The 72,089-nt window shown below is 29.2% G+C and overlaps 2 protein-coding genes across 2 annotated transcripts; both read left to right on the top strand.

Annotated features, from left to right (window-relative positions):
* Positions 1 to 43,011: 43,011 nt before the first annotated feature.
* LOC123300216 (putative uncharacterized protein DDB_G0286901) lies at positions 43,012 to 52,117 on the top strand (the record flags this gene model as incomplete). The annotated part of the gene is made up of 10 exons (XM_044882782.1): positions 43,012 to 43,177; positions 43,697 to 43,793; positions 44,795 to 44,951; positions 46,671 to 47,168; positions 48,131 to 48,211; positions 48,695 to 49,694; positions 50,016 to 50,276; positions 50,337 to 50,489; positions 50,637 to 50,713; positions 50,834 to 52,117. Coding segments are annotated over exons 1-10 (3,774 nt in total), but the record flags the coding sequence as incomplete, so codon positions are not given.
* A 9,230-nt stretch (positions 52,118 to 61,347) lies between these two features.
* On the top strand, positions 61,348 to 67,171 carry LOC123305347 (tRNA (cytosine(34)-C(5))-methyltransferase). Its single transcript, XM_044887037.1, has 7 exons — positions 61,348 to 61,500; positions 61,562 to 61,657; positions 61,714 to 62,115; positions 62,616 to 63,331; positions 64,592 to 65,226; positions 66,494 to 66,649; positions 66,953 to 67,171. The coding sequence occupies exons 1-7, from the start codon at positions 61,438 to 61,440 to the stop codon at positions 67,153 to 67,155; spliced, it is 2,271 nt and encodes a 756-aa protein (XP_044742972.1). The 5' UTR covers positions 61,348 to 61,437; the 3' UTR covers positions 67,156 to 67,171.
* Positions 67,172 to 72,089: the final 4,918 nt, after the last annotated feature.

Genomic DNA, 72,089 nt, shown 5'->3' with positions numbered 1-72,089 from the left:
ATAAAGAATAACATTTTAAATTTCTCTGACCACGAATATAATAAAATAAAAAATGATAATAAAATTAACATATGTATACCACAGCTAAGACAGGAAAAATCTAGTAAACTTTAAATATTCAATTGTGAATTTGTGACGAATTTAGCGACGAGTTACGTCCTTGTTTAGAATAATAAGTATAAGCTTATTCTTACTGATGCATAATGCATTGTAGTCCAAATACGAATATAGCACAAAGTAAGCTTTAATGAAAATGACAAATGAAAAATGCTGATGAAATAGTTGACCTTATACTTACTTATGTTATAGTGGATGATAACTTTAACCTTCATTAAAATGCTTACTTTATTAAGTAGAGCTTCCTAGACATTTAAACCACAAACGTTACACAAGAGAATTTAGCAGTGCTTTGATATTGATGCATTTTTGAAATACGTTCCCGAAGCGGATTTTACAAAGCAACAAATTTTTATTTGCATGTTCATTGTTCGTAAATTGTTATTATTTTTTTCAAATTTTTTATATCAAAATTTTTTTATCTTCTTCGAGTAACAATTCATTATGAAATATCGAAATCTTCCCGTATTTAAATTAAATTTTTTAATACATTTTTTAATATTATCTACTCATGTTGTAACGATATTTTAAATATTATCTCAACTTCCTTGTAAAAATTAAAGGAAATCACGAAAAAATTGTTCAATTTTCAATGGAAATATCCATTTTGACCATCCCTGAATCCATTTTGTCTAGCTTCAGGGTGAATAATATTTATACATTGCACGCTAGTATCTAGCACATAACTAAAAAACATTTAGTCGCATAGCCAATGTTGAAATTTTGGATTTATAATTGACTTTTCAGATTTTAACAGAAATATTCATTTTGACTATATCAAAATCCATTTAAACTAGTTTATAAGCGTAAATGGACCGGAAATCATATGGTAAATAAGGTGACTGCGCTTAAGATGGCCGTATTTCTAAGAGGTTCACTTTCAAAATTTTATCCTTGTAAACGTTCGAATAAATTTAAATTTTGCTCTCATATTTGATTATAGTGCCACAGATAAAACTGTAACTTTATTCAAAGGCAAGAAGCCATCATCTTTGTAGTTGTTGATAGTTTGTCAGGCACGTTATAAATTGCCTACGGTTTATAACCTCATATGCGCAAACTTTTTAGAGTTTCTTTAGAAAAACTAACTGTTTTCGTTTTTTGAATGCAAAATGTTTTGTTTTGTTTTTTGAATGCAAATTTGTGTGCACATGTATAGACTAATTTGGTCGAATAGTCGATAATTGGCCACTATTATTCCTAGTGCAAATTCAAATCCAATAGGCCAAATTCAATAATAGGCTAAATACCGCATATTCCACTGAGTACATCGCTACAACAATAACTGCGACGAGCTTTTTCATGTCTATTTTTAATAAAAATTAATAAATGATTCAGCTTAAAATTTAAATATAACTACTTACTGTACAGTGTTTTTCACGTTATTCGACACGAAAAATTGAAGCTAAACTTCTTGATTTTAATAAAATTTTGTTTCTTGAAAAGAGGGAGCTTATTGCCTGCACATTTTAAAACTATTTTCGTAACGTACAGTCAAAATAAAAGTGAGCTTCATTAAGGTTTACCGCACATAAAATTCACGATTTTCGAAATATATACTGTATTTTCTAAAAATTTAGTAGAAATTGTAACGTAAAAATTCTTAAAACCAATCAAAATCGAATTTTCTTAAAATCAAGCAGTTTAGCTTTAATCGTTCGTGTATAATAACGTGAATAACACTATAAAATGAAATTTAGATAATCATTCGAAATCTATTGAAATGTTATTTTCAATTTCAAACTAACCGTGATGAAAACAATGATTTTATAAAGTTTTGTTAAACGATAAAAGTTTATAGAAAACAAAGATTAAAGTAAACTTCATCTACACTAAAATTAATATAAAATTACAGTTACATTTTACAATGTTCTGAATTTTACTATTTGTTTATATTTTGTAATTTGTAAAATTTCACATGTATAGAAAATAATTTTATTATAAGTATGGTTTTGAGTTCTGGAAAAACCCGTTCAATTTAATGGGTTTTTCTAAACAATCGATAGTGAATATGATGATTAAAATAATAAATTATTACATTAGTTGAATAATTATAGTACTTACCTAATCCATGATAGGTAAACATTCATATTTAGATTTAACTAAAAGACGCCATTATCGCAGGCCTTAGCCCTTAATCTAGATAGAACGAGATCGTTCGGTGCCCTTTGGTTGTGAGTTAGGGTAAGTTAAGGTAACCTAAATTAAATTTTTAACATAAATAAAAACCTTATGACTCTACAATTAAATTAACATTTTTGTTAATTACAGTCAGTCACCAAATAACGGAATTATCTTTTCCCACTTCTCTGAAAAGCCACTTGAAAATTATATTTTTCGCTCGTATTATTTATTGTTTTTCGCATTTGGAATTTTGGCTCCCGTTGCTATTTGGCACGGCCGCACTCTACCTCTATCCTCGGGACTGTGCTATGCTCCATCACTTGCGCAACAACCTTAGTTGTGTAAACTATTCGTTGAACAATCAATTAACTTAACAACCGATGTGCAAATAATTTGGTGGTGTTAGATTATCAATTATAATTTGATGGTGTTAGATTATGAGGCATAGAATGAGATTTTGCACATGTTTTTGAAAAAGTTGTTGGAATAGAAATATTTATAAAACTTCTCGAGTTTGTTTTGAACAAGTGTATACACAACACAATAATGTGTTTAAACATTCACACATCTAAATATTTTTTTGTGATATTTTGCAGAGAAAATGTTTGAGAGAAAAGAAGACTATAAAACATAATATACATGTGCAAAAATCGCTTACCAAGCTAGGTAAGACATCTTAGTGAATAATAATTTTGAATAATACATTTTGTTCAAAGCTTGTGTAACCAGAGGTATAGCTCAATCTATGCCTTACGCCAAACACTTCACGGTTATTACGAAATTGTTCGTATAACTGACTAAGAAATTTTAAATTTTGTCGTTTCTCCTTAAAATACCTCTGTCAACATTATCTCACTTACAGAAACGTGATATGTTAATTCTTCCTGTATAGAGAAAATCATCTTCGACAACCTTGTCTATGATATATATCTTCCTTTTGCTATTAAGCGAAATTTCGAATGATGTGTTTCCTTTCTTTAAAAATGTCTTTTGTTCTGCTCAATTTAACTGCAAATCTTAGACTCCCTCCATCAGACGGTCTGAATGTAATGTGAATGTATCCGTTCAATGTACGATGCTATCTGCAAAACTGCGTCTGACTGCATGTACATGCATTTTTGATATACTCAACTGCATCCGATTGGACGGCATTTCTACACAAAAACTGCTTGCAATTTACAAAATAAAAAATTTGCATTTTTAAAAGCAAAAAATTACAAGAAAACACCAGATATTCAACATTGTAAGCGCATACTTTTTTGTGCTTTGGGCAGACACACCTAAATTTATTTCTTTTTAAAGTAACCCAGTTCTCCTGAAATGGTTATCATGCCATTTAAAACATTAAACATACGTATATGTACCGTTAAGTTGAGAAGGTAATAACTCTACTTAATTTTATAATAACCTTTTAAAATTTGATGAAATTATCTACCGTAAAACTAACTTCGTACAACTTTTGTAAAATGTGTAGAATGATATCTATACTGGGTGTTCCAAACCACCCGTCCAGGCTGATTATTCTTAATAGTTTCCAAAAAAAATTGAAACGAAAAAACACGTATCAAATATTTTTTGAAACTCTATCTAACCATACCAAAAACACCCTCCACCCTCAACCCCTGTTAGGGGTAGGGGGTGTAACTTGAAAAAATCAAATGGTAACCCCTATTTTTTTCCGCAGATTTGAATTCTTCAGAAGAAAAGACAAACATTTTGTCTAAGAAATTTTTCCCGATTTTCGGTAGATCATGCTACAATCGACAAAAATCGTTCTTTTAGGTTTTGGCATTAGAATTGCAGTTCAAGTGAAGGCGAGAAAAGTTTTTTGAGTCGAGAATAGTTATTTTCAATTTTGTTTTTGTTTTTTTGAAGAAAAGACTATTCTGTTTTGTTTTTCATATTTTATTATGATTTAGAAAAATTATTTTTGTAAAAATGTTTTTTTTTTATTTTGGAAAGTCTGAAAAAAAATTAAATCTAAAATGATTCATATCTAATTCTTTCTAAGAGCTTTATTTGGTATCCTCCCAATTGTCTAGTGGTTTACCTCAATTACCGCAATTCGACATTTTCGCTTCTCTTTTATTTTCGTTGAATTTCTAACTTTTGTGTTGCTTTTCTTTTGTTTTTGTTTTGGTTCTGTGTGTTTGTGTTTTTATTTTTTCTTACTATTTCGTTTTGATTTTTGTCATTGAACGGCGCAATTCTTATGCCAAATCTAAAAAAACGATTTTTGTCGATTGTAGCGCGATCTACCGAAAATCGGGAAAAATTTCTTAGACAAAATGTTTGTCTTTTCTTCTGAAGAATCCAAATCTGCAGAAAAAAATAGGGGTTTCCATTTGATTTTTTCAAGTTACACCCCCTACCCCTAACAGGGGTTGAGGGTGGAGGGTGTTTTTGGTATGGTTAGATAGAGTTTCAAAAAATATTTGATACGTGTTTTTTCGTATCAATTTTTTTTAAAACTATTCAGAATAATCAACCTGGACGGGTGGTTTGGAACACCCAGTATAACCCGCCCGTTTTACTGGGTTTAAAAGTAAAAAACATCGCTTTATAGCCTCCACCTCTATTGATGTGCACAGTTTTCAATTTTGTTAAATGTAAAATAGTCATAATTTATTGAGTATATCAGAAAAGTTGGCCATGAATGATTTGACATTTACTATTTTAAATTTTTTCAGAATACTTTAATTCATGGTTCAAAATGATGATTACAGATCTGCTAGATCTATAATCATAATTTTGAACCATAAATTACAGATTTCTGTAATATATCTTTAAAAAAAATCATAACTCATGTGTTATTCTGATATATCAGCTATATTGCTGTAGTTTCATTAAAAACCATTCGCTAGTTTTTGCGCGAAAGCGCAACAAACAAACAAACAAACAAACAAAAACAAACAAACATCCTTACTTTCGCATTTATAATATATAGACATAGAGATAGAGATAATAAAGATGAAGAGTTTATTTGTTTTTAATTTAATTTATTCCAAAGGCCTTTAATTTGTGGCATAGGTATTACAATTATCTATAATTATTTTGATAAAATAAAATAATACTTTAATTTCAAGAATTCTTTTTAATTAATTGCTTTTTCTACTTGTTAAATTTGTAAAATGTGACATGTTTCGGAAATGTTTTCATTCCATGTAAAATACCAAAATGCTTTCATGCCATGAAAAATCAAATAAATAAAATTCTTGAAATTAAAGGCTGAATTGCTAGAACTACCAATCGAATTGGAGAAAAGTTTTTATAATATAAAAGCTACGATATCAGCGAATAATATTGGCTATATTTTATTTTCAAAAACATTAGAGATTCCTTAGAAAATTGCAATAATGTAACCCAAGGTATCAAATTTTCCTATAAAAGTCACTATACAAAAAATGAAATAAAAAACTATTTTACCGATTTTAAAAATTAGTAAAAATTAGCGAGTTACATGGGATGTATTTTATTTTCAACAAAGATTAGGGCTCCGCATCAAAAAATTAAAACCCATTTAACAGTGGACAAAAGGGAAGATCCTAAGTGGGGGCAAGGAAAGTGAAAGCCATAAAGCGATAGTCTTTGTTTTTAAAACTGAAATTGTTCAATTAAGCGGGCGGTACGCTGCTAGTTGTTAAATACTTTTATTATAAGCCTTACTTGAAAATGTAATGTGATTATTTTCGTAAAAAGATGTTAATATTTTTTTATCAGTTTTAATAACCTTTAATGAGAATTTTCCACCTATATAATGCCATGTATCAATGGTACATACCTAATGTTATTAGATTCAAGATATATCAGTTTGCGTATTGGAAATTTTCTTCCTCAACTTAATGTTATGTTTAAAACTGAACTATAATAACTTACTCACTAATAACAAATCATTTACGTTGAGTGGGATTTATGAAACAAAATTAAATGGTCAGCTTGTAAATAGACAGTCAAACGACTCGCATAAGGATTCCTTCTTATAAGGATTTTTTTTAAAGTTTATTTGAAAACAAAACCGCATTGACAATCAGTCTTCAGCCTACCTGCATTTTGTTTAAATATTCTCTTTCAATGCAAATTCCGGCTAGTAACTAGCTGCTAAGAAACTACAGAATTACTTTAGGTACTACATCTTACCCTACTTTCTTTTTAAAATTTGCAGTTTAGTAGAGGAAAGTGGAAATTTTAAAATGTATAGCATGGTTGATTTAAAGTACGGCACACAACACATTATTTTCTGAACTGAGTCAAAATTAATTTAATTAATTAATTTAACTTTTCTCTACTAAATTGTAAAGTTTGGGTATAATTAATACGCATTATGTAATGGAAATCGTCCTGAACTTCATCACAATCATGATTCAATACAATCAAATATGATAATATGACCTCGGAGATAAGACATGAAAGATCATATTTGTGTAATTACTATCAATTGATTGTGGTGAAGTTAAGATAGATTGCTGATGCTAATTGCGTATAATTAAATTAATTTTGACACAGTTCAGAAAAAAATGTGTTGTGTACCGTACTTTAAACCATCCTTTAAATAAAATTTTCACTTTCCTCTACTAAATTGTTAATTTTAAACATGCAGTAGGGTAAGATGGTATACCTACAGCAAATGCATATTGAATCAATATTATTAGAATTAAACAGATAGGTAGGGCCCGATCTAGCTATTTAACCGCTCCGGGGAAAAATAATATTTTCCGCCCTTTACACTCATTCCATATACAGGGTGCCTTTTTCAAGTTGACATATGCTTAAAACTCGATAAATAAATTTAATCTTATCCCGTCGTCGAGACACATCTTATACCAGCATCGAAATCGATCTAAGTTTTCAGGTTCAATTAAAACCTCACACTGATTTATAACTGTCACATATTAGATGAACGCTTTAAATTAGAAAGTTCTTCTTTATAAATAAGTAAATAATTTTTGTTTTGTTTAAAACGTTTTACTAAGTCGAATAGTTTAGATAGTAATTAATAGCAAAAATCTATAGCTTTTGTGCGTTTGTTCATTCAATTTAAGCTAAAATGGTCTTTATAGAAAACGAACCACTTTTTAATTAATTGGAAATTTTTTTCGAAAAGTGCCTAGTTTTTGCAGAAACAATTATATATATATATATTATACGAAATAACAATTTTGTTACGAAAAAACAATTTTGGGTAAAACTTGTACAGTTTGCAGAATAATATTTCTGACAAAATATTTTATTCTTTTAGTCAGCAACAACTTTTTAATTTAAAGTTTTGTGTGAGCTTCAAAACCTAGGTCACGTTTAATGTCTGCGTAAGATGTGCGCCTACACACCCAATAATGTCATATATACAGTGTGAGAAGGTTAAATCACTTGTTGGTTATATTCAATACTTTTTAATTTAATTTAAAAAAGCGATAAAATTTAATTTTCAATTTAAAAAAGCACCCTGTCCTATACACAGGGTATATGTATTATATGTACAGTTTCGCTTAAATACATAGATTTTTTCCAATGGTGTTTTTTCAGTGTTTTTTTATTGATAAATTAGAATGAATTTTTCCATACAAGCCCAGTTTTCGGAATAGTTGTGGTTTTATTGAGTCCCAATTATCGATTTTTTTAGGATTGGCCTCCCCGGCTCGCTCCGCCTCTGGATCGCGAATTAGAAATGGTTTCTAAATGAAGAAATCAGTTAAAGTTAAAAATTAATCAATAGTTATCACGCAACAAAAATTTGGTATAGATAATCCAACACATAGTTAATTGGTTAAAAGTAGTACTGTCGACTTTTCGACGGGTAAAATCTAGTTATGCCTATAAAATAATATTGACTCGTATAATATAAAATAAATGCACAATACTGGTTTTATAAAACGAAGAATATCTTCTTTTTAAACAGTACATACATACTATATTTTGTAGACATAGATTATATACGTATATTTAAACAGTTCGTTTGAATCAAGTTGGTAAGAGTTTACAACAAACATCATGATTCCAGTGCTAATGTACTTTACACATACTTAGATATTACATGGTGTGTATATTAATAATACCATATACTTACACTAGCTATAATGTTGGTGATGCCACGATTTAAGATTACAACATGTACATGTACAAATATTTATGTATTGGTGTGTACACGAATATACATGTACGAATATATTCATGTATTAATGTGTACACAACCACTGCATGGGTAGTAATAACAGTGTAGTCATTGCTACAATCAGATTCTTAAGCAATGAATCATCATATAATATAAAAGTATAATTGTTACTCTGTGAGGGCTTATCATGTAAGAATCTGATTGTATATTTGAATTGAATAGTAGTTAGTTTGAGTTTTTATTTAAATGTCGTCCTCGCCTTGCTTTTTTTAATATGTTGTATAGCCTTGCCTTCATAAAATAAAATAAAACGCGATATGTACGTACTTACCGTAGCATGGTATGTATGCATGTATGTATGTATGTATGTGTATTTTTATTTTTTTTATTGTGTAATGAAATATTTATAAATATAACATTGAAATTCATTCTCATTTATACTTTAATACTTATTTAACAATTTATTATTTATATTCACTTTTTTTTTTCTTTTTTTAAATAAAGAACTTTTTATTTTGTATGCTTTTTTAAAATTTAATCGTATTTGCTTCAAAATTTTTTTGACCCGGTATATGTTTTTGAACTGTTTTTTTTTTTTGGGTTGCCATCGCTAAAATTCTTTTCAATCGTAGTCTTCACTAATAAAAATTATTTGATTTGGAGATTTTAGAATTTTCCACTTATGACAAATTTTAATTTGTAATAATCTTCTTAGAGCTTTTGAAAAAAGATTATCCTCGGGTTTTATTCATACGAAAATTTAACATTACCACTGCGAAAAATGCTTCTAACAAAAGTTTTACTGTAAAAGCTAGACTTTTTTTGTTTGAATTTTGTTTAAAAAAAATAAATCTATTGTTTTTTCATCAGGTAGTCCGATTCCGAGTTTTATGTAGTTTTTTAATGTTTAAAAAAACAAAAAATAGCAAATTCAAGGCTGGAAAACAATCTCAAAAAAAATTTGGGAACATCCAGAAATTAAAAAATTATATATATATATTTTGGGCTTAAATTCGGATAATTCATAATTTTGCCCGAAGACCGTTTATAGATATCGAAAATCAGAGTCTTCGGCTCTAAACCGCTAACCGGAGAAGTGGCAAACCTATCAAGATCATTAAATGTGATTATTGCATGAGATTGTATAGGTGGTTGCTCAAAAGAATTAAAAAATATTAATTTCGTATGCAAAAATACCTTTGCGCATTTTCTCATGTTCATTTTCTTTCCATAATCTTTTGCAAAATTTCAATTGTAAAAATTACATTACATAGCGAAAGTTTTTAAATTATAACATGGTTTTTGAGTTATTAGCAAATGGGGCGTACCGTAACAAACTAGAGTACGAACAGCGTTACGAGTAAGCGAAAATATTGCTTTTGAAATAATGGCATTCTCTTAGTTTGCACCAAAGGAAATTTCTTACAGTTAATTTACTAAGCGTTCTCTAGTACTTTTATCGATAAAACACAGCAATTGAGAAAAAGTCCTCGCTTTGAATTCTTGCAGGAATTGCTGAACCTAAAGTTTTTTTACAGCTAGGAGAAAATTTTGTATTTACTGCATGATGTGATGAGAAAAAAAATTAATGTTAATTTACAAATTAAATTTCTAAAGATATCCTGCATAAATTAAAGACAATTGAAAAACACACACATCCGAGGACCTTGGATTCATGCTAATCGCATTGATCAACTGAGCCGTATGTGCTCTAGAAACTATTTGCAATTTTTTTAACTCAACGGAATTTTTGTTTTGTTTGCCAACCTCAACTTATTTATTTATTATTTATGTTTGTTTACTAAATTTTTGTACACAAAATTAAAACATCAAAGTCTTTCGATTATTATTGATGTTTTTTATGATACAATGGCGTAAACCGTAAAGGCAAGTAATTCGTTCAGCTAATCATAATTAAAAGAAAATAATACATATACAAAAGGAATCGAACACGGGTCTGTTGGATTCATGCCAAGTATCTAAAGCAACTGGGCCATATGTTTTTGACCACGTTTTAGTATTAATTAAAGGCACGTATAACACAGTCGACTTGATGATATGGTTACTTTCCACTTGTACAAGGCATCATATAATATTGATATTTGGCTCATTCTGGTTTTGATAGATCGAGACCAAAAATTAAACAAGGCATGACAAATATAATCTGTAGATTTTCTTTCATAAAATTATTAAATATTTAGATACTTCAAAAGCTGTAGTTTGAAACGAAATATTAGTTAACTCAAGAGTATAAGATAGAGGAGAAGGATCCCATTACTGGTAATGTTAAAAGAGGGTACACGACTTTAAACGCCTCTAGTGATTGTGTTCAGTCATAAACGCTCGTCACCTCCATAGTTTTGTTTAAAAAATTTTTGTTATCAGAGCGTAGTTTCGATCTACGGACCTCTGGGTTATGGGCCCAGCACGCTTCCACTGCGCCACTCTGCTCTGTTAATATTTGCTAATATTTACTAATTGTGTTGTATATACATGTAGTTCCATAACATAAAATAAACAAATCGGCAATTGGGACATTGGAAAAAAATTTTGTTCTTCTTTTTTGACAAAAATGGAAAGATCGTATATAAGTTCTAGAACAAAAGTGTTTTTATTATTATTTTTTCATGATAATTTTAAAGTAACAGGCAGTTTTAAAAGAACTTTTCAAGAGACGAAAACGCGTGACAAAAAAGATGTTCGTAAAAGATCGTATAACGTCATAATGTTAATTAATAATTGTATACAGTGTATACTATTTTCAATTAACATTATTACGTCACAACGATGTTTTACGAACATTTTTTTTTTGTCGGGCGTCTTCCTTTCTCTATTGAAAAGTTCCTTTAAAAATGTCTGTAACTTTAAAATTATCATGAAAAAATAATAACAATTTTGTCATAAAAATTATAAATGATCTTTCCATTTATGCCAACAAAAAATTTGGTTTAAAATTCCAATTAAGATAATTTGTGTCGATATAATTATAAGTATTATTTTAAATTACAAATTTAAAGAAAACCAGGTCTGAATGATTCGTTTATGGCATCAGAGCTCCTAAGCGGATGATTTTTTTTTTAAAGGAAATTTGTTCACGATTGATCTTAGCTATTCAATAAAATCTATTCAGCCATTTGAAGATTATCGTTTTTTGTAATTGTTTCTCTTACGGGACCCTAAACTCACGCTTGAAACATGACTAAGAACACTCTCAATCAAAATTACCTTTCAAACAAACAAAATTTAAAACCGGTTCATTCGTTTAGGAGCTACAATGCCACGGACAGACAGACAAAAATACAGACACGTTAAACTTATTAGGTACTTATAATAGTCGGGAGTTAAAACTGAAATAATCAAAAAATATTATCAATAAGTACCCAAAACAAGTCGTGAGGGAACCATAAAATAGGCACTACCACTCTTGTGTTGTGCCCTATATCCGAATCTGTAGCTGTATGAATCTAGCATAAACAAGAGTTCCGTATCCGTATATCAGCGGTATCTTTTTAGAGAACCGGATCTGTATCTTTTCTATATATTTTCTGGGATTAAATAACGAATAAAATATCAGTTGGGGAGGGCTATTAATAATCGGAATTTCTTACAACAATACTCCTCATCCAGTTTTCCAAGAGGTAAAATATGTTTTTTCAAATAGAACGGGAAGTCGAGTGGTGGCTTTAAAAGAGTTTTTAAAGATGAATACAGTGGCAGATTTGATGGTGATGGCGCGGCCCAAGGCATTACAAAGCGCCTTTTTTGTAACGAAATACAGAGTAATCTTAACCATATTATATGCCGTTTTTTTATAATCAACGTAGTGTACTTCTTATAAAAATTTTCCTTTCCTCCCTATTTTTTGTTTTGTTTATTCTTCGTAAATCAACGTGACGCCCTTCTCGTACAAATAACTCTCTTGTGTCTAAGCCAAAATCCGCCACTGGACGAATACAATGGATTTTGAAAAAAATTGCTACATTTTGTTTTCTACATTTTATTTGTGGATGATTTAAAAGAAGTCGATTTCAATAGTTTTTTGTAATATTAAGCTCCACAAAAACACACACATGCAAATTACAGCAGGTATTCTAAGCTTATTGTAACAAAAAATAAGTAAAAGCAACTTTAAAATCATCATAAGTAGGCAAAAAAAAATCGTACCAAATTTTTCCCTAGTTCTTTGTATTAATCTTGGAAAACCATTTCAAATGAGTCATCACTTTTTTCCCATATACTTGCCTCCTCTAAAGGGGCTGCTTCATATTTCAACCCTTTTTCTTGAACCATTTCAAAGTAATTTGAGAGTTGTTTAACTTTTTCTCGTCAATGTTTCAGAATAGTCATAAATTACATCATGCAAAATTTCATCTCTTTGGGTGACATCCTTCACATTTGCCACGGTACACCCAAATTTCTGTAACCGCATATAAAGAGAGCATCATAATTTCAAGAGTCTCCCCCTCCACCATAGACCAACTAGTCTATTTTTAGTTTCCAAATTTGGAATTAAAGAGCGAATTTTTCATAACGAAATATTTCACTTTTTTTTCTAGTATTTATTTCAAGGAGATTTTTTACCCCTCATTATTTTAATTAATTTTTTAACGACTTCTTTTAGAAAATGTAACTGTTGGCTTTGTTTCCATAATATTATTCATGATTTTGAATAGATTTTAGAATGGACGTCCAAAATCATCATCGTAAACCTGTCTTCGTGCAATTTAACGTTTTCCAGTTCACTTTTCATGAACATCTGTTAGCAGATAGATAGACTGGCTATGGCATGGGCGAACTGAGACTTGTGGAAATGACCTACTTTTTATTTTAATTAAGAGGAATAAAAACTATTCGTAAAACGGTACCGCAAGCAACTCAAACGAGTTATCTTTATGTATACTCGCTGTCGAGTTTTTCAACTCGAGAATCCTTTTTCGTATACTTATATTATGTAAGCAAAAATTGTTTTGCTAAAATCAATTTTCCTAGTTGAACAATAAAAAATTAAAATCAATTTTACTAACCGTGAGATATAGTTTAAAATGATGTGTAAGTGATAAGCCATGGGTAATTTTGCGTAAAAATCATGACTTAAAGGTTGCAAATGCTTAGTATTATCACAGAACTGATACTTACATTATCAACGTTCAAAAATCTGTAATATTTCCGTCTGAGCGCATTTTAAATATGTTTAACAACATTTGTTTATAACAGTAATCAATGTTGTTCTTATTATGCATTTTGCTTTATTTACTAAACTTACGTAGCTCCTGCGTCAATTTTTTATTATTCCGTATAAATTTATGTTAAGGATGTATGAGCATGACAACAATGTTTGATTTAAAGGCTCACAATTTTTGTATAGGCAGATTTTTACTCAAAGAATATGTGGTTAAAATTTCAGCTTAGGTATCCGTGCAAATTTTTAAGAAAAAAGTCATTGAAAATCGATATAAAATACATTGGCTCTTATGAAGGAATCTCAAAAAACGACATATTTTGGAAGTTTTTGATAATTTTCATTTGGAATGAATGAAAACAAATTTTAAAAAAACTTTTTAATAGAAAGTAAACATATTAGCAATGAATTAGAAAAGAAAAAAAGTAAGTGTCTCCGTCCATATAAGGGATGTAAGAGCAGGGTAGATTAAGGGTTGAAATTATTTTTATCTTATTTTCAACTTTGATGATGAATTTTGTTATAACTTCATGAATGTAGACGAAAAATAAGAATAAAATTTTTCGATATGTGCCTTGGGTTTCGAAATATCGAAAGCTGAATAATCAAACAAAATTTTCAATTTTCGATATTTCGAAAATAACGCCAGATATTGAAAAATTTTATTCTTATTTTTTGTCTTATATTGTCAAGTTATAGCTCATACATCCTTAACACACATGTGTGTATCTATACATTAGAGACAATGAAATCACTATTTTTTTTATAATTACGTGTCTAAACTAGATCGTTATGACTACATAGATACAAATATTTGCAAGGTCTCATGTTCATATCTATAATTTACACCATTTTAATAAAAAAAAAATGTAAAAACAATATTGATCATCGTTTCAACTGAGTGTATACGAAGCAAAAGAAATGCGGTACAAAATTAAAGACTAAACCACGTAAATCGGTATGTGTTTTACATAAGTTGACAGTGAATTTCACTTATGATTGTAATTGCCTTCCTATTTTGGAGTAGAGTTTAAAATAAAAGTTTATTTTTCAGTATTTGAGAGATATAAACAAAGTATGTCATCATTTTTATACCCTGGTTATATGAAATACATATGAAGGTATATTTAAGTTTAAATACGAACAAAATTTTGGTATAAGTGCTCATAAAATCAATCAACTAATTCATTTCTGTTTGCCCGTCCGTCTATCCATATGTATGTATATATGTATGTCCGTCCGCCAACACGATAACTCACAAATAAAAAGAGATATCAAGCTGAAATTTTTATTACGTACTCAGGTCAATTTTTATCACGTACTCATAAATGGATCCTACGGCAAAGGCCATAGGATTCATTTTGTAAACCGCTAGAGTTTTTGTAAACCGTTTTCAACATCATTGTTTCCCCTTGAGGGAGCAAATTAAGGGAAAACTTTGGTGTCCCTTTTTCCAAAACTATAAAAGATAGAGAAAAGAAAATTTATGGGTAGCTTCAACTAGATCCTATGAAAATTTTTGAAAAAAAACGGGAAAAAAATTTTCTAGAAAATACTTTCTTTTTTTTAAATATTTTCTAGGAAATAAATTTTCCAAAACTAAGACAAAATTTTGTTGGTTTTATCAACTTCAATAATTTATTAAAAATAATGCAAGCACTCATATTCGACATTTTCTATACAGTGTATATCAACAATTGACTCAGTCAATTGTTTATTTTCACTTGTTAAAATATATATAACTTTTATTTTTCACAGGGTGTGGTTGAAACTTTTTCTATCTTCATATAATTTTATCTATTTTCGAATTATGAATTTTCCAGATTTTTTCAACCAATCTACAGTTTATATTTTCCTTATTTTTGCGATGTAATTGTAATCACAAGAGGTAACGACATAATAACACTGGCTCAACTTTTAAAATTCTCTTAAGTTTAAGAGTTGAGCGTAATGTTCTCTTAAACCATCTGATGCCTCTTCTCGAGTAGTAAATATTGCGACAAAAAATTCTTTAAATCGTTCTCTCTGCCTAAAATACGATGGAGGTTAAACTCAAAGTGAGACACACACTTAATTGTGTATTATATAGTTGCTAAAATATAAGTTTGGGCTCAGAGATGAATGTTTAAAACCTAAACATTGGCAACTTTCCGATGTTGTCAAGTTATAATTTTAACCAAAATGACGGTCACAATAACCAACTTTTTATCTGTAATGATGGTAATTACTAAAACTGGTTAGTGGTTATACTTAACTTCAATTAGTAACACTGGAGTTATATTTCTCAAAGATCAAATAAAGATTACATGTTTTATTGATTATTAAAGATTTTAAAATTATTTAAAAGAATTAATTTGGATTATAGCTTAGATTCCACATAACGAGTATAGTGATGACAGGGCTCTTGGTCGCGTACTTGGAAAAGGTAACATTCAACCTGGTATAAGAGCGAAACAGATATTGCAACCCCATTAATTTAACGGTTCTCTTTCCTGCTAACTCACCATTCTCGTCGACATATTTAGAAACAAAGTACGTGTCTAGTCGTCACTTTAATCATACTTTCATTTTATACACAATTATTGCGTGCTTAGCCAAATCATTTTAAGGGGCGAAAATGCTCGGGTTTGATTTTTGGTAACAGAACCAATTACGTGAGTGAAGTTATTTCTAGCTATTACATAAAGACTTCATTTAAAACTCCGTTTTGCAAGTAAAAAGTCGGACAGCAATATTTGGAGGCTAACTTTCATATTTTGTTATGGTATAAAGTCTAGTTTTATAGATTGATGTGTAATATGCCAAATTTCGTATCAGTCATATACCCGATTTTTCATTTTAGGTACTTACTGGGGCGAACCGAGTACCCAGACTTTGCCCAATACCTGCACAGGTAAGTAGGAACACGATAGTTCACAAACAAAAAGAGATGACGCACTGAAATTTTATTAAGGTATTATACATCCCAAAAGCCATCTTAAATGAGGTAAAATCGGTTACTTAGTTTTCCCCAAATCAATAATTTAAATCATTAAGGATGGAGAAATTTTATTTGAAACGATAGCTTCAGGATGTTCGAACAGATTTCAGTATATTCCAAGGTATTGGAACTATGTTCCTTATCGCACGTTATCGTTCTGATTTGTTTACTAATTGGGAAGTAATACCAAAGGCCGACAATCGATTCAGCTTGCCATTAATTTTGAGGAAATGCAAAAAGATTTTTATACCTGTCAATTTGTATTTTTTTGTCAAAATTTTATTTTTTATCATTTAAAAAAATTGAGTTGTGAAAGTTATCAAAAGTTGAAGCTAACAGAGATAATTTAAAGTAAGTACAATGAATTTTTTATGTCATGCCATAATATATATTCTGATCAAATTAAACGTAATGTACGCACATATTAGGTTGACTACTAAATCAGAAGTATGTCTTTTTTAGTATTTTTAAACTAATACTAAAATTAATTCATACAGTAAAAACTAAAAGTAGCTATAAAATTCCTTCTTTAAAGAATCAAACAAGTATTTGACTTCTAAAACTAATACCTTAAATTTTCAGAAAAATATTTTGAAAATAAAAAAAGTGGGCGTTACATTTATAATGTACCAAGGTACCAAAGGATTATAGTTCCTACTGAGTGTCTCACGACACCTCTCGTTGTTTTTGGATAATATTAGTACTTCTGCTTTAAATAATATTTTTTGTATTATCATAACGTTGGATTTCAAAGAATTTTTGAATAACAGTTGTGTACATATTACATTTTGTATATATGGTAAAATTAAAAGAAACATAGACGCTAAATGAAATTACCTTGAAATTCCAACCATTCCTAATGGCAGAAAAAAATTTTGCTTATAAAATATCACAGTTTTACTATAATTTATGTGTGTTTAAGTCAAAGACCTTCACAGCTATCTTAAATTTTCTCATTCACTGATCATAAAATTTCTATTTATCGAAGCAGAAATCAGTTCATCATTTTTAACAAGGAAGACTGGAATATTTTATATATAAGAAGAAAACTTTAAATTTTACGATAACTTATCGAAATAATATATTTTTTAGAGATTTTCAGCTGTCTATTCGCTACCGTTCGTTAATACATGATTTGTCATTGGGAGCCTTGATCGAAAGTTTAGCTGTAAAGATCCCGAGGAAAAACCAAATTTGGGGGCCCCATCCAAAAATAACTCGTAATAATAAAATTGTGGATATTCAAAGTGAAATATAGCAGTATTTTGACTATCAAAAAAATTTTTTTCACATCTTGTACAAACTTGTAGAAAAAGCCATGATACCCACGATATATTCGCAATGTTTTACAAGCTCTTTCAAAACATTTCGTAACATAAAGACAAACTTAGAACTAAAACCTCTTTTTTCTAGATTTGACGGCTGCAAATTCATCGATAATTTTATTTAAGTTATTCTTACGCGCTCTTTGATGTTCGATGGGAGGTACTTGAGTCTCAATGACAGGGGCATTTAGTAACATCAGAAGTGCTGTGGACACATTCGAATAACTCAACAACAATGGTGAATTCTAAACGATCATCCAGTCCCTGGCAGGGGGTGCACTACCCCGGTTACTCTATTGTTCTTTGTCGGGTTGCTCTATTTGTTTTAAAAAGTATATTATTCCGAACTTGATGAAAAGTACTTTGATGTCGATGCAGTTTATTTAGATAACTTCTACATGTTAATAATTTGTAATATAGGTACTTGATTGACGTATAAGTTGAAGGTGTTGAAAGGGGTAATATTTTGTTCTTAAAGTGATTATATCTCAAAACCTACAATACTCACTTTGCCAAATAGTTATTCATACCACTTAAATTAACTGAAATGACTGTTTGTATATAGTTATCTTCATTTACAGAACTAGAAAGAAAAGGGAAAATTACACTGAAGTCGGGACTAGAACCTGGGTTCCAGGACTCAGGACTCCTGCTCTATGTGAGTGACACAAATTATACGTAGCCTCTTCGTATATTTATTCCATTTGTATGTTTGTGTATACAAAACACATAAACATTTCGTACTATTATACAAGGTGATGAAATACCTACTCCATGATAAATTCTATTTTGCTAGAGAAAAATATACAAATATAAAATACCGTTTATTAAAATTAATAAAAAATTATGCCTGCAGCCGTTGATTTGATACGGAATTCTAAAATCTATCGTATTTTTTTATTTTTAAATAATTATTATAATTTCAAAGTGTGACTAAAATATTACCTTTAAAGTACAGGTATTTGTCATTTTAAGGTGAGTAATATACTTATTATAATTATTACATTTTAATAAACCTATTGCACAACATTACTGATACACTATAATTAAAATTTTAAATATGTACGAAAGAGGTATGGCTGTGAAAAAAGGCTTTGAAAGAGGCTGTGAGAAATAATTAACTACTTCTAAATGCAAATTTCGAAGTTTCGATGTTTCACTCAACTGTTTCTTTTTCTAACCATCGTTAGAGGAAAGCAACTATCCCTAATATGGAATATCAGAATATTTCTAAAACTTTAGGAAACAATTTAAAGTTATTAAAAGCTTTTATTTGCAATGTATGTGTATGTATGTTACGGTGGATTCCTTGAACTCAATTTTGAACTAGATATCTTCAACCGATTGAACTGAAATTTTGCATGCACATTTAATTTGGATGAAAATACATGGTAAGGTTGCGCCGTCCTAATTTTCCTATCGCTTCCACCATATTTTACATAAATACATTTTTTTAGTCTTAAATTAAAAATATAATAAAAAATTCTTTTTAAGGGACAAGCTTTTATTGGTAGAAAATAATTTTATCTATAAGTCACTCATTCCCGACTATTTGTAAAAGCTTGAGGCGTTTAATATCTAGAATGAATCAAGAATGAAAGTAATTAGGCATGTGGAGTAGATGAGGCGTTCCGATTTATTTTTGATATTTTAAATCAACCGCCTCAAGCTTTTACACTTAGTCGGGTATGTGTGCCTTATAGATGAAAATATTTTCTACTTTTTAGTACAATAAAAGCTTGTCCCTTAAACAGTATTTTTTATAAAAAAATTTTTTTTATCTCATTCCATTCTTTTGTTTAACAAGATGGGTCCTACTTCACTGCTCATTCGCTCTTTTACAACATGAGCTCACTCGAAGTCATTCTTTTACAACATGAGTATGCTTTGTAAATTTCAGCTCAATATTTCTTTTCGTTTTTGAGTTATCGTACACACGGGCGGAAAAACAAAAATGAACTAATTTTAGAATTGACTCAAGGGGCTTTTATTAACACCTGTACCAAAATTATTATTGTGACAGCAATATTTCCAATCGTTCCAAACTTGGGACTAAACGTAGGTAATATATCTACTCTTATATATTTCATTTAAAACCTAAACTTGTTTACAAAAAATTTTTGCTGCACTAAAATTAGTTGATCGTGTTTACCGGAAGTCCGGTGGATTTGATTTTATATACAGAAGTATTAATTTAATATGAATGGATTAACAGTGACTGTTAAGTAAGTACTTACTGTAAGTATAAGTCGTGTTAAGTTAACACAGCTACAGTTTAAAAGGTAGGTATATCATAAAACTGACCATTTTGTCAAGCTATTATTATTATTATTATTATTATTAGGGCTATAAAATCATAAAATTAAATCACCAATGACGTTAAGTCAAGTTCGATTTTATTTGTAAAGTGACTATAAAAGTTAATTTCTTTCCTATATGTAGATACCTACCTACATTAATTAGACGTGAATGTAGCATGTTTTAAAGAAAAATAAAGATGTGGCGCACAAAATTAGCCATTAGTTTTTAACTAACATTCTCATTTTCTATGTTTTTTGATACGTAATTTTTATTTTGGTTAAAACTTCCTTAGCCTTTTAGTTTTTTATATAGTCGAGATTTTATCAACATGTAGCGAGTCAAGTCTCAGCAACGGCTTCGATTTCTCGATTTCTTCCATTTTTTTTTAAAGTTTGCTTAAAGTTTAAAACCGTTTTAATTACAGACGTTAAATAATATTAAAAAACACAAATTTTAAAAAATAAAATCAGAATCAGCTTTTGATGAAACTTAATGTGCGTCAAATAAATATGATTAGTCGTTAAGGAGCTATAACCGTACAGGCCAACCTATCTATTTAAAATTAATTAAAAATATTATATGAAGTTGTTCTTATCAAATAATTTTACATTTGTAAGCAACAGGAATATTAAACTGCAATTTTCTGTCTGGATTACCGATTTACCATTTAGAATACCGATTTATCACCGATACGTAACAGGCTACTGTTCTCTATATTTTATTTGGACAACTATTCCGTTTTCTACAACTAGTCGCGTGGTTAACAAGCTCTTGAGTCAATATGGAGCATTTTCTCTCATAGGACATAAATATGGCAGAGCAGCCATTTTCGAGATAGAAGGGAGGTTTTTCAGTTTTAATGAGGTTTCTTTTTTGTTCTTTGAAATTACCATTCCCACCGTCTTCTTTGGGTTAATTTTCATACCCAATTTCATGTTGGCTTCCTGCAATTTACCCAGTAAATACTTCATTTTTTCTTCGCTGTCTGCGATAAGAATTGTATCGTCGGCATGTCTAATATCGTTGATATTACCACCCTCCCCCCGCTATTGTGATAACTTCAATATCCTTGATATTACCAAAAATTTCTTCGATGTATATATTGAATAGAGCTGGCGATAATATACATCCTTGTCTCATTACTTTTTTTATGATTTCCTTCGACATACCATTATTGCTATTCATTTTCGTTACTTGGGCCCATTACATTTTCACAATGATCTTTGTCGTCTATGTTTGTGGTCTTGAGCACTTCAATAAATTTTTTATGCTTCACGTTATCGAAGGCTTTGATATAATCCAGGAAGCTTAGAAAGATGTCTTTTTGCATTTCCAGACCCCTCTCCGTAATTTGCATTAAGATGCATAATTAATTCTTAGTCCTTTTTTCTTTAAAAAATCTCATTTGTTCTTCCCAGATCTTTTCTGATTTATACATTTGTAAGAATTTTCATCGTATATGGTTAATTAAACTGATTGTTTTGAATTTTTCGCATTCGACCGCATTATTTTATTTTGGAATGGTAATGAACGCTGAAGTTAGAAAGTCTCCTGTTATATCGACTGTTTCATAGATATCATTCAGTATCTGAAGTATTTTTCCAATCAGCTCTTCATCGAAGCTCTTTATCATTTCTGTGGATATTCCATCTGTGCCTACGGCTTTAATGTCTTTCAGTTTTCTGATAGCCTCGGTTTTTTCATCTTTTATAGAATTGTGTTTCCAAAGTTTATGTTGATCACAATTTCTTCCCCTCTTTCCTGGTCAATGTATAACTCTTCAATATATTCGATCCATCTGTCCTGGATTTCTTCTTTATCCATCAGCAACCCACCTACACTTCTGTGATTGAATTTTTCGATGAATAGTTCCCACATATCATTTTTAGAACTTAAAAATGGTCCTTTTAGGTCATAATTAACTGTTGTACTCAGGTCATCATAAACCATTCACAGCCATTTCATTTAGCCAGCTCATTGCAATCCAAATTCACATCATACCTAAATCAATTATAACATAAATACTTAATTTCCTGCGTCTTGTATTAGGTACTCGTCGCTAGTATATGGATGGAATATTTCAATGTGATTGCAGTGTGACACAGTAAGAAAAATTACTTAATTTACCTCTTAATTATTTGGTTAAAAAAAAACCTGTAAAAATATTTCAAATCAAGTGTACAATTTTCAAAATACAATGTTTTTTTTTTTTAGTTTTTATTCAGTTTGTTGCAAGAATGCCATGCTGTTTTTTAAGTTTACCTACTAATACACAGAAAATGAACGTACTTTTATTGTAAAATAACAATTTATTTGATAGAATACCAAACTTTTAACATAAAATAACAGTTTATTACGCAAAAATGTTGGTAATTTAATAAACTAAGTTTGTATTTTTACTAAAGTATTATGCATGGCTTCTAAAACTTTTGGTTGCACATAGAAACAATATACGTATTAATAAAGCCTAAGATGAAGACGTGCATTAATTTGGCATTCGCATGACTGAGCCTTAAATAAGGAAAGCGAAATGAATTTTAATTATTTCTACGAAATGGATATAGGATGTTATAAAGTATTTCTAAGAGCTTCCATTCGCGATAAAATCTCAAACAGTTTACAATTTCCAGTGAACCGTGGAAGTTATTGAGTATAACAAAAACTACATGTTTGCAGTAAACGGTTTAACCAATGTAAATTTTACATTTAAAATTCACTACTTTCATAATCGTGTAAATGCGAAGAGTAAAATTCCTTAAACCCATGTCCTACTCGAATTGATGTTAATGATAATTTTGACATAGGCTTCATTGCTTGAAAAAATGGTGTTAACATAATTGGATTCTTCAATTTACAATATTGTAACTTCGCGTAAAAGCAAGCAATGGAGCTGCTTTGTAGCAATGTAGATTAAGCTAAATTAATGTTTTTAGTGTAGCACGATGTTAAAAACTTTAAGTAACATCTTCTGCAAATTATGACCCCAACCTCAGCGAGTTAATATCTTACTCCGTAGCTTAGGTTATTAACTTTTAACAAGGCATTCCGCATTGTTATAAATTAGCGCGGTGTAAAGGTAAAACTAGCTAATGGAACCGTTTCAGTAAATTTTAATAAAAGACCAATCTTTGAATCCATTTTACTTTTTTAGGTCTATGAAAGATTTTCAAACAAATAATCAACAAGTTTTTGCTTCACTAGTTCCGACCAAAGTTTCGACTTACGAATACTCAAAAATAGACTGAAATGAATAAATACATGGAAAGTTAAGAATACGACAACAATAATTTCCGAAACTTCTAGATTCAAATAGAATATATACTTATACAAACATATACAAATACCAAACATAAAAAAATTATCTAAGTATATATTCAAAGACCTTTTTGCTTTTACGTTTTAATAATGATGCTAAACGCATGCGTCATACATTACAAAAAAATAAAAATTGATTAAACCATAGAATTACAAAATCCAAAATTCATGAGTCGAAAATATACAGATGTGAGATAAAGTATAAAATAGTGAAATGAAAAAGAACTGAAATGAAACATAAATGCGCAAGCGATCGGTCGGTCGATCATGAAACGCTTGTTTTATGCTGTATACGTGAATAAAATAACTTGCTGATGAAACTCATAATTATATAGATGAGAGGGGGTGAAGAGCAATGATATATATTTAAACGGCGGACGATTCCTATGATGAAAACTAACACACACATGACAACAACATACGAACAACGTACAAGTGACGGACGATACCAAAGCAAGTCGAAGCAAGCAACCAAAGCTTTATACATATAAAAACTCAAAAATCAATGCTTGAAACGTACAACATAGTTAGTTAGTGCAAGGCAAGTATTATAGTAGAGCATAAAGGCATGATATACATATACATAGATATAACAAGATGAACATTACATACAAAATGGTTAAATGGAGTTATTGTGCATACTCGTTTATACTCGTATATATTCGTCTGACGTCAATACTAACACTAGTTGTTCATTGGTTTGGAGGCGGGGTTCAACCGCACCAAGTCTTTATAGAATAAAATACACTGAGGACCCGCTCGACAACATGCACACACACACACACATATACACCATGTAGTATAACATCCACACATACGGATGATATACCCATGCAAGCAAGCAAGTCAAATGCTGTGATCATCTGATATTGCTGTTTAGTTTGAATACAACTCTAGTGTATATTGGACGTATGTTTAATTTTTAAAAATCGCGCGCCCTCTATTTTATTTAAACATTTTAATTATAACATAACCATGTATAACGATTATTGAAATTGGAACAAAACGTATTTTAAAATTATCAGTGTTGTTAAAAATTTTTAGTGAATTTTTTTTATTGTTAGTTATAAGTGTATAACATTTTTATTACCATAAGTATCTCTTGTATAGCACTGTACTTACGATATATGTGTCTCATTTTATACAATGATAGTTCTATGAGTAAGGTATATTATCGGCGCGCGTACACTGTTGTCATGTTGCTTATTTATATTTCATACTGATGCTGTTTTGTTACGCATACAGTGTAGTCAGATTTATACATTTCTTTGATGACAGGGGGCAATATGCTAAATTTATATTTTTAATTAATAGTAATTTTTTTTTAAATTGATGTGGATATTTTTTGGTAAGTTATTTTTACAATATATTAATGTAGTCCTTTATGATAATTGCTTTAAATTGGAAGTTCGATAATGTATTCAGCTTCGAAATATTGATAACAAAGTAAAGTTGATAGAATCATCGCGAGATTATTCATAATAAATACATGTTAAAATATGGAAAAAATCGGACGTGCTTATTATGAGCTGTTTGAATTTCGGTGCATCCCATTAAGTCTTTTGACAATATCTGGCGTTGCGCTGTGAATTCTATCTATTGTAAAGTGACTTGCTTGAATCAATTCTAGAATAAGTATGAGTGACCAATATGACATATTGGCATAACACTTAAGGATTTATGTATTTCTCATTTGTGAATGCACGTGACAATCGTTGTTTAACGTCACGTGGCAAAAATGAGAGAAACTTAGTATAGCATTCATGAAATTAGATATATCATCTGAAATTAGATGTCATTCCTGAAATAAGATTGTTAACACTTGGAAAATTGTATCGCAAGGTATAAATTCATGGACTGTTTTTTCACAAAAATTTAAATGTTTAAATTTGTGTTTGTTTAACTTTATTTTTAATTGAAACTAAATTATGATATCATGTAAGCTTTTTTTTTTTGTAATAAAAATTATCTCAAAACAAAATCCTGCCTACACTTTACTGTAATATAAATAAACAACGATTTTTTATCATAGAAATTTTTCTAAATAAAAAAACCGGATACTTAGTATCTGTATAAATAAAAAAACACATATATTTCTCGATATAATTTACATATTTTATACTAAAAAACATTCAGTAAAGACGTTTCTTTCAATACAAAAAACTTCAATAATAAAAATTGTATAGAATTAAAACTATTTACTATTGTCATTATTATTATTTTGAGTGTTTTAAAATGAGATAAATGTATTTAATACCGCTCTAAATAGACAAAGAACTGTATAGTTCAATAAATATATTTGAAACGACAAAGATAAATACTTATATATTATACATGTAAATTAGAGTGAGATGCTTATAGTATACACAATGAATTGGAATAGAATAACACGGTGTGGCACCATAGACGTGGTCGGTCGATGTGTGTGATGATAGACCGACTGACTTAATATATTGTGTACAGTTGTAGGCTAGACGGACAACCATATGAGAATATTGTTTTTGATCATCATCAACATTGAAAATTAAAAAAAAAGGAAGGGGAGAATTTTTATGTTTCGTTGGGATTTCAGTCCTTGCAGTAGTGTATGTGTTATATTCATCCTCCATAATAATAAACATTATATGCACTCACTCATTCTGTTTGTTACAAGATAATTTTTTCGTTTTTTACCCCCCTTATAATAATGTATTGTTACAATAAATGCCTTTAGGATTCTCAGTTTATTATTATTATTAAACATTTTTTTTGTTGTTAACATTTTTTTATTTTATTTTATTTTTTTATAATGCGCATGTGTTCCAATCATAAATTTTGTTTTATGTTGTAATTTATTTTTGTTCTGAAATATTTTGATATGAAATGTATAGAGATAAATTTAATGATTGAAATTCAAATGTTATTAATGTTAAATAGACGCATGCGTTGGCTCTTACATTAAATATATTCAGATTGTTGTAATATAAAGTTACGCGGCATGTTTGTTAAATTCAGATGTATGATATAATCAAAGAGCGAATTCTAGATGTAATGTAACCATGGTATTTAGTAGACAGGGAAAAATAATACGAAACAGAATATCGATAATAAAGGCAATCAAGAATACAAGAATACAGTTCATTGTTTATTGAACTAGAATTTGATCACAAAACAATCAAATTTTTTGATGAAACTACGATATAATGTAATCTTTAATGCCATTCTGTAATTAGTGGCATATAATATATAGCTTATAGGCCACTATATGTTATAGTGGCGTCAATACTATTAACAACATATATTACTTCCCAGGACTGCTCCTACTCTATGTCATACCAGCATGGATACTGCACTATCCAACTGGGTGACATGGAAGCTAGGCTACCTTTACCATGACAAACACCAACTCTTTAGCTACCCGAAAGAAATTCATTACTTTCAAACGTTAACTAAAAAAACTTATTGATAATATATTATCGAGAGTCACACATATATTACAAAATATATGTCATTCAAAATTGCAAACAACGATTTATAATTGACTGGTTTATTCCCATCTCAAGTTTGACATCGGTTTCTGAAGAATCTTCGTTTTCGAGTCAAGAGAAATCATCTGTAAGAATTTCAAGTTCATCAAGAGAAACCTATGGGCTCCATTCTTAAAGAAAATTGAATCTTGACGTTACCCTCTATACTTATGCAGCCACGATCTTCATAGGCATAGAGTGTACCGTCAAAAATACATCTTTTCTCAAATATATATCACATCGCCAACTGCGATGGTGGTTTATGGATTGGTTTATTTCCAGCTCATCATCTTCAGTAAAAGTTTCTTATACTTTTCTGATCAAGAAAAACTCATGTGCAACCTTTATCAAAGAAAGTATAATCTCGATATTACCCTCTATACCTATGAAGCCTCGATCTTCATAGACATAGAGTGTAAGATCATAAATACAGAGTCATAAGATAAACTATAATAATCGTCTACTTGTGCTTCTGACAGAGAAATCATCGGTAATGAAATATAATGCTTATTGACATGTTGAAGAAAATTTATGCAAAAACTAATTTAAAAAGTTTCTAATTTATGTTTTTTTTTTTTATGTTCTCAGTTATAATTGATGTTGTCAATTAACAGTGAATTATGTAATTATAAAGCAGTATTGCTAAATATTTTCTCTACTTCAAATCTACTACAAGAGTTTTTTTTAAAGTGTAGATTGTATTATCCATTTCGTTTCCTAACTGTAGGACACGCCACCAAGTGTGCATCATTGGGATATTTGATTTTTGTGTTTAAGGTAAATATATTGTGTCTGAACGCCTGTACCGGACAGTGTATCATGACTCTTGCAGGAGCTGTCACAGTAGGTAGGAAGAGGAGACCAGGTCGCATCTTTTCTGTCACTGTTCAGCTCTTGCCATCTGCTCATGGCCTTACTTAAGCCAGATTTTCTTTGAAGACCACTTCGACCTAAATTCCATTGATGTTAAACGCTCCTGCTGTTCATAAACAGCTCCAGATGTTCATGAAGTAGTGGTCGGGGAAGGGTCAACCCTTTTTTCGGTATCACAACGGATCCTATTATTTTGCTTACCTGATTCCTACACACTAAAGTAAGGAACACGCTTAAGAAAACTAGTACGGAATTTATCTAAAAGAAACCCAATTCCTTCCGTCAGTCTTTCCAGTCAAATAGACGCAAAGCTTGAACAAAAATCTAGCTATTATATAGAATAAGTAGGAGAAAACGTAACTTATATTAGAAGGGTGTAAAATTAATAAAACCTAAATGTTCTCATTTAATTTTCTTAACTATAAAGTTATAATGGCAAAATGCTTATAAATATCTGAATGTCGAGAAAATACATCGATAAACCTTATAAATCATGCCTTGGATAGTCATGTTTCGACTTTCGCTTCAAATTCTGGAAGTCATTACCTTTACCAGAATTTAAGCAGATTAAACTTAAATTTACCAGATTTTAATAACGACATTAATAATGAGAAATCTAAATCCTAAGCTTTTCTGATAATGAATTGTTAAAGTTAAATAACGAATAAACGGTGTAACCGATTTCGGTAAATGAGATACCGTTAAAATCCTTGTATGATTCCGATCTACGAATGAAAGTGAAAATGGCGTTTCGAAATATTCTAAAGACAATTTCGTTTGTTTAGACACGTAACTTGAAAAAAGTCTTTTTAAATATTTCTTGAATATTCAACGCGATAATTTTTAAGTTATAATACCTACACAATATTAAAATGTAACTTGATCTGATAAGAATTTCATTTGCCCTGTTGGAATTAAATCTTCATTTCATTCTCTATAGGCTAAAAAAACTTTATAGGTAAATGATCTCTTACAAACTCCATGTGGGGAATCTTTTATCGAATAGTGAAAAATAATTTTGCAATATTTTATGTGCATTGACACGTTATGTTTACGCGGAAAATTCATTTGTCGTATTGTTTTAAACGGAAGTAATAAAGTATGATATGGTGCAATTTTTTGCAATAGATATTTTTAACTTAAAAATAAATTTTATATATAAAATATGAACACGTAGTCGCACGTATATATACTGAGTTTACGTAGGTTAGTTATGGCACCAAACATAAAAGATCTTATCTACAATACTTTAAAGTGAATTGAATGAGTATATGTTATCACACTGCCATATCTCCAGTTACATAAATTTTGATAAATTTAATTTTTACGTTTTTATATCATGATATCAAATCAATTACAATATTGATTTTCTATAAATAAATTTTTAACAACTTGTTTTTTAATTCAGTTAATTTTTTCAAATACTTCCTAGATTCATTTATCACTAAATTTAAGTATGGCAAATTCGGTATTTTAGCCTTAACATTAGGGGTCTTGTGTGCTTAGTTTGATCTTAAGATTAAATAGTGCGTTCTCTATATTTTGTAACGCCGAAACGAAAGTCAGCGGTCACAGGACCAAAATGTTGTCGTGTTAACTTATAGGTAATTGTCATTGTTTCGGTTAATACTCAACGCCTCGCGACAAGTTTGGATTAGTTTGACTTACGTAAAAATCAAGAAATTTTCCAAATAGTTTAGAGCAGCAATTTCAAAAACCGGCTTAATTTTGAAAATTATTTACCATATTTTTACCTGTACTAACACAAAATTTCAATATTTGCCTTGAATTTAATGATGGCCACAGCACAAGCTTTCTCGTAAATTTTTTAATTTTAATTAAAAGTAACAAAATTTGCAAGGTTAAACCGGGAAATTTTACATAAATTGAATAAAGAATCGCTGAACAATTTTTAAATAAATAAAATGACTCATTTATAACAGAAAATTTATTGTAAATCGGTTAATTACAATAAAGAAAGTTTTTTTGGTATTAAGGATCGTAGTTACTCATTCTTCATATTGGAATATAATGTTCATATTTTCAGAGGCAAACTCGTCTGACATTTTCATTTGCAAATAATGCCGACCCTGAAAATATGTCTGGCTTGGCACTAGCCTCTCGAGAGTCCCTAGTATGAATACAGCGTTCCATATCGTTCGAGGGGAGTACTTTTAAATAAAAAGACTCAACAAGTTTTGCATAAATACGATATAAATTTAAATTTTTTCACCTGAGGCGTACCGAGTCGAAGAGAGACTATATTTGTATGCGACAAAAACGAGACTAGATTACCATAAATCTCCCTTCGTGCGAATCCATATAATATTCGGTTTTTTGCATTCATCATAATTTTTTTTAAAGGTTATTAATAGTTACAGTATAAAGAATCCCAACTGTTGAAATCCGAATAAATTTTTTATACTCTAATCTTTATACTGAAGTAAAGATAAAATACCTTTGAAATCGTTAAGTAACCGGTAATGACTTTTCAGCTAAGTTAACTATAATATCATTAGTACCTATACTTTTTTATATTCTCCTACTTTCTTGATAATCATTGTTTTCTTCAAATATTTGTACATTTAACGCTTGATTTAACGTTATATTATTAACATTAATTACTTGTCCGGAACACTCTAGTACATAAAATCATACGGTTCATTCTAAATCTAAATTATCTAAAGATTAATGTCATGATACAATGAATACACGTTAGATTGTTATCCAAAAACTAGAAAATAAATAGACTTTGTAGATATATTTCTGTACGTGTCTTTATTGAGTTTACGTCTTATTATCTTAAAAGAACTTGATAATTACACCAAGAATTGCAACTGCGTCTTCTTGCTGGATGAAGCTTATCGTAGTAGTCCAATGTTCATTGACTCGGTCAAATAAATCGGTCTCGATGCCATTTAAGTCTAGTGACGTTGAAATATGATATTTCAGTAAACACTTGTCGTTACCGAATCGTTGTCTAATTGGAATCATGTATACCTTTCAATTTAGACCATGCAAATGCTATATGTTGTAAAAATTTGACCGTTCTTATTGAAAACCTTTTAAGGGTATGATCACACGTGTGCATCAACGGTCATAGAAGTAATGCTTTTCAAAATTCAAATCATAATAAATATTTTAAGGAACGGCAAACGGTGACCTTTAGTAAAATCCGAAGCTAACGCGCATTATAGTCAGAATAAAAATAAATAGCCCTTACTTCTACGTGTTACTTCACTAAAAGTACTTATCTACATTTTTTTTCAATCCATGACTTATTTTAAGGCTTTATCATTTTGATCAAAAATCAATCCAGTCTAATCTTTCGACAATAAAATCCAAAGTTGATTTTAGTGAGCCATACATTTTTTATCAGTTCTGTTCGTTTGAACGAACATCATATAGTTGAACGAACTGTAAACAAAGTTTGTTGGTAATTTTTTATACATCAATTTTAATAATTGATTGATTCAATTTAGTTTTTTATTCATAAATTTCTGAATTATCTATAAATGTATACCCAGTGTTCACTAAACTTGAAATGTTTTTTAAATACTCATTTTACAAATTAAAAATTTGGTTATTTCCCGTTATGGTACCGTCGACCATGATCCATGACAATATGTATTTCCGGTTTCGAGTATTCATTGGTAGTTCTATTCACTGCTTGGAACTATTTTAACAACTGGGACAGGATCAATTACAGGATCCGATTCACTCATTGTCAGTATAGTTGTTTAAATTGAATAAATTTTTAATTATTTATAAAAATAACGTACACAATATCAGTTGGTAATTTTGTTATTAAAGAATAACAATTTTTTAATCAATCAGCGTGCACTTAGCAATTTTTAATGTGCTAAATTACAATTTGACTGTTAAACTTTGTTAGTTTATAACCTAATGAAAACAAAAATGTTAGATTATAAATCTTGTTGTGCGCTTACAATTTATCAACAGTTTACAATCTGACTAGATTTATTATGAACTAACGATTCTTACAATGAAACTGACATATCTAACACGAACATTAATGGACCAATGACACTTCCTTATAGAACTCCATAAGATTAATTTCCTCGATAGTCGATATTTCAATCAATGTTTTTCATTAAGGTACATTATTTTACAGTAAGTAAATTTTTAATTTTGTATTTCAGGTCTAAACGTCATGACCTTGTCGAAATCAATCCAATATTATCTAGGGTACTAATAAAACCATTATTTGTATCAGTTATAACTTCTCTTGTTTAAAAGTTGTTGAAGGTGGTTACTAAACACTCGGTATACTTGTATATAACAAGCGCCTCGATAGATACACATAGATATATGATGTATGTATTTACTTATCCTGCTTCATCGTATAATTTGTGTCACGCAATAAAAAAAAATTACAGACTTCTGGTTGTTTTTGTAATGATTACTATTTTTATATTAATAATGGTTCCGGAACATTTATTTTCATATTATTTCAATGTGAATACTTTCTCAGCATATATCTATAATGCATACATATATATTCTCTTACTCAAGGTTAACCAAGATAGGCCTTTATGACTTGTTAGTTCAGTAAAAAAAGTAGCAGTATAATTTATGCAAAATAACGCGCAGCTAAGCTTCCAAATAATTATAATTAAACTTTAGCACAGTGATTTTAAATGATTAAAGCCCAAATATAATGTGCTCCAAAGTATTATAATGATACACCAGTATTTTGTAAACTCAGTTGATTTGATGATATAAAGGATCTTATTTATAAAATCATTGTGGATGGTTTTAGATGACACCTCGCTCATCAATTTCGTACCAACATTATATTTAAGTAGTTTTTAATTCAAGGTATTTTAGTAAAATTTCGAAGTTTTATTTAAAGTAAAAACAATTGTTCTTAACTATTACACTTTGCCGGTAGCTAGGAAACAAAATCTATATGGACTTCGTGATACGACACAAAGTTTGTGTTTTGTTTTGGTTGATTGCCGGAATATAGTAATTCTGAATCGTTGTAAGAAAATTCAGAATTATTGAAGGTTAGGTTTGAGTGGATGTCCTGGGATGGGACACACTAAGACAATAGGGTACGTTGTGATAACGAATAAAGGTTGGCTCATTCCCGGCTACTACTCTATGAACCATTTGAAGCTGTTTAAAAACAGCAGGAGTGCTTTGACGTCTACGGACTTTAGGTCGAACAGGTTGCCGAAGAGGGGTTGGTCCAAGCAAGTCAATCTTCTCATGGCAAGAGTTGAACAATTGCAGACAAGATGGGACATTGCCTCCTCCTCCCCGGTGGGACAGCTCCTTCGATAGTCGTGATACACTGTCAGGCCTAAGCGTTGGCCTAGCCAGTATTATGTAATAGCCGCAACAACTTTGCTAATAGAGGCGCTTGAAAGCGCTATAGGTACGTTTCTCCCTCCATCTAAGATTGGCCCTTTTTAAGAATTATTGTAATTCAATTTGGCAGAATTATTCTAAGAAAATTTAATTAATCTTTGATTTGTTTATTTTGGATGTTCGTTTCTCCATCACGCAGAAACTAAATAGTAGATTGGTATTAAATTGGACATGGATGCAACTGAGACTCACTAATGGAAAATCGACTTAAACAATAGAGTTTAGAACTGAAGAATTATTTTACTCGCCTAAGAAACTTACTGTCTGTGATAGAACATTACCGTGAATAAATTGTAAAATACATTTGTGATTTGTAAATAAAATATTTTCACAAATTGACATGTTTAAGACGTAATAAATAAGCTAGTGAAAGTGTCATTAAACTTGACCCATTTGCTTAGACGTGATTGAATAACAAGCATCCATTGAAACTGTAAAAAAATATTTACCTTTAATAAGGTATTATGGTCTGAAGAAGGAAGTACATGTATAAAAGATAAAATGCAATTTGGGTATTTAAAAAAGAAAATACAAAAGAGTTAAAAACATTAACTTTTTAATGTCAATACACTTGAGAATTAAAATTATATATATGGTAAAGTGAGTGATGGGTTCAAATAACTGAAGTGTATTAAGTTTATTATTTTTATTTTTTGGTATAAACAATAATGATAGAAGATAATCTATTTTTAGTATCTATTCTATCTTTATTCAACATATTATTTTACAATATATTTTACCAAAATCATAAAAATTATGTAATATACTTATAGAGGTTGTATACCTAAACCTTACTTATAGGAACTACATATAGGAAAACAAAAGAATTGACCGTAAAAAGAATTCATTAAGTATTATATTCTATTATACGATCATATTATTGTTAACAAAACTACATTGTAAATGGTTCGAAAAGGCAGGATAAATTATTGAAGTGAAAGTTCTTTAACGGCGCGTTGTTACTATTTGGAGTAAACGCTAACAAAGAAGTAATATTAAGTCATTAAGGAGAAAATAAACCTGGGAATCTTCTCCAAAGAAGAGTAATCATTCATAAAGAAGCCCAGAAAGAAACACAAATAAATATAAAGGAAATAAGAGTTTTCCGTAAATTTCGCGTTAGTAAGATCAAGAAAAACTTACAAATTATATTCGAACTTTGGTCTCTCTCTTACACATTAATCTTGGTTCTTTTATAATTGGGTATCTTGCAAACTTGGTATACTTTACTCTTGCTCTTACACAAACGCAAGATAAAGCAAGACTTTTACAGACAAAAACCAGTGTGTAATACAAAGATGTAAAGAAAACTAAGTGTGTCAAAACAAATGTCAAATACAGACTTGATTTTGGTATTGGTGTTAGTTTTGCTCAGCACTTGTCATAGCGAGAAAACAAACTCATTTTTTTATTATTAATCAATGAAGCTATGTAGATTAACTTGAACTATAGAGGCAGGTGTGTATCTAGAATCAAAATTATAAAATTTATAAATTTATGTATTTTTAAAATCATTCTTTAAAATATATCGATCAAAATCTTGTCCAGTAAATATTCATATCTGCCGAGAAACTACATAGTAAACCTAGGTACATTTGTCTCTAGGTACTACATCTTACTCTATGATATAAATACTTAAAAATCAGCCGTTTCCCTAAAACTACTTTTCCATCAGTTAAATGAAATGTCGTTCATCTGTCAATCAAATTAAAGGTACACTAAAGTTGTCTACATCACCCATTTAGTAAATATAGGTAGAATATAATATATAACTATATAGTTTGTTGTTACCTTTAAGGTATAGTTAGTTACCTTATATATTACAAAAGGTACAATAATAAATTCTCTCACAATCAAAGTGTAATAAACTGTTGTATATTTTGAGCGGCGATGTATGGCGTGTATAGCACACGGCGGTCGGCATGGCGGTTTGAACTGTACAATGTACGGATGGTACGGAATTTATTTATTATCTCTTCGTTCTAGTAAATAGAAACAGTGGTGTATCTGTGTGTGAGTGTATGTGTGTGTGTGAGAGAGTATATATTTGTGTCTATAGTATAAAGTTCTTTTAATATGTTCTTTCATTCACAATAAAAGTTTTTTTTTGAATCAACTTTTTCTATTCTTTTTATGTCAGGATTCCGTAGACAAATTCTTTTTGAAGTAAAACTTCTTTAGGTACGCTTGACTTGGGGAGTATACTGGAGACTGGTATGATCAGAATGTTACGAAAAGTGTGATCATAAAAGAGATATATAAGTAAGTGAAGATATAAAAAGCGAATTACGTTTCAACAACATCAATGTGATACTATATAAGTATATAGAATATTATGCATTTACACAGAAGCCGAGTAGCTTAGTGGTGGAATACTGGACTCCGATATCGGAGAGCAGCATTCAAAACTATCTCATGTATATTTTAAAAAAAATGTTGTGTTTATTACTCAATAATCTTATAAATAATATTTATATATATAAATGTATATACTATACATATATACATATATAAACATATACATACATAAAGATGGAGCTAAAGAAGTCTTACTTTAGTCGTGTGGTCTAAAGCACATTTGTTCTCTGAAATGGAGAGCGCCTCACTAGCTTTAAATATTGTTCTAGGAATAAGATAGTTTCCTGATGTCGAATTTGCCATATATACTTACAGATTCAATATAAATTTTGGTGAAGTGTTGGAACAATAAATAAATAAATAGTATGGAAGCTCTTAGTTTCCAGTAGACTCATTACTCTTAAATAAAAAATGATTTAATCGTGGCAATAATAAACTATTTACCAACTTAAAGTTATCGTGTGCACAGTATAAGTAATGGCATGACTACAGAACTACATACTGCGTAAGCCTATGTTACTCTTAGCACATACATTTTTGTTTAACATTTGTGTGTGTGTGTTGTTTTTAAACTTCCAAGCCAATGTACTTACTGTAACCTGCCTGGCTATACAATAGTCGAATTGTAAATTTAAAAATAATTAAAAATAATGTTTTTTTTTTTTTTAAATATATATATACTTTTTATTATGTATTATGAAATTTAAGTTCTAATTCTATTATATATTATTAATTTAATTTAATGAAGAAATGTTATTTAACTATTGTTTTGTGTTTAGAAACTAATATTTTATACTTTTGTTATGTTTATTATTATTCTTTGTCATGGATTCAAAATTCAATTTTGTAATAACGCCGATATGATAAGCAAATCGTTTAACGACATACTCGGATAATGCAACTCAAAACATGCCAGATAATTTACATATATATTTTAAATATAATACTTATGTGCGGCAGTTTATATTGTTTACGTATTTACATAATACAAAATTTGATCTAGGAAACTGAGGAAATAATCCAAACTTATTTCGAATAATCCTAGAGTTGCTCATTTATTATCTTTGATAATACACATATAATTTGTTTATATCTCATACATTCCAAAACTTGCATATGCCACCCAATCCTCTATTCTTTTCCGTCTCAGCCCCATACAAAAAATTCTTGCCTCACTATTAATTAAACATACAGTAAATACGCTTAATTCGTCATTAAATCCACAACTCTCCTGCTTTCAGAAGTTTTTCTGTTCTTTTAGTCACAGTTCACGATTTGCATGTATACAACAAAACATGTCACACATAACACTTTAGCGCCCAAGTCTTTGTTCTTTTAGAAATGTTTTTGTTTGCCAGAACCGACCTGACTTTATTAAAAGCTACCTTTGCGAGAGTCACAGTTGTTCTTATGGGCACATCTACCGTCTTCAACTATAAGAGCTCAAAGACATGAAGACGTGATTCACTTGTTCCACCATGGTATTATGAATTCTTAATTAATATTTGGTTTTGTTTACTTATCGCCATGCACTATGTCTTACTTGTATCTCTCTAGAATAGTTTGAAAAGTTTTCGAAAATTCGAATTATTATTACGCTTACAGTAATTTAATAAACAAGAGAAACCATTTTTGTAAATCAACTAATTTTCTTCAAAAATAGGTCTTCAGACACCTGTTTTGTAGAACGTTCAACTTCCTACAAAAATATGTTTTAAAATTTGCTGTTCAATAAATGGCGAGATATGAATTTTTTCATAATGGGTTGAGGTCAAAATGAAAACTTTGATTAGGAGGACCTTCCAATTAATATTAATATCTCATGGAAATAATTGTCTCTAAGTGCATAGTAACCATTTTTCGGTATCGAAAGTAAAAGAATATAGTTGATTGTTTTGATTCACCCAAATGTAGATGCATATGAACCCTCCTGAATGCAATCTTGACGATGTCCATGTAGGTAAGTATTCGCTTTCTCGAATTTTCTATATATAAGAAATCTCGAATTTCTTATATATAAAAATTAGGAGTATAAAAAGGACATTCAACAGAAAATTTTGTTTAATTTTCTGATTTATTACATAAATTTACGCCTAATAAAATCAGTTGAATTTATAATAATTATATTGCAATTTTAATTACAATAATTAATTAAAATAATTATAATTATCTTAATTATTTTGATTTATATCGCTGAGCAGTAGATAAAAATTTTAAGGTAGTACCTACACGAAAGTGATATTCCAAGAATTTCTCAAAACTCAGAATATAAAATATTTAATTCATAATACACTTGCTGTTAAAATTAGAAGATGATTTACCATGCCATACATGAGATATTAGCAATTAAAAGTGACGCAGTTTGTACGTGTACATGGGAGAAGTGTATAAAAATACACAAATTTACAAATATTATATTTATTTACCAATGAATGACGTCCACCATCTCTATGAAAAACTAATATAATGTAGAATACTATATTTAGAAAATATATAAATAAAAATAAAAATTATTTACCATATAGTTTCGATAAAAAACTTAAATAAATAACTCGTTTTAGCGATGATTTTTGTGGAAAAGATATGAAGACTAATGTTAAAGGCATATGTCATAGTGTGTGTGTTTATATGTATACTAGAAACAGTAGTGAGGAACTACAGTCTTGTGAAAATAATATATGGTATATGTATAATAGTCATAGCACAGTTAATGCACTGAATGATAGTATTAGTCCAAAACTTTTTGACTGGACGGTCGCGGAGGAACTACCTTAATGATTGATTCATTAACAATTAATTAACACCTTAATCTAGTAAAAGATGGCACAAACTATTAGGAAATTTTGCACTGGCATAAACTTTATCAAAATACCTAAGTATTATTAAAATATCAAGCCTAAGATTTTACATCTACTTGTAGTAAGATTTTGTTCAATAATTTTTTTTGTTTCCAATCGTATACAGTGTATACACAGATTAATTTAGACACAGATTTTAGAAAGACTATAATCTCTGTAGGTAAGTGCTTATGTCAAAGCTATTTAATCGAATCTACGATATAACCCAAAAAGGCAAAACTAATGAATAAAGTTAAATGAGAGTTGAGGTTTTCGGTAAAACTCGAAATCTTCCATTTCTTTATTTCGTAGTTTTTAAAAACTAATTTTCGAAAGTTAGGTTGGGTTAGGTTTTATTGGCTGTTCACGAGAGACACACTTAGGCCATAGGACCCATTGTTATATCATATATGTGTTTTACTACCTTTCCCGCAGAGAATTTCATTAATCAGCTACTCAATTATTTTCAGAGACTGAGTACTTCTGCCTCATACATAGACCAGCCGATCACAATCATTATTTAAATTAATTTGTTGTTGTGACGGCGGGAATTTAACCCGCTACCCTAGGCATACCGCGTACGGAATTGGCTACGCTTTAACCAACTGAGCTACTAGGATTGAAAGCTTTGAATGCTAAAGAAAAAACAATTTTATTAAATATATTGTTTATAATTTAAAATAACGACCAAAATAAATCCTTTATATATGTAATTTGAAACTAAGTGTTTTTCACGCTGAGTGGTCAATCAATACCTACTGTATGTCATTTCATAGATTAACATAATAGCCTTAACTAAGTAAAAATGATGTGATAAGTACAATTAACAGCATTGTTATTGTTTAAAAATATGTAAAGTGATAAGAATATTATGAATAACAAAAATATTGATAACATATTTCAATTACTGTGTGATCCAAGAAAAGTTTTCAATTCATGTTTTATTTTTATTTGTATCAGTGTCGTCGTTTATTTATCTCTCCCTCTCTAGATATAGGTATGTTCCAGAAATATACGATTTTGACATGATCCCCTGAACCCGATCATTCACTATAATTTTATGAATACACCAATCCTTTAATTATGAATTCTTGGCGTATAAACTAGCGAAATCTTTTTGTATTTTGAGTTTATCTGATGAATTTTAATGGCTTTTATTATATGTCATTCGCGGTATAATTAGATATCTCGTACAGACGATGATCGTTATCATGCTAATTGATATAATGATGAAAGATACTGTCTACATTTAGCGAAAGTAATCATGAAGTGGTTAAGAAAATGGTAGAATAGGTTTCTAAAACAAATTAAGAATATTTTCTTATTCACTTCTTTAACATCATATTTATCTAATTTTTTCTGGATTCCGTATGACGCCAAGAGAGAAGCATGCAATTTTTGGTTGTAAAATTCACACACTTACTTTGTCCACATGTTATAGTGATCAAACCTATGTCAAATTGTAAAATAGATAGAAAGTATTATTCAAGAAAATGATTGCCTGGAAAGAAAATGACCCAAGTTGAGCCAATCACGAGATTCAATGGGAAAAAAGCACTAGATTCGCGTTCTGTAAAATGGTCGAAGCTAAACACTCGAAATTCAACTCGAGTTCAACCTGCCTGGTGGTTCAATGGATCGCTGTGAGGCTGTCATTAAGAAAATCTTTTTTCGTAACCTAAGCTAGTAAAAATGTTTATTTTAATATTATAATAGTTTTTTTATAGACAAGTTAATAATTTTAATTTACAAATTATAAAATTATTCATACCATAGTTAATTTAAAAAATAAAAAAGTTTCCAAAGTTTTTACGTCTGTGGACAGTCCCCATCACTGACTATGATTTTTTTATTAATGATACTATACTAATGTTACATTTTATTAACAATATTTAATTCCATTACTATTCATTATAGTTCCGCAATTTTTACCCACGAACAATAATCATATTTTTTCGTTTGTAATTTACTTAAACCTTATTGTTAGATGAAATTCGTGATTGCCTGAACTTGGGTCGTTTTTTATTCAGGCATTCATTTTTTCCCTTGAGTATGCAACACTTTGAACTCTACAATTTGACAAGGGTTTGATAACTGTAACATATAGACCAAGTAAGTGTGTGAATTATTCACAAAAAAATTACTTTCCCCTCTCTTTCTTTCATACGGAATCCGGGAAATCATGGCACATATTCTTTGCAAACATAAATATCATCATTCCTGATGGTTTTCATCAATATAACAGACACCCTGCAAATTTTGCAGTAGCCTTTTGGACCACAATTGTGTTTATCATTTTGCATTTATGATTGTTTGTATAATTAAGTGCCCGGTTGCTTTAAAAGGGAAAACTTTCCCGATTATGTAAATGCAAACTATATGGTTTTTTCAACATCTTCTGAAGCTATTTAACGAGAAGCGGTAAAAATGTTTAATGTGTGGACCCTGAGCTACTAATAACTATACCTACCAGCCCAGAATTTAACACAGTGGTTTTTGTAATTGTATTATGTTCTTTCTGATTCTTATTTTAAATTTTTATGATCACTTAGAAGATGCTTTTTATTTTCGAAAAATTTATTAAGAAAAATATTGGATATTATTTTGTGTTTCATATTTGGGTACTTTTTTCTTTAAATAATTAATATTAATTAATGATAAAATCTTAAGATCATTAGTAAATGATAATTTAATATCTAACTGATTATAAGTTTTATAAATTACAGTAGATATCTATTTGATTTTTGAGCTGATTTTTTTATGTCAAGTTTGATTATTTTAGTGTAGGTACTTTTCCGATAATATTGTACACTATACAATGATTTTATGCTGATTTTGATGTCAATAAATCCGACTTTAAACTAATTTTTCCTTGTTTTTAAGTGAAATTTTTTTTTTTTCATAATTCTATCATTACCTTTTTTATGACATTTTTATTGAGAACGCTCTGTATATTTATTAAAAATGCATATATAAAATATAAAATTGTTATCGACATGGAATTTCCAATAATTGTTGAATACATTATCGAAACTTTTATCACTAATATTAAGCTTTTTTTTTAATGATATAATATATAAAAACGGAATATACTTTGGCGGCTTATTTAAAATTATTATTTATAATTTATTATTTTCAAAAAATGCAATAGATCTTAGATATTATTTTTACACGTAGATTCCTCCATTAATTTAGACAAATGGAAATGGTGTATACCTATTATAAGATCACTTAAATTGAATTTATTATTTAGGTTTAGTAGGTGCTGATAATATTTAAATCATACTTTTCTATTCCTATAAGTATTTCTGAAAAATAATTTGAAATTTTATTGTAAACTCGAGGATCATTGAACGCTATTTTCTGGTAATAATAACACTCTCTAGATAATCTTACTATAAAATACAAAGAAATATTAAATAAAATACAATTTCGCTCAATCAATATTTTGTTATTTTTAAAGTAAATTATAAACACTCACCTTTGAAGTATGAAGGCATTGATCTTAGTCTCTGGCGAACTCTTTATAGTGGCTTTTCATAATATAGCTGAGCATTATCATTTTAAACGAATCGTGTTTTTAATATCCATCATAACGTTCCGTTTTTCAGAGATTTTACAAGCAACATTTTAATAAATCCAAATAATTCTTTATTGGGCGCAATTCACGATAGATTAAGACACGATTTTCAAAGAAAACATTAAGCGGCAGCTTGAATTTGTTACGCTTCTAACATGGATTTGTTTCTTTCCTTAAACATTTTGTATCAACCATAAATTAACATGTTTTTCATAATACCGGTTACCAAATGACTTTTCTTGCACGGATACGAACCTTGTCGGGCATAAAATTATGTTCATGCTTCAAAATTTGAAGCAAATTCTCTTAATCATTTTGTGTCTTGTAAAAAATTGTGACGCAGTACGAAAGTGTAGTGATTAAACCAGTTAATGTAAAGTATATCCAGTAACTATTGAGATCGTAGACTTGAGGAATATTTACTTTTACGATAATGTCAGCAGCCAAGTAAAAATTTTTACTTGAATCCAGTAATTTTTACTTTAAGTTAAGCAACATAGAGCACACTTAGTTCTAGGCTGGGTGACCGCTTGAAACCACTGTGTGATTTTGCTTTTATTTATTATTTATAATAGTATTTTATACACACGTTAACAATTTCAATTTACAAATTAAGAAATTTTAATGATTTATACTATACTAATTAATTTAAAAAAAAAAAACACAGTTGTTTCAAAATTTTAAGTTTTCACTTCTGTCGACAGTCCTCATGATTATCTTTTTTTTCTGTGTGTGGTTGACAGAGATCACTCTCATTTTATAGACAATGTAATTTCTAACCCACAAATCATTCTCGTCGGTCCACGATATTATACTTTAATCATCTTTACATTATTTCTTTACAGATATATTCCACCATCGCAACATAAGAACAACAAATCAAGACAAAATGTTAATTTAATATTTTAAAACTCCAAAAATAACAATTCGATTTATTATATTTACGTATATACGTAATTATACGTAATAATAAATAAATATATTATTTATATATCGATATAAAATAAAATATGGGTAGTGAAATGCCAGACTATGTAGATGGTATTGATGGCTATGTTGATAATCCAATCCAAAGACGTCGTTTACTTGTACGTGATCTAAATGAATGTTTAATGTGTACTTTGTGTGATGGTTATTTAATTGATGCAACTGTTATTACAATATGTTTACATACATGTAAGTTTTTATTATTTATATTGAATTGGTTATACTGCAGATTGGTTGGATAGATGTAATTGTTTATTACTTTGGTCTCATAAGAATATAATCATCTATGTGAAAAAAAAAATACACACTATTGTTGGGATTCGAAGTACCTTACTTAAAAAAGGGGTGTTATAAGTTTGACCGCTATGTCTGTTTGTAGCATTTCGTTTGAAAGCTAATTTAATGGCGAGTGTTCTTAGCTATGTTTTAAGTGTGAGTTTAGGGTTCCGAGCCCGTAATAACTAAAAAATAGGCGATGATCCTCAAAATTGGTTCAAGATGAAAAGGAAAAGGGTAGTTTAATGGAGAGTGTTCTTAAATACGTTTCAAGTCTGAGCTTACGGTTCCGTATCCGAGAAATTTGTCGGGGGTTTTTTTAAATTTTGTTAATTTCACTTGTTATCTGCAGTATGATAATTCAATCTAATACCCAAATAAAAACTTGTATAAAATAACCATCTTAATGATTTTTTATTTTCTACTTTCTAGTTTGTCGTTCATGTATTGTACGATATTTAGAATCAAGTCATTATTGTCCTACATGTGATATTCAAGTACATAAAAGTAAACCATTAACACAATTACGGTAAATTGATATTTTCAAGTCTATGTACAAAACAATAATTTAACGAAGAAAATCTATTTTATAAAATAATTAGATTTCAAAAATTGAAAATTTCTCAAATTTTTAAAAGTCAATTTGACGTTTTCGCGTTGATTTAACATTTAATGAAAATTTAATAAATGTATAAATGAAAATTTTTCTCGCAATTATTAAACGCTCCTGTAAAATTTGTTTATTAAAATTTCATTAATTTTTCGTCAGCGCAGGCAGGTTGATAAGTTGATTTTAAAAGAAATTCTGTCTTATATGCCAAAAACGGAGTAGAAAACCGCAGAAAAAGTAACTGCCCCTTAAAGTAGTAAAATTTTTCCCTCTAAACATCAATTTTCGATGGGTACCTGATTTTGTGGTTTTTTAGGCTTAAATCTGCAAGAATGGTATGAGAAACAAAAGATGCCTGTTTAAAAAATCCAATTGACCCTTGATTATTTTTTTAAATACGGAGACCATGAAGGCGTCTCCGTATTTAAAAAACTAAATACTATTTTTCATTCCCCCTAAAAGTTAAGTAAAAAAACGATACTTGATTTCCTGTTTTATGTTATATTTCTATTCTGTTTTCTTAATACAATGTTGGAAATTACTTAAAAAATCGAGGAAGATTATTGTAGGTATTCGATACAATTTATTAAAAACTTTGGCAATGAAACTTTTTAGACGCGCGTGTAAGAAAAGACATAAGCATATACTTAGTAAAGTAGTACCTACCATTAATCAAGTTTGGAATAAATATAATAAGGCTAGAAAAACTGATCAACCCAACATATTAACTCAACGGGGATAAACAAATATTTTACAAGTAAAATATATTATTTTTAATAATGCCTTGCGTCAATAAAAGAAAAATATTATAAAATCAGATACTTGTTTCGGCTTTTTCAAATAGATTTTCTCTCGTTAAATTATTAAGAATATTTTAAAACATTGTTAAAAATGAATACAATAATTTATATTATTTATAGAACTGATAAAAGTTTACAATTATTATTATATAAATTAATACCATCTGTATATCAAAATGAAGTAAAACGACGAGCTGACTTCTATTCAAATGCACGTGCATCAAGTAGTTGTTCTGAGGATAGTATATTAACTGATTCTGAAGCACATGAACAATCGGTAATTAATTATTATCTATAAGTACTTAACATTGATTAACATTTAGATGTTGTGGCTTATGTAAGAGGAGGAAGCAGAATATATAGTTGGTTCATGAAGTCTCATATATTTTTTATTATAAAATAACTATTTATAGAATTGCAAGATAAAATAACAAAAGTAATGATTTTTCACAAGACTAGATCTAAATAGGAAAAAAAGGAGGCTTTTTTTTATAAAATTTGAAAATAAAAACAGATCTTGTAAAGAATGTACTTATAATTGCCGTCGCGTCGTAAAGTAATTGTTTTTGGTATTATATATGCGACCGACGTAACAAGGACAATACACTTTTTTAAATAGAGAAATTCTAAATCAAAATTATAAAGAAACTTCATGACACTATATTAAAGAAATATACACAATTTAAATATTTCTCCAAACTCAAACTTGAGACTCGTTTTTCACAAAACTTGTTTTTTAAATGGGTAAAGGATCCCACACTAATCAATGGAAATTGAGTCTCGCCCAAATTTGCTCATATTGCGAGAATTTATAGATCTTGGTATCTTCTTGAGCACTAGGTGCTCTCAATGGGTAGGACGATTTAATGGCAAATGGCAAATTACCGTGTTTTTATACCTTATATATATATGAAATATGTATCAAGAAATAGGTACTAATTTTAGTCTCAAGTTATACGATCAAAATTTTGGTATACCTAGGTGTTCATAAAATCATCAAATTAGTTTATTTCCGTTTGTACGTCCGTCTGTCCGCCAATACGATAACTCAAAAACGAATAGAGATATCAAGCTAAAATTTGTATTGCGTGTTCAGGGAGTAAAAGTTAGTTTGAGTTCGTAAATGAGCAACATAGGTTAAATAGGTCTTGAAAGACCCATCTGTAAACCATTAAAGATAGAACAAAAGTTTTAATATAAAAAATGTTCCTTATAAAAAAAAAATAAACAACTTTGGTTTGAAACATTTTTTCGTAAATATCTTGATTTACCCGTGAAGGGGCAAATTAGAACAAAACTTTGGTGTCCATTTTCTTTAAAACTATAAAAGATAGGGAGTTAAAAATTGAAGGTAGCTTCAACTGGTGATATGATCGTGATTGATTCTCGAAAAATGAAGAAAAGTTTAGAAAATCAAAGCAAATGGCGACCGAAAGATCGCCATAATTGTGTTGATTTTTAAACTCTTATAATATTATTAAAAATAATGCAAGTTGACATTCAACATTTTCTATACAAGATATTTTATCAACTCACGCAATTAATTGTTCGTTTTCACTTGTTTTAAAACTTTTTTTGCGTTGGATTGTGAACGTAAGTGTTTTTTTTAAATTTGTATAGGTGTGCAAGTGTAAAAAAACACTCGCTCGCCCTTCATGACAAAAAATTTTTATTTTTATTTAAGAAACACATATACTTTTACACAATAGTTATTAACATTCCAGCGCTAAGAGTTAAAAAATATCGTAATATGAGCAAATTTGTCCAATATGCATTCCCATAAGTTTCAGGTAGATCTCAAAGAATTTCATTCCCTTGCGATAGTTTGTGCCTTTGACTTCATGTTGTAAATTTCTAGATTTACATGCGACTAATAATTTTACGTTATTAGGTAACTTGTTTTTAATTTCTGAGCCCATCAACTTAGCCATAACATCGATGTTAACAATTCCTTTTAATCGAAAATAATTATAAAAGTGTCAATTCTTTATCATAGGTATTATCACACATAAACGATGACAACCACACTGAATTCTTTTCACCAGATGATTCAATATCGCTTAGTCTAGAATATTATAACGATAATGATGATATTGATAATGAATATAATAATACAACCTCATCATCATCACTAGTAAATATTGAAAAAACCGATAATCTAATGCAAAATGGTGATGCTGATAATCAATGTGATAATACTGATAATTCTACCTTATCATTATCACCAACAAAAACAATATCTAAACGTGAAAGTGATATTAAAGATATTATTGATAGTCATATGCAAAATGGTGATAATTCTACGACTGATAATGTTGATACTGATAAATCTTCAAATGAAGTATCAAATACAGAATTGTTATCATCGACATCAACGTCTGATAATAATGAGAATATTGTGCATAAACGATACCTACAATGTCCGGCCGGTGTTAATATTAAACATTTAACAAAGTTTATACGCATGAAATATGGTTTATCCTTTCAACACCGAGTAAGTTTTTGGTTTTCTTTCAGTTTTTTAGCGTAAGATGATTGGAGTTTTGAAGTATTGAAACTGTTATTTTCGAGTGATTAATTTTTCTTTTACTCAGGGAGCTCTTATTCTACAAACTGCTGAGTTTTCCTCAAACTTTAAAACACTTACTTCTAGTCCTAGCAAAGCTGTGGAATGCATGCGCGCGAATTAAACTTGAAATTTTTTTACAGTTTACGACAAAGTCTCCGTTTTCTCTAATAGTGTCTCATTTTTGAACGGAAGGACTAAAAACTTCAGAACAGAACCAACTCCTCTATGGTCGATAAACCAACTCGTAATTAAAACAACCAACTCGTAATTAAAACAATACAGAAAAATAATAAAAAAATCCAATAGAGTTGATATTATGACTGACAGCTGCTGGATTCGTACTAAGTAATCACTAAAATAACAAAATACATACCCGTGCCTTAGCTCACTCAGATATAAGACGTTCAAAGAAATGACCATAATATAACATATAAATACAAATATAAAATTTTGTGTGTGCGATGCGTGCGCGTGTTTTCCACAATTTTGAAAAAAATTAAAAGTAAGTCCTTAAAACAACCTCGTTCGTTAGAATCTTTTAGAGCTTTAACAACACTGGCTTTTTAAAACTTCAATACTGCTAAGATCTAGAGAAATCAAAGCGATTGACCATTTTGTGAATACCTAGATAGGGCTAAGCCTTAGAATATTTCCTATGATGTGTGCCTTTCGCCCGCATACTGAATTCTAATAATTTCTGTACCTAATAAAGTCAGGGATATTACAAAGTAATAAAAGCCTACATAAAGTGCGGCCGAGACAATGTGTAGCTTTCCAGCTTGATATTTTAAATATATAACGCAAAATTGTTTCAATAATTCAAAACTTCACGATTTTCTTCCGGAAAAAGCAGTATTCATTAACACATTATTTCATTAAATATTTAGGTTGATATAATTTATGAAGATGAAATTTTGCCTAAAAATTTTACTTTAATGGATGTGGCCTATTCATTTAAATGGAATCGGGTAAGTTTTCTTTTTAATATATTTTCATTTGTGCTAGTTTTCCGTATTAAGTAGAAAGAGATTATAATTATTTTATGAAGAGCAATACCTACCTCCATTTTCTTGCGGAATGCTTCTCGATAGTCGATTAAAAAAAAGTATCACAGGTGGAGTATTACCTTTAGACATGGAGACATTGGAGACGTACTTATTTGTATAAACCACACCTGTTTTTCTTATAATTTATTCAATATTAGTTATTTCTGCTAAAACTATAAAATTGTTTATTCAAAAAAAATTTTGCAAAAGTTTTCAAAAAGTTTTTTTTTTTTTCTCACTTTATATCAAGCAAAAAATGAAGGAAAGCATATTTTAACATTATCTAGACTTTTCATTTCATTATCTAGACATTAAAATCTCATTTATCACAAAAATCCCAATAATTAGCTGTTTAATGAAATTAAATTTATTTTATTTTTTTTCTCTTTTTTCCTAAAACCACAGAGTAATCCAATGCGTTTCATGTATCGCATATTTGAATCAACTAAAATGCCATTATTAAAATCAATATACCGACAACAAGATGTCAACATTACTAATCTCAATAACAATCACGATAACCATAACAATAATAACCGTCCAAAAACACCGGATACATCTACCACGAACAATGGCACAACATCAGATTCTAATTCTTCTTCTAAAAATACATCCCCATCGACAACAATTGATAATAAATCTACTACTAACAATCATACAACAAAACTTCCGCAATCGAAAACCAATAGTAATAATGCGGTTGAAAAATTATCCACAAATCGATTGCAAAAACACAAAGACACAAATCAAATTAAAAAACAACAAAAGCATGTCGATATTGATGAAATCACTGTTAGTGATAATACAGATAATGATAATAGTGAAAAAAATGATAATGTCGATCGATTACATCCTAATAATATTGATAATACAGATCAAATAGAAAAAAATGAATCACCAACGTTACAGCAATCTACAAACGATAATGATAAATCTGAAAATGATAATAACATTGATAATGATGAACATGAACGAATTTTACGTGAAAAAGAACGTGAAATACAGGAATTTGCCAAAAAACGTGACCTAGAATGGGCAAATTTAATGCGTCAAACTAATAATAACGATGCAACAAATAATACTGATAATATTGGTAATGATAATGCTAAAGAAGACGATGATGATGAAGAAATACCAATAATTATAAAGAAAAACAAAAAACAGTCAGCATTATCAATAACACCAACAAAGAAACGTAAAAAATCAAAACATTCAAAACATTTAGGTAATTATTCATCAAAACGACGTAAATTACATCATCATCATCATCACCATTATCAGGAACAAGAACAGAATGATGAGGAAACACCAACAATAGAGGAAAATAACAAAAATACAGATATATTAAAATTAAAAGTAAAATTAACACCAACCATACATAAAATATCACCAACAATAACCACAGGTACACTAAAAATAACAAATAAACAACAAATAAAAAATAATAGTATTCAACAACAACAACAAACAAAAAATAACATACAACCAATAAAAAAGTCTAATGAATTTATTATGCAAAAAGAATTACAAATTAAAGCAACAAAATTACAAACAACAAATATAAATGATATCAATAAACAACAAATAACAAAAGATAATAATAACTTAAAACAACAACAAATAACAAAAGATAATAATAGTTTAAAACAACAACAACAAATAACAAAAGATAATAATTTAAAACAACAACAAATAACAAAAGATAATAATTTAAAACAACAACAAGAATTATCAACAAAAGAACGTTTATTACAAATGCGACAAGTACGGCATAAAATAACTAAAAATAATTCTAATGAAATTCAACAACAGAAAAAAGTACGTTTTAATGAAGATAACAATCAAATACAACAGAAAATAACAGCAACAAATAACAATAGTAATAAATGTAATACAGTTGTTCCAAATTTAGTTGCACCAAAATCATTTACAGTTACAATGAATACAACGAATAACAATAACAGCAATGAAACAACAAATAAAAAACGTAAAATACAACAACAAGAAAATGATAATGATGAATCAAATTCAAAAATACCATCATTAGAAATTATGTTAATTAATCCAAATAACAATACAACAACAGCAACAACGACACCAATTCCAATAAAAACAACAACACCGACAACAACACTAAGTAATAACATGAATAGTGGGAAAATTACACAACAAATAAAACAGCAACAAAATTTAAAAAATAGTATACAACAACAAAAACAACAAGTGACTATAAATAACAATAACACAAATAATGCTGGACGACCTACTACGTTAAATGCAATGCAAAATAAAATTTTAATGATGAAAAATTTAAATTTAACACAAATAAATAAAACAACAACAACAGCTACAACAAGTGCAACAAGTAATGCGAATAGTGTTGGTGGAACGATAACAACAACTGGTGTTAATAGCGGTATGGAAGTAACAAAAATGACACCACAAACACCAAATAATAACAATAAAAATAAACAAATACCATTATCAAAAATTAAAAAATTATCTCAACAACAACAACATCAAAATAACAAAACTACAACAACAACAACAACAATGACATCATTGATAAAACAACAACAACAACAAAATGGTATAGTTAATAACAAGAATAAGATTGATAATTTTGGTGCATTAGATTTATCACGAAAATCACCAGAAACAACACCAAAATCAACAGAAAACAACAATAAACAACAAATTAAAATCGAAGATGTACAAAAGATTGTTCAAAATAAACAACATTTAACAAATTTACATATGTTATCTGAATCTGCTGTCCATATACGTGATTTAATGGTATCAGCACAAAATCGTAATATGACATCATCACAGAATTCACCCACATCAGTAACGATCAAAAATAATAGTAAACAATTAATTCAAACAAAAAAAGATTATAATACAATGTTAACGAATGTTTTATCACAACAAAAACAATTAAAGAGTGTGTCACCATCCGGGAATAATTCGAATAATTCAAGTAGTCCTGGTGGAATCAATAAAATTAATAATATAATAAATAAAAAAACCAATGAAATAAAAACGTCTACAAATCATATGATGGTAACTGGTACTACGCTATCGCCGTCCTCACCACGACCACCTGGTGTTGGAATTAACTCCAACAATACAACGTTACGTATACCAGCATTACAAAATCATAATAAATTATTACAAATGCGTAATTTACAAAAGTTACCACCAAAGTTACAAGAAATATCAAAAAGTCCGTCAAATACTTCCACCACATCAACAGCACATTCTTTTCCGAATCAAATACGCCCAAATCAAACTGTACGTAATATACCAAATCCAAGTGCAGCGTTGTTAGCAAGACATCATGCTCAAGCTGTACAAGCGATGAATAATAATAGTTCCTCTTCAACGGTTGCTTCTAATACCACATCAATTTCCACAACACCTTCATCCTCTGCACCTATTGTTTCGAATGCTTTGTCACAAACTACTTCAAAATTATCCACTTCAACATCCTCAACAACTGGTACAATAGCACAAGGTACAGTTACGCCATCATTAACGTCTGAAGTAAAGATATCAGCACCCAGTGAAAATAAGAAGATTTATGATCTGAAAACCCCATTGAAAAATGGTACGACACAAAATCCAACGGTAAAAATAACACAATGTGATTTTTCACGATCAACTACATTGACTGGTGTTGTGAATACTGCATCGGTTAGTGCTACTGCTACAACCTCTGTTGTAGCTTCAACAGCTACTCCCACGACCACAATAGCATCGTCATCGGTGACGGCGAATGTAACGACGACAGAGGTAAGTGCAACTAAGAAAATTGATTCAATTATTTCAACTGCTACGTAAAAATTTTAGATAGAATTTTGTGCAAGCTTTGTCTTTCTTGCAAACCATCTCAATTTAAAAAACAAAATTTTTAACTCTAAAATTTTTACTTTGAATAACTGTTTCTGTCTCACGTTAGAAAGATGATGTAACAGAGAAACAGATCGAAACATGTCAAATTCAAAAAAATATTGGAATATTAAATTAATATTTTTTTTAAATTCTAAATGTTTTATTAGAATTCATCATAAATTAAAAAAAAGCATTTTGTTCTTTAAATTGAAATAATGTTAAAATTAATTTAAAGTTGCAGGCCAATGAGATTTATTATTTTAGTGTCAAATTACGTAAAATAAAATAATTTAAAATTGAGTCTCAAAACAAAAATTTCAAAGCGCCATTAATAATTTTTTAATTTATTGTTAAAAAAAAAATCATATTAAAAATATGATATAATAATTATTCTAAATTCCGGAGAAAATCTAAAAAAAATGTTTTAAAAAACTTAGGCTAAATTGTTATATTTGCTTATATAAATAATAAAAAATGACCAAAATTTGTTTTTAAAAAATATAAGTTTGGCAACAAAATATACCTCAAATTTTTTAGGATAAAATAATTAATTAAGTGTGGTCGTAAGATTTAATAATGAGGTAAATAAATTTTTCTCCCCCTCCAAAATAAAATTTCTTATACATTTTATTTTAAAAATAGAAACCGTACTTATCCTAATAGACTTTTAATTATAATTTGTATAAGAAATTATTTTATTTAATAATATTAGCAGGCACTAATTAATTAATAATATTAATGAGTGTAGTAATTATTAAAAATATATTTTATCGTTCGATGTAGTCAAGTTTTTAATTGCAGTGAGAATTTTAATAAATAAAGAATTGTAAAATAAATGTTCAGTACTTTTACTAAATCAAGTGCTCAGATTGTGTTTTTAATTTTTATTATAAAAATTAACGTTTTTTTTCTATTCATTTACGTCAGAATCGATTAAAGACAAAATGTGGTTATGCTTTATTATTTTAATAAAAAATTTCATATAATCTTCTTCCGTCATGTTCACAATGGTCTAGTTTTTTGTTAAACTTCAGTAAAAGTTGTAGGACTTCTTTTATAAAAGTTGAAAGCTTGCGCAAAAAAAAAAAATAGGATATGGGATTTTTATTTAAATTTTTTTTAAAAAGATTTGGCTGTAGAAAATATCGATGATTTTTGTTTTCGCATTTCTTGGCGAAATATGAAAATAACGTAAAAGAGATAACAAAAACTGAAATTAAAATTAAAATCGGCCAAAAAATACGGATGATCTCAGCATTTTAAAGTACTAATTAGACAGAGAGATCGGGCATAGTATTAGACGTCATATACTATGTTTGCTATAAGAACTTCGTGCTAAATTCTGTTTTGTTAGAAAGAAATACAAACAAATGATTACTTTTAACATGTTTGTTTTTATAGTAATTTTACTAGAATAAGTTTTTATTAAAGTGATGAAAAATAATCGATATATTCCTATTCCCTTTTACAATAAGGAATATTTTTAGAAAAAGAAATTCCATAATTTACTTACTCTATTCATTATAATAGTTCTTTTCTTCCATGCAGTCGAACCTTGAAAACTACATTTCAAGGGATCGTGATCTTTTTCTAGTTTATCGAGATTTCCAGTACCAGTTTCCCGCTTATACTAGTACATGAATGGGTTTTCTCACTTATAGAGATTTAAGACAAAAACCTTGTCAGTTCCACGAAATTGAAGAATAGGTCATAAATAGCCGATGTTAATAAATACGCGTAACTTTCGTTTATAGAGAGGTGCTGACAAGAACTTCCTAAACGACTTTCTCTTATAGAAGTTCCTGTTTCACACTTTTAGAAGTTTTAGAGCGTTATAATGATGAGACCCGGCAATTAATCTCATTTGTAGATTATCCGCTTATCCAGGTCTCACTCTTACTTTAATTTCTTTCTCTTACATAGCGATACTCATCTACGAATTCGGAATAGATTAAACTATACTATGATACGTGAGTAAATGATAAGAAAGTATTTTTTAAATTCTATTTACAAAATGTTTATTACCATCGCCATTTGATCTTTTTTAGTTTCACAAAATATCTTTTGGATTACATAAATAACACAGACATTAAAAAAAAATCAATTTTTCAACTTTCTTTGGAGGTGAACTAATTTTTGTTTAAGATATATAAATAAAAAATAACTTTTTATAAATACTACCCACCCACCTCTCCTTTCTTTATTAAAATGATAAAGCATAAATAACATTTTTATGACTATAGATTGTGTAATAAAATCGAATAAAAATAATGTAATTTTAAAATAAAATAAATGCGTCATTTAAAAATATTATTGATATCAAACAAAGAAATCCGCGTGTAATCAAAGTAGGTATTATACTGAAAATGTACGATTTATCGCACACACCACACTCACACACATGTATAACAAGACTACCTTGAACACACTTTGAATGAATTCTTGTTATACTTATACTAGAAAAAGACAGGCAGTTATTATTCTTGCATATACGATAATACATACACGATAGGTCAGACAATCGTTTAACTTGGTTTAACTCAAAAGTGCAGAATTGTTTAACAGCAAAAAGTATAGAATCACTTTGAAATAGTACCTCATATGAAATTCGATCTTAAACTTAGTTTAAAATTTTGATGGCTTGCAATTGTCTGAAGGATTATTCAAGTATTACATAAGCTAACTTTCAATGATTTTAAACCCCCTCCCCTTCCCTTAAATCTTACAATAAACCTCCCCTCTCCCTTCGTTCTAAGCCTGCTTATATAATACTTAATCTGTAAACGTCTTTAACCTAGACTAGACCTAAATCTATAAAAAATTCTAAAGTAATAATAGGATTTAACTCCGTTTACCTCCGTTTGTGTTACAATCAACAGAGCCTAAATCAATAAATCAGTAGGTACATGTATCCCTTCACAATCTGGCGTTCATAATGTGAATGGAACGAACTAGAAATTCGAACCTTATGTAACTGAATGTTAGTGTTATAAGAGGCACGAACAAGTTGATTTCAAGACGGCTGGATTTTGAATATTTATTTATTAATTAAAATGGGTAAATTCTGGCACCGTTGAGAGCGATTCCGTTTACTAAAGTGCATTCCCGAAAAAACCGACTGGAAAAATTAGCTGATTTTAAAATCATTTTACATGTACTTTTAAAAATATAAATTATAATTGCCAGACAGTTTTTCTGTTACTCACATCGCGGCAGATATTCAAATTTAACAAAAAACGTTTTCAAATCACTTTAGTGTGGCTGTAATTTTACTATGATCAAGTTTTATAAATAAAGGCAAAGGTAAACTTAATTTGCTAAATAGAAATTCGATTGAGCTAACGCACGCGTGCAGAGTTAGTAAACGGAGCCACTCTCAGATATAAGACAAATTTTATGCTTACCTAAGTTCAATTAGGAAAAAAATATCCGAAATTCAAGCGTTTAAAAATATCTAAACTCTCGCAAACGTTGTCAGATCTTGTAGCATAGAAACTATGCCGTTATTCGTTTGGAGTTTTTGAAGATAATTCCATGTGCATGTAACGATAGTTTATTCAATTAGCACCTCCTCAGTTATAATTTTGACCAACTCTCACTGTGGAGATTCGATAAAACAACCTCACAAATAAACGCCCATTTGGCGTATTTCCTATCAAAAAACCAGGTTTCCTGTTACAACTAAATAATTAATTAAGAATAATGATGCTGTAGTGGATAATAAAAAAGGAGTTAAACCCAAGTATTAAAGTTACTTTTGGCATTTCAAAAAATTCCGTAAATATAACAAGACAGACAATTGAAAGCAAAAACAAATTAAGAAAAAGTGAAAAGATGTTAGCTTTTGCAAAAGAGTCGCAGAATGAAAATGGTCTCTGTTTTTAAATGACGCATTACAAAAAGAAAACGAACAACAAAAGATAGTTCCTCTTTATTTTATTTTTTTTTTCAAATGAAAGCAACAAGACTGTTTAAATATTTATTTTTAAGTAGATTTTTTTTATAAATGTGTACATAATTTTTTTTAAATTTTGATGCAGTTAATTGATAATTAATGTTATTGTCCATAAAATATGTTCAAGACTTGTTGGAAAGCTTAAAACTAAGTTTTCAAAACTGTTGATTTGTGGTCGTCAACTACTTACTTTTCTTTAAAAGAACACTGTGGAAAATGGCCAAGACATGACTCAAACTATTTCTGTGAACTGATATGTACATTTAATTACAAAAGAATAGCTCTTTCACAGTCAAATTCGCTTATATGCCGTGCTAGGCTTACTTAACAGAAAATATGGCACTAGTCGTCTCAAAACATATTTTTTCAAGCTTAATTCTTCTGAAGTAAAATGTTTTTTCAATGATTCGAGTTTTTACTTCGAGCCTACTAGCTATAGTTTGAATTTTCCGAAGGAAGTAAACAAAACTTGGAGCAAGCTGAAGGCGCCTGCTAGAGACAGGGACGGCTGGGAACTCTTCTGTCCTATGTTCCCACAGTAGATAAAGGAAATAAGTCAAAAGACTAGACACAGTCAAACTCCACTAATTAGTACTTCGCGCTAGGTAAAATACCCTTGATGTTCTCACTAAACTTAGACACTACTTGACAGTACCATATGACATGATTATCAAGTTTTCTATTACCTTTATATTAGTTATGTATTACCTTTATTAGTTCAATCTGAGCCAAATACAATGAATGGTTGTAGACGCATACGCGGAGTACAGAAATGTGCAAAAATACATTTTCTCTAAATATGCATTTACAAGAAGACTTCAAAAAAAAAACTCCCATAAGATTGAAAAAAAGTATCAAATAATACTCGCTTTGTTTAATATACTTGGACGCTCTCTTGTCATTGAAAATGTAGTTTTACTCCATTCAACAACTCTTAAACATTAAGCACCAAATTCCTAATTTCCTAAAACGTACGATTGCTGCTGATTTTTTGACTGCATCATTTTAGTTTGTATAGTTTCTTTTGTTTTTTAATTCTAACCAAGAAAAAAAGAAATACCTACCATTCTCTATGATATTTCAAAGTTTATAAATTAGTTCCTTTTGAATTATCATAGAGAAAACATATTTGTTATTGTAAATTTTTTATGTTATTTTAAATGTTTCTAAAACTTTTGTGAATATATTCAATAAAATGAGAGCACCGGAATAGTTTTCCATACATACCAAAATGTGTGCTGTATATTTAAAAAAAAACTGGTTTTATTACTTGTTTTACCTGACTGTGTTCTTAGAAGGTCATTGCTTCCCATATAATGGGCGTGCGCATTATTCACGCATAGGAGTGGTGATTTGTAGTACAACTCCGCCTGATGCTTTCGTATTGGCAATGCTTGTACGCCAATGAAATACATGTTTACTATTTATTGGGTAGAGTGTACTTGAGGTAGTTCACGAGTTAGAGTATCGTTTTTGTTCAGACTGTACCTTAAATATTTATATCAGGGTTATATGTATAATAGTTATCGTTGTTTCTGTATTTTGTATACGATACGTTTCTATTCTCCTAAATAACATTGCAGTATTAATTTTTTTTTCCGAATGAACATTTAACGAACGAAAGCATTCAAAATTTTTTAATACATATCTCGAAATTATCGAAAACAATTTGCGATTTTTTTTTAAAATCATATTTTCAAATTACCTTAGCGGTATGCAACTGGGGAGAACTTTACAGACTTTTTTTTATCTTTAAAGCTTTTCTTTTTAATTTGCAATTAATTTTATAATAAAATATTGTAAAAATTATGAATTCAATAGATATTGCCATCTATTATTGAAATAGATAAATAAAAATTTTTTCTTGGAATTGATAGTATAGAAATCTGTATTAGCGAAGTATGTGAAACATCATATGTCAACACTGTTGCCAGATTAGATTTTTTCTTATGGTAAGTATCTTTTTTATTTATAATGTTTTATTTTTTTATTAAATTTAATTTTAACAATAAAATTTTGATTCTGGGGCTAAAAAACTTTTGGAAACGAAATATTGCAATGAAGGAAAAAAGAATTATTGTATTTTATTCTCGTACCAATATAATAAATATAAATTTACTACTAAAACAATGTTTTTAATAATAAACTACAATCAATTTGAAAAATAAATTTATTTAGGGTTTGAATTTACCATGGGGTTGTCCATAAAATAGTTTCGCAAATAATCTGGATATGACCTACGTTGTCATGAAACAATAAAGTACCGAAACCTTTACAAATCAAGAAGGAGACATAGTAGAGTAACTTATTAACTATAGTGGATTATATGAAGTTGTTTGGAACGTGGAAAGAAAGGAGAAATTTACAAAGATGTTTTTTGGTACAACGTAATTTAGATATGTAACTATTTACATAACTACCAGTGTTCTGGGTCCCGCTGCTCTAAAAGTGTCCCTTTAAATTATGCAATTTTCGCCCCTTTTATAGAATAATAGTTTTAATTATCATGATCTCTTTTTTGATTGAGTTTTATTCATTATCAGCTTAAACTCAAATCATTGCTGAAAACTTATCTGTCATAAATAGCCTAGTTTGCACTCATCATGAATTAGAATTGCTGCCATCTATGACATATGCGATAAAGTTTGTGGTACGCAGAAAGAAGTGAAACCCAATTTTCAATCGACTGAAGATGAAAGATTTAGAGCTGGATCAATTGTCTCACCGATTATTATCGTTCAAAACTTGCTTCAGAGATGATTTAATGAAAATGAAAACGACTCGGAATAGTTTGAATATCACTTGATCTAAAATTTTTCTTCATGTAGTAGTTTCTTAGAAAGAATAACTAATTGCTTGAAGTATTTATTTCTAACTATTACTGTGACAGTAGCAAGCGCAGGAAGGTCTTTTTCGAAACTGAAACTAATCAAAAATTATCTGACCAGTACTATGGAAAAACAAAAAATTGGGCACTCTGGCCATTATTTCTATTAAGAACGAAGAAGCTAGAAATCTAGTCGTTTCCAATCTTATCAATGTATTTGGGAATATGAAAGTTCGCAAGAAGGATTTTAATAATTACTAATCTAACGCTTTTTCAATGTATAAAAATCTAAAAAATAGACATTGCATGAATAAATGAGTTTCAATCCAAAAGAATATTGAAAATCCAAACAAAATAAAATAATAATAAAATTTTCTGAAAATATGTGACTTAAATTTAAAAAAAAAAAAAAAAAATTCAAAAACTTAGAACCTATCGAAATGGCTTAATGAACAACTTTAAGACCTATCGAAATAAGAATTCGTGCGACCTAATAATGATAATCTATAGAAAAATATTAATTATAAGTGTTCCAAACCGTCCCTTGAAATAATAAAACAAGGATTTTGGGTGATTTCAAGTAGGTGTATGTAGATGGGTGGCCGTAATATAAAAGTTAAAAAAACAAATTGAAAACTAAAACAATTTCTTTTTCAAGAACAAGGAATACTTATTGTTAGATAGGTATCTATATTTATACCATATTTTCAAGACCTCAATATATATTTGCCACAATAATGGATAATACTATTAAGATCAAATTAACACAGTTTTTGAAACTAATCAATATGTAGTGCCCTTTAATTAATTGCGTAAGCATTTTGGTGGGAGGGGGTTTTAAAATTATATTCATGTGTTTATGTGGGGGAGAGGAGTGGTTCAATAAAAAATGTCAAACTGTGCGGTATGCTGAGCACAAATAAAATAATAGTAATGGCTGAGCAACAAACTGGCAACTGGCATTAGCACTGATCTCTATATAACTAGATAGAGGATCTATATGGTGTAAAACAGCGCCTCAGAGACATAGAGATCTCTATATTTTTTTTTAGTTCTATTCACTCATTTGGTGGCGCTAGTATATACTTATGTCTACTGATTATCATTGGCTACTGGTTATCGAAGGACAGTCAGTGAATGAACAAATTTATTAATTTTTGCCATACCCGTATCTCCCAAATTAGGCCTCAAATCCAAATTTGGAAAAGAGTTTTTTTGTTGCTCTTGATGAGCTTATTTTCGGAAGCTAGGTTTCTGCAGTCAATAACAGAACACGTTGCATATCTCAAATTCAGACCAATTTCAACACATGGGATCCTCTATCTATATGTTATAAATCTATGGGCATTAGTGAACAGGGCTGCCAATAAGTCACTGCATTTGGGTCACTAAAATACATAATTGTCATTTGTACTTTGCTTCAAAATACAGTTTTGGCAACACTGTATAATTTATACCAACCATAGACCTATTAGAGGTAGGCTGAAAATGTTTTTGTATCTAATATCTAATAAGCAAGGATAAATAATATCATAAATTATGGTCATTAATGCTAATTTTATTCCTTATTGGTTGTTTTTTGTCCCCTTCGACGTGGGAAATTTTCGTAAATAAGCCCAATTAAAATCACTAATACTCATAGAAAAGATACCATAGAGCTGTGTAGACATAGGAAACGCAATAAGTGAATTTTTTACAAACAGTGAGAGAGGTAGAAAGTAACAGAAATTGCAAGAATATAAGAGAGACGAAGAGAGTTATATGCGCCTACTTTATTTGCCTCTCTACAGCTATACGCGCCTACTCTATCTGTCTCTTTCAATTGCAATCAACCGTTTGAGCGACGTCTCTGCAGCTCTATGGTATTATCTGTATGCTAATAGCTGGTAGTAGCGAATAAACCTTTTCATTTACAAAAACGTTTATTTTTTGTTTCGGGCAGATGTCAAAAACCTGTTCAAGTAAAGACATTTCACGTATCTTCTATCTTTGTCAAAAAACGCTCTTTGATAAAGATAAAAGATATTTATTTTCTTTACTTTAATAGTTTTTTGAAAACTGTCCGAAACAATAGCAAATCGATGAAAAGGTCTATTGATAGAGTTATCTTTTAGAATTCGTGAACATATTTTACGAATACATATAGATATATTCAATGCGCCTGGATTAGTTGAATGGCTATCAACTCTTTTATTATTAGCAATGCTAATGATCAAATGCAATTGAAAAATATCTGTAAATAGATAATCTATTTCGCTCGAATGAAATATCAGCTCATATTTTTTAATATTTACCTACTAATAACCAATCCACACTGGCTCATTTTATTTTTCGGGATATTATGTTAACAGTCTATAATTAATGAAGTCTATGAGACACTGACACATCTGTATGATAAATATTTTATAATTTACGGAAGATACACGTGTGTTAAACCTCAAATAATTATAAAATAAGTAATTTTTAATAAAGATGGGACGACGTGGTACTCGTTACAGTTCATTTGCACAGAAAAAAAGAGATCGAAAAGAAAAGGTTAGTATTCGTATTTAAATATACTTTTGTATATAAATATAACCTACAAACTTTTACACAGGCCGAAAATGAAATTAAAAATCGTAATCCCGATCGAAGGCAACCGGCTTATGAATCGATAACTCGAGAAAATTTGGACTTCGAAAAGTATTACAAGGTATGTTGTTTATGTTCTTTTTCTGTAGACTTTTCTGAAAACTTGTAAATTTATAGGCACAAAAAATTTGTACGGATGAAGAATGGTCTGAATTTTTGAAGGCAATGAAATCAGATTTACCAACAGCGTTCCGCATAACAGGATCTCGCGAAGAAGCTGCAACACTTTTAAATATTGTAAAAGAAAATTTTTTTAAAGATTATCTTAATGAAAAAGTTGAAAATGGAGTAGATACAAAAGATGAAGATATTACTGAGCTAAAACCGTACTGTTTACCCTGGTATCCAGATGGGCTAGCATGGCAATTACAATTAACACGAAAAGATATTAGACGTTCTGAGAATTATTTTAAATTACACAATTTTCTAATATCAGAAACAGACAGTGGTAATATCAGCAGGCAAGAAGCAGTCAGTATGATACCACCAATTGCTTTAGATATCAAATCACATCATAAGGTAAGAAAATTTTTTTTCATAGCAGTACTTTAGGTGTAGCAAAATATTTACGAAAACACCTTGAAATGATAAAATGTTAAAGATGAAACAGCATGACAGTTTTTCAATTTTACAATTAAATTCAACCGAATGTTTTGTTAATTTTAAATAAGCTGTCATAGTCGTGTCAGAAAACTAAAATCCTTCATTTCAAAGACACATTTGACTTCTTAGATTCAATTTTTTGAAACACCAAAAGTCAAGACTAGTCTCAACCAAAATGTTGTTCGAGTATAGATGAAATATTTGATACATTATAGCCATGTTCTGATAGAAACAAAAAATTTGTAGACGAAATTCGAAATTAAACGATTATTTCTGTAGTAATTGCACCAATATAGATCTTATCGAATTACTTAAGATACCTTATTTGTTCCCTTTTTAACATAATGCGTCGTCGGTTAAAAACTGTTTCGTTACCAGAAATCCTGTGTACCCAACTAAAACTTTTGGTTTTCTAGGTATTAGACATGTGTGCTGCACCAGGATCGAAAACAGCTCAATTAATCGAAATGTTACATCAATCACTACCTGAAAATGAACCTTTACCCAAAGGATTCGTAATCGCAAATGATAGTGACAATAACCGGTGCTATATGTTGGTACATCAAGCGAAACGTTTGAATTCTCCATGTATGCTTGTATCCAATCACGATGCAACAATATTCCCAAATTTAACAATAGCCGAAAATTTAATAAAGCCTGATTCAGAAGACACAAAACAGGTACCATTAAAATTTGATCGAATTTTATGTGATGTACCATGTTCTGGTGACGGAACATTACGTAAAAATCCAGATATTTGGTTAAAATGGAATGCAGCCAATGGAGATAATTTACATGGGATACAAACACGAATTGTACGACGTGCAGCCGAATTACTAGCGGTCGGTGGTAAATTAGTTTATTCAACGTGTTCTTTAAATCCAGTTGAAAATGAAGCTGTTATCCATCGTTTATTGAGTGAATGTGGTGATTCTGTACGATTGTTAGATCCTAGAGAAATGTTGCCTAATTTGAAACATAAAAATGGTATGACAAAATGGTTATTGGCATCAAAAGATTTACAGTTTTATGAAAATTTTGAAGAAGTACCTGAAAAATGGCATACTGTTGTTCGTCCACAAATGTTTCCACCTAAACCAGAAGATTTGCATAAATATCCGTTAGAAAAATGGTAATAATTATCAAAATATTTTAATTAGTATTTAATATTTATAAAACTAATGTCCATGTTCTAAATCTTTGAGTGGTACTAAAATTTTATCGAAGAGACAAAATCATCCAAGAGCTGGCTTCTAGAATAGTTTTCGTCTGATCTAGTATTTTTCATTAGCATGATGTCTAATGTCTTTCCGTAAGGAAAATAAACCAATCGCTCATACGTGCTCGAAATTATCATTTGCTTGCGATTAGTAAATTTAACTTAAGGCTGGTGATCGACGTTAAGCGTAATATCCTTCACCAACAGAGAGTCTCCCATTCGTCTTAAAAAAAAGTATGAGCAAATTTATAACTTGTGCGGAATATCTATTACACGCTTGAACGAAAAACTAAAAATAAATAATAATAAATGAATAGGAATTTATCAGAAAATATGTTTATGTATCAAATAAATAAATCTTGAATACTGCCCCTCAATAAAGTCAAAGTATCTTAATGACCGAGCTTTGCTCGTTATTATTTTTTCCTTTCGGTAAATCAAAAGATCGATTTTTCAACCCAAAAACCTCCTGCATACTAAATTTCATGAAAATCGTTGGAGCCGTTTCCGAGATTGCTAATATACAAGAATTACTCGTTTAAATATATAAGATTTATGTTTTTTGAGTTTTAATTACACTACAACAATTTGTATCCAAACCATAGATAAAGTTTAATGATTTTTTCGATTTTCTAGGTATCTGATTTTTTGAATTTTATCGATACATTAAAAAAATTAAAAATTATTTTTGTCTCTGATTGCGAATTTTATAAAAAAATGCTCTAAACAAACACCTTTTTGTAACTTTTCTCCAGTTTTTTCCGTTAGCCCTTAAGAAACTTGTAAAAAATAGAGAAAATTTTATTGCTTCCCATTTTAATAAATCTCAGTGCATAAGGTAATTTTGACCCAAAGAATAGAAAAGTCGGGTTCATTTGATGACTGGATGCATTCCTTAGATATCGCCCAAAATTGCATACGAGGAGAGATTTCCCGAATCGATTTGAAGTAACATCTGAGAAAATAATTGTTTAATAGTCTGAATTTTTGTGACTTTTGGGCCCTATTTACTCTGGAAAACCAAAATTGAACGTACAATTTTTTGATTTTGTACAATTACCAACAGCCGGATGCATCTTGTTTTCTTGGGAACTATTTTAATAATTATAATATGAGTCAAAGGTATTTCCTTAAAAGGTAGTTGTTTTGCTAAAGTGAATTTTTTTGTTCTAGTATGAGAATACTACCACATCAGCAAGATACTGGTGCATTTTTCATAGCGGTTGTTGAAAAAGTTGATTTCTTACCATGGGAAACAATTGCACGGCCAAAACCAGAACCTAAAGAAGAAGCAAATGAAGAAACCGTGGAAGAAAAACCACAAGAATATAAACGAGACAATGAAAAACCACCTCCTAGGAAAAAACGTCGTATGTATGGTTTTAAAGAAGATCCATTTGTATTTTTCAATGACGAAGAAGAAGTTTGGCCATCAATTAAAAATTTCTATGATATACATTCAAGCTTTAATCCAAAATGTTTATTAACACGATGCCAAACTGGTAAAAAGAAAAATATTTACTTTTGTTCTGAAGTAATACGAGATATTGTTTTAAATAATGAACACAAGCTGAAAATTATCAATACTGGTGTAAAATCATTTGTACGCTGTGATAATAAGAATATGGAATGTGCATTTCGTTTGGGTAATGAAGGTTTACAAAGTATTTTACCATTCTTGGGTAATAAACGAATAATTACTATCCAAAAAGAAGATCTAATTACAATATTATTACACAATAATCCATTGGATCCACCAGATATTACAACGTTAACAGAGTCTACACAGAATCAAGTTGCTAATATTTGTAAGTTTAATATTAAATTATCGATGACATCCGTTAAATTTAGTAATACAATTTCCATGTATTGAAAATCGTTATTAGAGCTATGAAGGATTGATAATATACACGGATAAAATTATTCCTACAATTTTTTATAAAATTTTATATCTACAATCACTTTAAAGTAGTTAAACCCGTTTAGATTATTAATGCCTATTCTATTAAGTCATTTTCGAAGAAGGATTTTGTGTCTAGTGATACATTGATCGAATATCATATTTTCATGCGATAAGTAGACATAAATGCAAAATTAATATCTCAAAAACGAAAATTAATATCAAAATTTGTATTCTAAATTTTATTTTAAAAACATTCCTTTCAACTCTCTTACTTTTTTTTTCAATTCTGTCGAAAGAATTTTTTAATGTCGTAAAAAATAGCTGGGAGGGCATTGAGTTTTACATGCTTCGAATGGGGAAGCAGCGAACTTTGCAGCTGATTATCTTGCGATTTAAACAACCAAAAATTCTGCAACTTCGGAATCTCACAGCTAACACTATTCTGAGCCTATGAATACTGGAAATACCATAAATTTGAACAAAACTTGAACAATTTTCTTCAGTAACGATCTAGAACAGCCATTCCTAAAGTGGTTTATATTGACTCATTGGGGTCAATTCGAAGTCGAAAGGGGTCTACGATAACGAAAATAAAAATAGGGGATCTTTGAGAATAGAAAGAGCCCCACGGTAGCGAAAATAATAATAGGAATAGGAATGAGAATAAATCATTCTACAAGCATTTAGACATCGCATAATTGACTCAGCGAAAAAAAATTTCGGTAAAGTCGCCGACAAAAGGGGCAGATGTTGAAAAAAAAGTGATGATGTCCTTGTTGTTGACTAAGAAAAAGAGAAATTATGTGGGTTAATTTAAGAGCGACCCATTAACGCGGAAAATGGGCGGAGAATAGATTGATGATTACTAAATAAAAAGGGTTGACTGATATAATTTGTTACTGTCTCCGCGTTGTCTTAATCATCGCAGGGAGTCTATCTAATTACTGAAAAACTGAACTAGAACAATTAAGAAGTATTATTAACATCATATAGTGATTAGGGGAGCTCACAAAATATCCTTGTTGTGTTACATTAGGTACACCTGACGAAAAGTAAATGAAATATCTAGAATTTGATAATAAAATACTCTCCCAATCCCTATTTTAATTTTTATAACAAATACGTGCAGTTAGACAACATTTTAATTATCATCGGTATTATTATTTTTTTAGCTGCTGGTTCTTGTGCATTAAAATATTTAGACGAAAAATTGAAATTACAATTAAATTTGTCGGGATGGAAAGGCACTAGATCATTACGTGCTTATGTAACCAAATTTGATACTGTACATATTTTACGTTTATTGGGTGAAGACACATCAAAATATGGTAAGTAACATTACATTAAAATATTTCATTAACATCTTTTCTCGAAAAAAGGTAATAACTTTCACTTAAAATTTCTGAAACTAGATTTTTCTGACATGGGAATTTGTATTTAGCGTATTATCCGCCTGAGAAGACTGGTTCTATTTTCAAACGCCTTTCTAATAAGACCTTATAATGTGGACAAATGCTCAAAAATAAAAATTTTCATAGACCCTATTTATAGGATCTCTTTCTCTTAAAAAAAAAAAAAAAATAGTTTCACAATTTAAAATTATTATGTAAATAATTTTTAATATATTTCAGAGGTGAATAAATTCAAAAAACTCGGAGACGAAGAAGATGAAAATTCTACAGAAAATGATTTGAGTGAAAAAACAGATGTTAAAGAAGAGGAAGAAGAAGAAAATACAATGGAAAATGGTGTTAAAGATAAAACGGATGTTTTAAATGAAAAAATGAATATTAAAGAGGAGAAAGAAGCAGATAAAAGTAAAACTGTAGAGTAAATATATTTTTCTAATAAACGAGTTAGTTTTTTTTTTTTTAATTTGGCAAAGATTTATTTATTCCCCAGTGTTATTTTTCCCTACCAATTCCTAAATTCTTTCTTTTATTATTATCTTTATTCGATTTTGGCTTAGGGATGCGAGTTGGCCAAATGAATTTATAGAAATATACTATTTAGGCGATTCTATGAACATCTATTCGTTGTGTGCGTAGTCATGGTAGGGATAATAAAATCGATGCCAGCGCTTTAAGTGAAAAATTTTGGAGATAAAGTGGGCTGTTATGACTAATTTGCAATTATTTACATGTTAATGATATAGAAACTGTCAAATTAAAATGATTGAAAAACACTAATTAATTAAACTTAATGCATTAAAAATTGTGAAAATAAGAAATCAAATTGTACAAATATTATTTTTCAAATGTTAATTATCGTAATTATTTATTTAAATTTGTGAAACAAGAATATTAAATTTTAAATGTAAGTTTTCAATGCAATCCACACAATTATATATGCATCCATTAATTCTATAATTAAAGTAGTGTATCGTTGTCATGGAAACGAAATTCACGCTCGGAGCGAATACCAAAATTTTGTTTCCACAATCAATATTTCTAAACCTTCAAACTTAAGAATGAACTTAATATACCTACCCCTCATTCATAAAATTTATATGCAGGGCATACATCAAATATAGTAGTCGGAAATGCAAGGTGTAAAAATAAATCTATTATCGCTACTCAAAAAAGTTAAAAAAATTGCAATAATTATTATAATTTAAACTACAATAGATCTTTTCATCGATTTGGTATTGTTCCGGACAGTTAACTGTCCTGTTAACTGTTGACAATTGTCAAAAAATTTTCAAGTAAAGAAAATAAATATATTTTATCTTTATCAAACATCGCTTTTTGACAAAGATAGAAGATATGTCTTTACTTGAATAGTTTTTGACAGCTGTCCGAAACAAAAAAGGATTATTTTTTAAATGAAAAGGTCTATAGACCTTTTAATTTTAAACAGTGATTGTCTTTTGTTTCGGGCAGTTTGTTAAGAAACTAATATGATAAAATGAAAAACAAATATTTTGTATCTTTGTCTAACTTATTACTGACTACGAAACAATAATGAATAGTAATTGAAATGAAAAGGTCTATTGATTCCGGATTCTTATGAGTAGCAATTATACAATTTTATTTGTAACGTCTATAACCAATGATTAATTATCGTAGGTCGAGATAAAATTTAAAATAAGTAGTTTCAAAACGGATTCATAGATGCAGTTACATGTATCATCTATGAGTATCGCTATCTACAAATTAAACTGTGAACTAACAGCAGAAATAATTAAATTCATTGTATATGTAACATAATCTAAGAATCTTCAATCCTGTTGTAAAATAGCATGGCCGGTGTGAAAGTGTTGTGAGACAAATTTTATTAGAAACAAATCCAAACAACCAACAACTCGTCAAAAATGCATTCGTATTTATAACATTTAATCAAAAAACATAATCAACAGTAGTGTAATTAATTTAATTTAAAATCATTTTAAACCTGGTAAGTACACATATTTTTTTAATCTTGATAAATAGTAAAAACAATCATGTTTTTAGCGTAAAATTGACCCGCGTGGTTAATTATGTTTATATGTTTTTTTTAAGTATAATTAATTAAACAATGATTCAATTCCATGTACTGATTTTCATTTTTTTAATAATAATTTTCTTTTTTATAAACAATATTTTGTTATTAGTAAACATTAAAAATTATGCGCATTGAGGTAATATTTTTTAAACAAGATTATAATTATTATGTTTCAAATCAGGTATTAAATTCGTCCTTCACCTTGTAATAAATAAAAAAATTCGAAATTTATTTAAAATGAGGGGCATTTTTTTTTAACATATTCAGTGTTGAGGGCAATGAATTCTTTCTAACCATTTTAGATAAATTTTGTCTTTGTTTACCTTATGTATATATGATACCATTGCGCATAAAATTAACAAAACAGTAGAAAAATCTCGACCACTAATATTTTCAAATGCCATTAATACATATGTCTATGTCGCACTTTCTTATTATTTTCGATAATGTTATCTTTATTTAACCATGTTTTTAAGTTAAAATGCAACTTTCTTTGTCTAACAGTGTCTACTGTGGAATGAAACGACCTCATATATGTGCTAATTTTATTGTACAATTTTTGTCTTTATTTTGTATCTTTAATTCGAATTCTTTCTTACCTTTTTTTGGCTAAACTAGTCATGTAAATATTTAATTTAAAAAGTATAAAAAACTGATGTAAAAAAAGTAGTAGTAAAATATTTTCTCCTTTTTTTTAATTAAAAAAATTATGACAAATAAAATTTATGATGATTATTTGAAGTTATTTTGAAGTATTATAATAATGAGGCCCGATTTTTTTAAGAAATTGATATTTTTATTATCAAGCTTAGGATAAACAAATATTTTTTATTTACTTGATTTAATAGTTTGCCAAAGATAATAAACAATTTTTAATTTACCTAATTGTATGCTGTTTTTATTATTATTTGATGGAGGGTAAAAGCACACGATATGCTTTTCTAAGTAAATATTGCATGATGTTTACAACAAAAAGTCATTTGGGAACAAATTTCAATTAACCTATTAAGTGCCCCTATAATATGGTATATAATTATATTTCAATTATTACAATTTTTAATATAACATGGGTTTAATTTAGTTTAATTTGCCATTATTCAAGGTTGATTTATATATTTTATTGAATAATACCGTTATGTATGAAAAAGTTTAATAATCATTCATTTCATTTGTTTGGTGATTTAGTCTGCGTAATTGTTTGTGTCTGCGTAATATTCTTAATAATGTATTATGTTAAATGAAATGTAAGAGATTAAGAGGGAAACTTATTGTATTGTTCTGAAACGAAACTTCCTGTAATAATACTGCCTATGCAAGCTATACAAATAACAAAATATTTTCAGTTTTATAGGGATAAATAAGCAATAGCCCAAGAGAAATAAATCAAAAATTTAAATTTTAATGCAAAAAATGATACGCATGGAGCTCGTATGAACATAAATAGATTTTATCTCTTGTCTGAGAATTAAAATCATGTCTCAAAGTGATTGCCGCACTATATACTTAGATTTGTATTGTCTTTTATAAGAGGAAAGAGTACCTAACAGTTAATTTTTAAATTTTTTTTCACTATTATTAATATTTTCCAAGAATATACATTGTCATATATATACATTGTCGTTAAAGCATTTAATTTATCAAAAACCGAGAAAAAAAACCACTTGTTTATTCCTTTTAAAAGGTCTTAGAGCGGCGAATACATGAAGTAACGCTTTCATGATAAATTAAAGAGATTTTGTTTAAGGATGTACGAGCGCCGAGGCAATTTTGCTTAAAAGGCTTCATTTTTTATGTGTAGTTAGACTAATTCTAAATCAATTCTAAAAATTTTTTGAGGGGGGTTATAAATGACTTCAAAAGTAGACATATTTAACATCTTTTTTGTCTTGAGTTTTGGGGAAACGGTAGATGCATTATATGTTTTCATATATTTCTCCAAAATTAGTCGGTGGAAATTAAAAAAAAAAATTTTTTTTACTAAAGTTAGATCCTTAATAAATTATTGAAAACAAAAAATACATGTTATGCCTGACTAATTAAGGATGTATGAGCACGGTAGCGGAGATAAAAATTAAAACAATTATATATTTTCAATTTTGATGGTGAATTATGTTTTAACTTCACCATATAAGACGAAAAGTAAGAATACAATTTTTCGATATCTGGAGTAATTTTCAAAATATTGAAAATTTTGTTTAATTATTTAGCGTCCGATATTTCGAAAATCAAGGCAGATAACAAAAAATTTTATTCTTATTTTTGGTCTACTTTCATGAAGTAAGTTATAACAAAATTCATCATCAAAGTTGAAAATAAGGTACAAATAATTTCAACCACAAGTGTCAAGTTACCTTGGCGCTCGTACTACCTTAAGTTATTTAAATTTTTTTTTTTCCAAAAATAAAAGACACTTTGATAAATTCCAATACGTTCTTTGGAAGACCAGTTAGTGATTTCTTTGCGAATTTCTGCTATTCTTAGGTTAACAGTGTATCTTTGAGGTCATTCATGAATTACGCCGTACAAAACCGTTTTTGTTAAATGATTAATACATAATTGAAGCTTCGTAAGTGGCTTATTTTTGGCTAGATTACCAAATTTGTCTACAATTTTTTTCCGAAAGTGCTGTCTTTATAAATGAGCATATGGCAACGTCATATTTGAGCTATCGCTCTGAACAAACGCATTAGGAAATTTGTCGGACCCTATGACCACTTGATAATATTAATAATTGTTAATAAGTATATCATGTCATTTAGAGACACAATTTGAGGAGGGATAGAATTTGATAGACTTACAAAAATTTTACCTAAGAGGCCGATAAAAGAATTTTTCAAACCCACTAAATAATTTGTTGTGAAATGTTTTCAAAAAGTTTGGTGGTCTTGAGAAGTTTTTTTCTTCAAATTTGTTATAATTTTTGTAAATCGTTACTGTAATTGTTGGTAATGTTTTGCTTATTTATTTTTAATTTTTTAGTTTTGTGTAAAATGTTTGTAATGTGTTATACGAATAAATTTTGCTACTGACGATGATTGCGTTGCAATCGAAATATCGATATTTAGCGACATGTAAGTCTGTTGTATGTTTTTTAACTGTATTTTTAAAATATAATTTCCTAATATACAATTTTATTTCGAGTATCGTGGTATTTATTTCAATAACTAAGAGAGTCGTCTAACCTGAATGCAGTAATCTAAAAAAAGAGTGCTAATTAATAATCTTTCACTCTTTTGATGTAAAACTTTCTTTTCATTTAATTGTACATAATAATTCATTTAAATT

Source organism: Chrysoperla carnea, chromosome 1, assembly GCF_905475395.1.
Source record: "Chrysoperla carnea chromosome 1, inChrCarn1.1, whole genome shotgun sequence".
Taxonomy (NCBI): Eukaryota; Metazoa; Arthropoda; class Insecta; order Neuroptera; family Chrysopidae; genus Chrysoperla; species Chrysoperla carnea.
Note: the sequence above shows the minus strand (reverse complement) of the source record. Positions and strands in the feature narration are given on the sequence as shown.

What these genes read in the sequence shown, in the direction of transcription:
- LOC123305347 (XM_044887037.1), top strand. Translation starts at nt 61,438, where the DNA reads ATGGGACGACGTGGTACTCGTTACAGTTCATTTGCACAGAAAAAAAGA. An exon ending in ACTTCGAAAAGTATTACAAG is followed by an intron (nt 61,658 to 61,713) that starts GTATGTTGTTTA and finishes GTAAATTTATAG; the next exon opens with GCACAAAAAATTTGTACGGA. An exon ending in TGAAGACACATCAAAATATG is followed by an intron (nt 66,650 to 66,952) that starts GTAAGTAACATT and finishes AATATATTTCAG; the next exon opens with AGGTGAATAAATTCAAAAAA.